The following is a 71,931-nucleotide window of genomic DNA, read 5'->3' as shown; positions in this document are numbered from 1 at the left end:
AATCTCCCATTTCATCCTCATGCCAAGTGCACAGTCATTGAAAAGGCAGATATAATAAAATTCTTGTTAGTCTATTTGATGATGAGGCCTGCCTATATAATTATGAGTCTACTTCTAACTTTCTATATCTTGATAGGAAAATAAAATAATAGTCTGGCCAGGAGGAAAGAAGAATATCTTTGAGATTTGATTACTATTGTACCAGCCTGGAAAAAGCAGTCTTGGCCCCACGAGCAAACTCATAGAAAAGTATTGCATTTCTTGCTCTTCCTGCAGTTGCCTTTGGAGGGAAGACACTCAGCTGTCACTCAACTCTCTGATTAATTTCATAATAGAGAAATGATCATATCTGAAAGATAAATTTTTTAGAGGGGTGGTGAGAAAGTGATCTACATTAGATAGATGAGTCTTTTGGACTAAAATATTTTGATGGGAAATGGACGTCATTGATCAGGAAAGTGTAAACTCTTCATACTCATGACTGGTAATCTTTTAAGAAACTCATGTAACCTGGTCCCCCTGTTCAGGTGAAGAAACTGCAGATGACTTGCCCCAGAACACACACCATATGAATGCTAGGATCAGGACAAGACACTATCCTGTTACAACCCATTTAATCAAGCAGAACAGTCAGAACTCCTTACCAGTTCTCTGCATTATCAGAATTCCTGGTAGAATCAGGTGAGTGAGTGAGAGAAGTCGTTCAGTCATGTCTGACTCTTTGCGACCCCATAGGGTCGCAGGGTGGGGTTTGGCTCCCTGAGTTTCACTCACACTTCAAGGGTTGATAACAATTTCTGCGGTCACTTACACGTGTGATCAATTGGCTCTAAATTCAGAGGTTCCATGACCCATCTCTCATGTTCAATAACTTATTAGAGTCATTCATGGAACTCTAAAAAACCCTTTACTTATTGTCCTCAGTTGTTATAAAGCATAAAATGCAGGGACAGACAAATGGAGAAGAAATATCGGTCAAATGGGGACTTGGGGGTGCTGACCCTCCAGAACCTCTTAGGACTTCCCCCCTCACAATCCCTTGATGTTTGCACCTCCCCCGAGGCTCTCTGAACCCAGTGTGTATGAGTTTTGATTAAGGATTGGAGGTAGGTAATTTGATAGAATCATTGGCCATTGTTGACTGAACGCAGTACTTCTCCTCTCCCCAGAGGGACAGGGTTGATAGTTCTAACTCTTTAATCACCTGACGTTCTAGAATGTTCTAGCACGTTCTAGAATCCAGTCCCGTCCAGACACTATCTAAGGTCCCATCCTTCACTCATCTCATGACTTACAAAAATACAGTGAATTCCTAGCGTTTCAGGAGGCCTGGGGCATGAATCGAGACGAGGATCAAATATGGATTTTGTATGATGCTATGTGAGGTGCAGGGGCAAGGCAGTGACCAGGAATAGAGAGTCTCAGAGATGAGGTCCCTGATCTGGTAGAGTCAGGTGGAATGCTTTTTTCCCCCAAAACTTAACACGCAATGATATTTATTGAGAGTCAAAAAATGTCCCTAGAATGAAAACTGCCCAATTTATAAGAAGAAATCCAGAGAGGGTTGACAATACTCACCCCACCCCTACTCTCCTGTGCCTTCTATGGACTCCCTTGCTCCCCAACCCAACTTTTAGAGGAGAGGTGAGCCAAGACTTACCTTTGGCCTGGTTGCTGGTGTCACACCCTGGAGTGCTGGCCGCCAGGGTGCCCAGGAGGACCAGAAGGGCTACGGAGAGGCAGAGCCGGCTCATCTTCATGGCCTTGCAAGGAGGGCTCCTGGGGAAAGCTGGGGGTTGACTGTGCTTTTCATACCCCAGGTGAAGGGTGGGAGCAGGAGATAAGGAGGGGAGAGGAAAGACAAGATCTGGGGTCAGGCTTGAACAGTCTGTAATCTCCTTACAGAATCAGACTTCCTGTTTCCACTGCTAGGGCCAAATGCCCAGTAACAGCGTTTCTCAGACTTGACTCTGCCTGTGGGTCTGGTGGAAAGACAGATTGTCATTCCACAGGTGGAATCTTGTCCAATATGGTCACTCAGGGAGCATCCCAGCACCTAGGGCAAGGCATGGCCTGTGATGGATGGTCTGTGAGTGGATGAGAGCGAATCAAAAGATGGATAAGTGAACAGCAGTATGTTAGTTGAAGTCCTCCTTTTCAGTCTCCTGCAGATTCATCACCTCTGGGCATCGGTGCCCCCACCGTCACTTGACTCAGACTACAGAGACACGTTTCTGAGACTATTGAGGCAGCATCTCAGCTGCCTGGATGTATACTGCTTACCTGGCCCTCTTCCAGGCAGAGGCTGAGCTAGAGAAAGAGCTTCTGTATCTGTGGCACAAAGCCTGTTGTCTGGGAAGGAAAGGGAGTAAGGGGAGGGGGCAAAGGGGAAGAAGGGAGCTGAACATGTCTCCACAGCCTGGCCACCTGCTGGCCCTCACCTGGCTTCACACACAGGGAGGCCAGAGTGGACCTCAGGGGACCTTGGAAGATCCCCTTAACCACCCCCTTCCTCCTGCTCTCTCCCCAGGGGTTTTGGGACCAGAGCACCTCAGTTTGAGTCCCGGCTCTGCTTTTCTAACTTTGTACTTGAGGATATAAATCCCCCAGAGCCCCGTGTCTTTATGTGTCAGGTGAGCTCAGCGCTGACCACATCAGAGGGTTGCTGTGGAAGCAATGGAGGCAACAGACATATATATTCCTTCTCCCTGAGAAGTCAAAGCCCTGTGTAGTAATAGCAATAATAATAATAAGTAATTGTGACAGTTAACACCTAGCTCCTTCTAGATACAGGCATTATCCTTAAGCCCTTGCTGCATATTAACTTACCTAATCTCACGGTAGTCTTAAAACAGGGGGTGAAGAGCTGTTACTATTGCTTCATGTTGCAGATGAAGAAATTGAAGGCAACAAGCAGTTAAGAAATTTGCTTAAAATCATACATGGTAGAGACAGGATTTGATCCCAGGAATCTGACTTCAAGTCTGTGCACCATGCACTCTGTTGCTTTGTAAGATGTAAAATTCAGGGCACATGTGAGGGGTGAGACCCACAATGTCTTCACTCATTCTCATCTAGTCACTCCCAGTTAGAGCCATGGTGCACCAAGCCACCATTACACAGTGACCTACCCAGACACAGACAAGCATCTTCCCACTAACACACACACACTCACTCACGCAAACACTCACTCACGCAAACACACACACACTCTGTGCTCCGCTCCAGGGTCAAGGAGAAGGGAGCTGGGCTCAGCGTCCAGAAGCCCCAGGAGCAAGTCCAGCCAAACGTCAAGCAGGCACAGAGCTGGGTGATCGGCTGAGAGGACACAGGGGGCTGCAGTCCTGCACAGACACCCTTTCCCTGGAGAAGGGCAGGAGCTGTCAATACTGAGCTGCCCCAGGACAGAAGGGCATCAATAGCCAGTAACTCACTAAACAAGCCACTGTGAGTGGAGGGTCTACTCTCTCCTGAGACATTCCACATGCATGATTTCATTTAGCCTCATGTCAATCCTACAACATCTGAGATTCTCATCCTGTTTTGTCAAGGAGAAAGCCGAGCCTCAAGAGGTGAAGTCACTTGCTCAGGACACATGAACAACAGATGGTACAACGAGGATTCTAGTTTAGAAAGCCTTCTGACCCTGCCCCTCTTCCTGCCTCAGTCTGTCCATCTGAGACCAGGGAGCAGCAGAAAGCCTACCTCTCACCCTAACAACAGAAAATCTTTCCTCCTTGCTCATCTCTCATCTATCTGTCTGCCTCTGGCTATCTCTCCCAGTGTCCTTCTCTTTCTGGCTATCCTCCCTCCATCTGGTCCAGGCTGGAGGCCTCTTGACCCAGAAGCTGCCCTGATGAGGTATCTACCTTCCCAAGGCCTCAGGCATCTTTGGAGAAATTACATGGCAGAAACATCACAGGGTGTGGGGGAACCTCCTTGTTTACACAAGAGCCCTGGCCCCACAGCTTGAACTTCCTGCTCCCGCCTCCAATTCCAACTTCTGAGAGGAGTGAGGCTGCCCTTAGCTTGCCCTTAGCACCTGCCTTTAGCCTCCCTGAGAAACAGATCCATCAGAGTTGAGTAATGTAGGTGTGGAGATGTTGGTATAATGAGGGACTTGGTGCTGGAAGAAGATCTGAGGAAGGCTTCTGAATAATTAAAAGCTAGCATTTCATTGGAGGTAACTCTCAGGCAGCCTCAGTTTTGATACCTCCTCTTATAGGGAGTTCACTATCACGTGGGCAGCAGGTGCCAGGTGACAGCATTCATCATGAGAACAATCCTTTGTCGCATTCAACCAGTAAAAACCCCTCCCTTCCCTCTGACCCACCTTGTCCTTTCTGTCCTGACTCTAATTTCAGGAAACCAACTGACCCATTCTACTGTTTTTTCCTAAAACAGCCCTAACAGAGACTTGGAGATGGCAATCAAGGTAATTTCCCTCTTTCCCACAACGGTCTTTTAGGGGGACTTCCCCGGTGGTCCAGGGGTTAGGACTCCATGCTTCCATTGCAGGGGTCATAGTTTCAGCCCTTGGTTGGGGAACTAAGATCCCACATGCCATGTGGTGTGGCAAAAAAAAAAAAATTATCTTTTAGATTTTTGTGCAATACTTGCTGAGTCCCCTCTATCAGCTTCAGAATATTAATCCTCAAAGTTTGGGGAATCCCTCTTCCCCACTTCTGACAATTTATGCAGAGGCTGACAGGATGTCCCATGGGGCCCTCAGGATGCCCCATTACTGAGTAGGAGGAAAGAGGTTAGTGGAAAAAGGGAAGGCTTGTCAGTAGGATCAGAGGTCCCAATTCACCCTCTGAATTGCTTCCCCCATTTGGGCAAGAGTGAGGCAACCCACTCCAATGTTCTTGCCTGGAGAATCCCATGGACAGAGGAGCCTGGCAGGCTACAGTACATGGGGTCACAAAAAGAGTCAGACATGACTGACTTACTTAGTACACACAAGGAAATCAGATACTGTGGGAATATGAACGAATGAATGAAGATGACAGAGAGGAAGGGGTAGGAGTAGATGGTGAGCATGGGTCCATGGCTCAGGGAAGTATTTCCCAGGATGCATCACTCTTCTAGGGGATTATAAGGCCCCCTGGTTGCCAGGGATTATGGGACAACTTTTTAAGACTCCACTGGGTACCATTTACAGTGAGTATCAGGACACCTGGCTGAACTTGGGAGCACGGGGATGAGTGAGCAAAGGGCAAGAACACCACCACTCAGTCCTCCTGCTGCCTCCGCCCTGTGTCCCTGGCACCCGCCTGGCAAGCTGGACAGCTGATGGCAAGAGCTACTTAGGCAGCCTGGCTGAGTGGCATCAGCAAGTAGAGGACATCAGGCAAACAACAGGAGAGCGTGAGAACTGCTGGGATGAGAGTGCAGAGATAAGGAGGAAACAAGCGCAAGCAAATTCAAGATAGTGACCGCGGAGCGCAATGCAAATCTCGAGTGCGATCGATCGCAGGAAGGTAATGGTTCAACCGTCTTGTCCTGTGACTGACCGCAAGATGGGAGGTGTGGGCGTGGGGGAGCAGCGGGAAGAACTCTCCAGGCCTGCAGAGCAGGAATGGCCACGGAAGGAGGACAGGAGGCCAGAGGGCGAGGTGGCGGCCAAGGGGCTTCCGTACCAGGTCCTCGGCCGTGGACTGGGCCCAGATGTTGAGGGAGAGGCTGCTGAGCTGAGGCGGGTTCTGAAATTCACGATAGAAGGTCCCCAAGGAAGGATGTCGTCTTTAGAAAAAGCTGGTTTAAAGTCGATCATGACGAAGTCGTCCTGGGTATGGCCGCTGCTGCCCTCGCTGGAGCCATCAGAGTGCAGGCCGCCCTGGAGAGGAGATGTAGTCTCTGGGGAATCTGGCGGATTCACCATGGGATCCGCATCCTCCACCTCCAGGTTCTTGGGAGCAAACATAGCAAAGGGTATATCCAAACTGGTCAGGGTCACCTGGCTGATGGGCTTGTTGACAAAAGCCCCCACTTTCCGGACAAAGATGGTCCCCAAGACATCGTGGGGGGAGGCCCGTCCTTCGCTGCTGTTTGATACAGTTTCAGCGTCCTCACTGATGGACGGCGTGGTGCCGCCCTCCAGCAGAGGAGTGTCCGGCACAGCCACAGATCCAGGGTGCCCCATGCCACGAGATGTTGGGGTCCCCCTGCCCGAGGTGGAAATATTACCTCCTATACTGCAGTCGTATACTTCCCTGGTGGCTCAGACGGTAAAGCATCTGCCTACAATGCACGAGACCTGGGTTCAATCCCCGGGTCGGGAAGATTTCCTGGAGAAGGAAATGGCAATCCACGCCAGTATTCTTGCTTGGAAAATCCCATGAACGGAGGAGCGTGGTAGGCTACAGTCCATGGGGTCGCAAAGAGTTGGACATGACTGAGCGACTTCACTCATTCTGGGTACCCATTTAAAGGACGTCCCAGCTTGCCCAAATGGGGCCAGTTTAATAGTGTTTTCATGTTACTGCCTTGGGGATGATGTGAGCTTGAGCAACATTTATACAACAAAACCTAAATTCCCATTACAGATGAGACAATTGAGGCCTAGAGACTTCAAACAGCAGTTTTGTTTTGTTTTGTTTTTTAAAAAGAAACAAGAGACCTTTAGAGAGCTGGTTCTGTCCTCACTACTTTGAAGTCTTGGGGAGACTTCTCAATGTCTCTGAGTTTCACTCTCTTTACGTAATAAATGAGAATGCTTATACCTGTCAGTGTCTCCAACCACAGATCACCCAAAATGCTCCTGTGCTAGTTGAACGAATTGTACTCATTACACCCCCTGGGAAACCACATGACTTCTCTTTAGGAGGATTTTAGGAAGAACTGACAAGATGTGGGCTTGTGTTAGGTTATTTTGGGGAGGGTTTCAGGAAGCTGGCTTTGCTCTGGATGTTGGTGAGAAGTGGGACTATTCTCTGACTGGATATCTTAACTCTCAGAAAGGAAGACTAGATAGAGGTTAGAGCTCACTGGGTCTAAGTAGCTGTCATTTAAGATAGGAAGTAGCTGTCATTCAAGATAGGAAGGTGCTCAGTCATACTGGTGCTTTGTGTAATTTAGCTACTTTTGTCTGTGCTCAAACATGATTACTGAGTGGCTTATTTTGGTCTTAATCCATCTGGCACTTGTGGTAAAGAACCCATCTGCCAATGCAGGAGACATAAGAGATGTAGGTTCCATCCCTGGCTCGGGAAGATTCCCTGGAAGAGGGCATGGCCCCTCACTCCAGTATTCTTGCCTGGAGAATCCCCATGGACAGAGGAGTCTGGGGTCACAAAGAATTGGACATGACTGAAGCAACTAAGCACACATCATGGACACAGAAAGGCCTTGTCTGATGTTGAAGTTTTGTGAAATGTTTATGTTCAACAGGAGAGCATAAGGCCCACTGGGGTGCCCGGTCAGGTCTTAAAACTCAGAGGTTGTTTTTCTCTATCTCTGTCAATCTCATAAAATTGTGGTGAGGATTGAAAAGATATTATCTCTGTTAAATGCTTTGTATAGGTTTTGACAAGAGTAACCTTTTAATGAATGTCAGATCTGTTAATAGTAAGAGTAATAACATAAAAATATGTTGCTTAGTTATTGTGAAAAATTATTAATTTATAACAGTTAATAAAAAATGATTTAGTATTAAGGAGAAAAGATTGGCTTCATAACTCACTATGTTGCTCTGTGATCTTGGGGCAGTCACTTCACCTCTCTGAATCACAGATTCTTTCTTTGTGAATGAGGATGCTGGTGTCTGTTTTAAGCAATCCTCAGGTTTGGGTACTTTAAAAAAATAATTTATTTTAATTGGAGTCTAATTACTTTACAATATTGTGGTGATTTTTGAGAACCATGTTGATTACGCTGCTAAAGTTCCTTGAACACCAGGGACTAAAGCAAAGTGTCTAGAAGCACACAGAGTTTTAGTTTCCTCTGCTCCTGACTGCTCTTTAAATTCTGTCGACTGTGGTAAAGAAAGGAAAAAATAGCGTTGATTGTTGTAGTGTCATCTTCTAGAAGTTTATGGTCAGGAAGTTCCCCCAGTGTCAGAGTGGAGTCAAAGTCTCTCTTTCAAATAGATCTCCTTCTTCCTCAGAGGTAACCGAAAGCCCTCTTGCTTCAGTGAGTGATCTCACCCAGGTCACGCCCTTTTCCCACCCCACCTTACCTTTATCTGACCCTCTGATCAAAGGAGTCAAGTGTTAACTGTCACAATTACTCATTTTTTTTTAATGGAGTCTTACCATTTTTTTTTATAATAACTTTATATTTTTTTAATTTATTTAATCATTGCCTTAGATTTTATGGTTGGTTTCTGCTGTACAATAGCAGGGAGCCCAGCCTGGCACTCATTATTATTATTATTACAAAAGACTTTGACTTTACAGAGAAGGAATATATGTCTCTGGCTTCCATTGCTCTCACAGCAACCCTGTGATATGAGCCGCAGGATCGCGTGTAACACGTGAAGACAAAAGAAATTTCTGGCCCCAGGTCACAAAGTTATGCAAAGGCAGAGCTGGGACTCAAAATGAAATCCTCTGATCTCAAAGCCACTGGTGGGGAGACCAGAGTTGGGGGGATGTTGCAGACGATCTTCCAAAGTCCCCCATGGTACACTCAGGCAGGCAAGCTCTCCTGCTTGTGAAACAAAGTGAGGGGCAGGGGGTGGTCGTACTGCGGAGACATGTCCCAATCCTCTTAGTCTCTTCTCCCCAGAAAAGCAGAGTCTGTGCTCCAGATGGACATGCTCTTCTGCCCGACTCACCATCTGCCTGGACCACTGCCAGCTAAAGAGCTGGTGTCTGTCCAGTAGAGATGCTGCCACAATGGTTGCAGAAACCTTACCTGTGTCACACCTTCTAAAGTGGGTGGGGTTGAGGTGTGGGGGTGAAGGGCATTGATGCCCAGGTGTGAAGAGTCCTGCAGGAGGCTGCAAAGGAGGACCTGAGTTCACACACGGCTGTGTGCTTACCTGCCTGTTGGTCTGCTCTCCTCTGTTCACTGACAATCCATTCCATGCCACGCACTGCTCTAGGTGCTGGGATGCTCTGTCAGTGACAAAGTGAGCAAAATTTGCACCTGTGGAATCACAATCTGTTTTCACAAGACCCACAGGCGAGGTCGAGTTTCAGAAATGCGGATATTGGGGCATTTGGCCCCAGCAGGCCTCAGCAGGGGTTCTGGCCATGTGGGGAGATTACACTGTACGAGCCTGACCTCAGCTCCTCCCCTTCCCCACTCCCCTCCTTGTCACCTGTATCCACTCCTCAGCTCAGGTTAGAGAAGCTCCGTCAACCCCCAGCTTCCCTCAGATGTCTTCCTGCAAGGCCACGAAGTTGAGCCAGCTCTGTCTCTTTGCAGCGCTTCTAGTCCTTGGGGACAACTCAGAGGGTAAAACCAGAAACCAGGCTCAGGGTAAGTCCATGTTCACCTTTCCTCTCTAGGCTGGGGGTGGGGGTGATGAGGGGAGTCCATGGAAGGGGCTGGGGAGCAGGGCTGACGTGAGTGCAGCCAACCCTCTCTGGATTTCTTCTGGGACACTAACAAATGGACATGTTATTACATGTTCAGCTTTTAAACAAAAGTATCCCACCTCACTGAACCAGATCAGAGACCCTACTTCTGAGACTCTCTTTTCCTGGTCACTATCTTTTTCCTAAACTTCAGTGTCGTATAATAACAAGATTCACCTTTATTTATTTATTTGTGTCCTGGTTAATGCTTCAGGCCTCCTGAAACTCTTGGGATTTGCTGTTTTTCTGTAAGTCATGATATGAGTCAAGAGTGGGATCCTAGACAGTGTCTGGATGGGAAGGGATCCCAGCAGACACCATCAAATGATTAGAGGGTTAGAACTACCAACCTCCATTGCCTATGGGCAGAGGTGAGGGTACTGAGATTGAGTTCAATCACCAATGGCCAGTGATTCAATTAACTTGCCTAGCTCAGACCCTCAGTTAAAAATCCCAAAACATTGGATTCTGAGACCTTCGGGGGAGATGACCACACAAAGGGATTGTGAGATGGGGAGAGTCCTGAGAGGCCTTGGAACCTCAGCACCCTCGGTTCCCCATTTGTCCTATTCTCCATTTGGCTGTCCCTGGGTAAAAGGCTTTCTTGAGTTCTGTGAATGGTTCTAATAAATTGCTGAACATGGAAGGTGGGTCATGGAATCTATGAATTTATAGTGAGTTGGTCACCCTTATGAGAGACCCTGGAACTTGTGATCAATACCTGAAGTGTGGGCCACCTGCAGGGAGGGAGTCCTCACCCCGTGGCCTCTGGGTCACCTCTGTGGATTTAGTGTCAGAAGGGAATTCCCCCAGCTAGTGTGGGGGAATCAGTCGCTCTTGGTAGAGACCACCCCCCCCATGTCTGGTGTCAGGGAAAAAACCCAGACTCAGTCTTCTTTATCATTTGGGTCTGAGGTGAGATTCAGGGACAGGGGACTACTGTGTTAGGAACAGTGCACTCAGAAACCTTTACCAGTTCTCTGCATTTTCAGAATTCCTGGCAGAATCAGGTAGTTTATTAAATGGGCTATGACAGGATATTGTCTAGTTCTGATGCTACCACCTACATTCTATGTGTCCTGGGGCAAATTATCTGCAGTTTCCTCACCTGAATGGTGGGGAACAGATTACATGAGTTTTTTGAAAGGCATTGTATTCAGTCCCTAAGTTGTGTCTGACTCTTTGCAACGCTATGGACCATAGCCTGTCAAGCTCCTCTGTCCATGGGATTCCCAGGCAAGAGTATTCACTCCCAGGCAAGGAGTGGGTTGCCATTTCCTTGTCCATTGACAGGATTGCCAGTCATGAATATAGAGTTTACACAGTCATGGTCCATGATGTCCATTCTGCCAAAATGTTTTAGTTTGAAAGACTAAACCGTACCACCTCCCCCCAAAGAAACAAGTGCCAAATAACAATCATTTATCTGTTATGAAATTAATCAGAGAGTTGAGTGACAGCTGAGTGTCTTCCTTCCAGAGACAACTTGCAGGCAGAGCAAGAAATGCAGTGCCAGGGTCCAGCCCCAGCAGGATCCAGGGATACCCTCAGGATGAACGGTGTCGGCAAGAGAGATGAAAGTAAAAGGAGAGAGAAAAAGGCTGATATTCCTTGGTTTACACAGAAAGCCAATAAAGCCCCTGACATGGGACTTGCTCTGTTCACGGAGGCCTCAGGCGCCCTCTCGATGGGGCGAAGATGCAGAGCGCCTTCTGTAGAGGGTCTTAGAAGCCCGGGCAAAAAAGTGAACTCAGAGACCCTCTGCCCCTCCAGGGGATCAGCCTGAAAAGAGAGAAAGAGAGAGAGAGAGAGAGAGAATGACATGAGGAGACCAAGCTTAGGTGGAACAAGGTCTGCAGCTTTATTTCCAAAAGGAGCTTTTATACCCTGAGTTACACATTTCCAGAAATGAAAGATGCAGGGTCATACAGAGTCAGCTCAACATTCCATCAGTTTTACCTTTATCAAAACCAGGACATTTTCTGCATACCTTTCCATTTACAAGGGTCTTATGTTATGTACATTATCTTCTGGCCCTGTGGTCTGCTAACATTTTATGACTCTTTCCTGATAAAGGCTGGTCAACCAGAAAACTTGTTTTTTCCCTTAAAGTGTTTTTTCTTTATTTTTCTAATCTGTGTCCCCCTCAGAAAACAAAGTTACATTCTTATGGAGCAAAGGTGCAGTGGGTTACAACAAAGAAAGAACTTATTAACTGAAGGGTCTTATGTTGCTAATGCCAAGGCTACTGCTTGTTTTTCTTACATTCTAATTATATTAACTAATGCAGTCCCAGGCACACATTGGGTAAGGGATAAGGAAACTTGGTAGCAAACTTTGGCTCAACAATGCAGTATTATTTTAATAAAACTTTTTTACCGCTCAAAGGTTATGGTTGGGATGTTGTGAACAATCATGTGTGTTAGTTGCAAGAGTATGGATAAACCTGCCAAGCAGGCTAGAATGCTAACAGAGGGGTTAGAATGGAAATACTCCTTTTAAGCCCAGGAGACTTATTAATTAGAGCCCTAAGTTGATTTTCTTCAGAGAAAGGTGGTCGGGGATAGCCCCCTGTTAATGGAGAAGGCAATGGCACCCCAATCCGGTACTCTTGCCTGGAAAATCCCATGCACGGAGGAGCCTGGTAGGCTGCAGTCCATGGGGGTCACTAGGAGTCGGAGACAACTGAGTGACTTCACTTTCACTTTTCACTTTCATGCATTGGAGAAGGAAAAGGCAACCCACTCCAGTGTTCTTGCCTGGAGAATCCCAGGGACAGGGGAGCCTGGTGGGCTGCCGTCTATGGGGTCGCACAGAGTCGGACATGGCTGAAGTGACTTAGCAGTAGCAATGTCAGAAGAGTTGGTGAAAAGTATAATATAGTAAACAGTAGACAGACAGACTTTGGTTTCAGGGTAGACGCTCGAGCAAGTCCAGGGAGTCCCTCGAGTCCTGATCCACCTTGCCTGTCAGGTCTCCTCCGTGTGACCTTGTCATGGGTGGGATCTCCCGTGCTGGCTCCCGGTAATGCAGTACTTCCATGAGTCTGCTCATTGGGGCCAAGACTGCTTTTTCCAGGCTGGTAAAATATCAGTCAAGACTCAATGCCCTTCTGGGCTTCCCTTGTGGCTCAGCTGGTAAAGAATCTGCCTGCAATGTGGGAGACCTGGGTTCAATCCCTGGGTTGGGAAGATCCCTGGAGAAGGGAAAGGCTACCCACTCCAGTATTGTGGCCTGGAGAATTCCGTGGACTGTATAGTCCATGGAGTCGCAAAGAGTCAGACACAACTGAACGACTTTCACTCCACTTCACTAATGCCCTTCTTCTTGCCCAGTCAGGCTCTTATTTTATTTTCCTATCAGGATATATAAAGTTATAAGTATACTCATAATTATATAGACAGGCGTCATCATCAGATAATATGAATTTTATTATATCCAGTCTCTTCAATACACTTGGCATGAATATGAAAAGGGAGATTTATTCCTTTGACAAATATTCATTAAATCCTTCTGCTTTCTTTCCTCAAAAGCCATATTTCTTGAAATAGGGAGGCAGCTGTAAACAAAATATAGTAAAATAATATGACATCTGAGAGGGTGATAAACAAAAAAAGGGGGAAATCCTATGGCAGGTGGTGATGAGTGTCATGAAGAAAGAGAGTATGTGGATACAGGAGGCTGTACAGGGTCAGAGAAACCCTCTGTGATAAGAAGATATTGAGTAGAGGCTGCTAAAAATGAGCCTGGTGTGTTTGAGCAGCAGCCAGGACCAGAGTGGCTGGAGGGGAGAGGAGTGGAAGGGGATGAGGCAGAGAGGCCATGGGGACAGGTCGTGAGGAGCCTTATAGGACTTTGTAAGAATCCGAATTTGACTCTGAGAGAGCTGGGAGTCATGAGGGATTGGTCAAGCGAGCAATGGGATAGGACTCCGGTTGTAACAGGGTCCCTGTGGTGGCAGTGTGGAGAGTGGCCTCTAGGGGGCCAAGGGCAGAGAGAGAGGCCCCTGGGCAAGCTGCTGCAGTGGTCCACGTGAGTCATGTTGGAGTGTGTATATGTGTTGATCCCTGGGTTGATCTTAGTTCTCTTGAATAACGTGAATGACTTGCTCTGCTGAGGTTTCTGTGGAGGCTTCATCACACCTCATGAATCATTAAGTATTTAGCCATTTGTGATAGATTCAACCTCCCCGTGTGGGGATGGGGAGAGGGGGAAAGTGGGAGTGAAAAATATGACCACCTAATCAGGTAGCACAGTGGTAGAGAATCCTCTTGCCACTGCAGGAGACAATGCCATTGGTTTGATCCTTGGCTCGGGAAGATCCCCTGGAGAAGGACGTGGCAACCCTCTGTCCCCATGGACAGAGGAGCCTGGCAGGCTGCTGTCCATGGCTTTGAAAAGAGTCAGACGTGACTGAGCGACTAACACTTAGGAGCTTTGTGGTGGGAATGGGATGTGAAGACCAAATTAATGCTTCTTATCAAAGTCGCAATGTCAGTATTTCCTCAATATTCAAATATTCCTGTGCCCATGATGTAACCAAAGTGAACACACTGGTGTGTTTTCTTCCATGCCTTTCTCCATTATAGCATGACACCTTCTCACTTTTTTTCAATGGTTAAAACTTTCAACCATACATGTATGTACAGAAAATAGTATTATAAACCTATGGACATTTGTCCAACTCCAATCATTATCAACATATGGAGAGTATTCTTAAAATGTATCCTCTTTTTAGATGTGTTTTGATGTTAATCAATGGCATCATGCCAATTCGTCTATAAATATTCAGTAACAATATGGAATTATTTACAATATCATCCTATCATTGTCATGCCTAACCACATTAATGATAATGTCCTGGAAGTAGAGCATCAAACAACCTGTTCGCATTTCACCTCCCTGCACCCCTACCACTCTCTATTGCAAACAAACTGGGGATTTCAGTTGTTCATCTTGTAGACTGAGCTTTGATGACCATCCTCTTCTCTGACCCTTCCGTGTCTGCAGCCCTGCAACCTAACTTCTGCCTGGCCTTCTGCAAGAGTCCCAGCAAGGCCAAAATAATCAACCGCTTCTACATTTCCAAGTCCAGGTTCTCTGAGACCTTTGTACATGGCAGCTGCAACACTAAGAACAAAAACTTTAAAATGGAGGAAGACTGCATGAGGATCTGTGGTAGTGGTATCATATCCTGGGGTAAGACAGGGGGCAGGGCATGGAGGTGGGGGAAGGGCAGGGGAAAGAGATAGAGCTCAGGGGACCACACACCCCTCACAACCCCCCAGTGACTTTTCTCCTCGATGCCTCCCTGGAGAAGTGGCTGTAGTATCCACGAACAAGGCATGTCCTCCATGGGCCAGTGTGACAAAAGGTCACCCCTAGAAGCCCCATCATCATAATCTGGTTCTACTCACATGTTCCCATTTTTCAGATGGGAACACTGAGTCAGTCACTCTGGAGAGGAGGTCACAGTGCTCCTGAGAGCCCCACCTAACCTGCAAAATTCATTTGCTCTTTGTTGGTCACCTCGGTCCTAGGAGGACTGTGGTTGCATATTTCTGGGATGGTCAGGGTGTATGGTGTCCATGTCTGGGTCTTCAGAGATGTCAGTCAGCAAAACCCTCTCTCCTTTCAGAGAACCTGTGGACTGTACTCCCCGGAGATGCTGAAGGTCAAAGAAGAACCTCCCAGGTTGGGCTCTGGCTGCTTCTGAAAAAGTTCTGCCTCCTCCTATTCCTTCTCAACCTTTCCATTCTCAGCAGAAATCTGCCTCTTTCCTTCCCGCTATGGGCCTGCTTGCTTTATTTCTGTCTCATCCAGTTTTCTCTAAGCACCATGAGAGCAAGCCTTCTCTTTGTCCCTAGAACTTTGCACAGTTCCTGGCACAAAGGTTACAGCCCATGAATATTGGAGGGAGGGAGGAAGGAATGCAGGAGAAAAGCTCCTCATGACTGGAGTGAATCCAGGATCTTGTCCTAACCTTCTTTCTCGCTGCATCCTCACCTTTATCTGCCACCCCACCATCACCTCCAGAACCTTCTGTAACCGGGGTGCCTGGACCCTGCCCCTCCTCTCTCAGCTGGAACTGCTGGGACCTGTCTCCTTTTCTTGATAAATATGATTTTACATTCATGAAATCACACCCGAATTCTTTGCCACATCATCTATGTTAATTAGATGAAAGTGGAGGCGGTCCTAAGATGGTGGAGGAATAGGATGGGGAGACCACTTTCTCCCACACAAATGCATCGAAAGAACATTTGAACGCTGAGCAAATTCCACAGAACAACTTGTGAATGCTGGCAGAAGACGTCAGGCACCCAAAAGGCAGCTCATTGTCTTCGAAAGGAGATGGAGAAGTCTTGAGGCTACTGTAAGAATAAGACTGAAAACCAGAGGCAGGAGGCTTAAGTCCAAAACCTGAGAACACCAGAGAACTCCTGACTCCAGGGAACATTAATCGATAAGAGCTCATCCAGAAGCCTCCATACCTACACTGAAACCAAGCACCACCCAAGAGCCAACAAGTTCCAGAGCAAGACATACCACACAAATTCTCCAGCAACACAGGAACATAGCCCTGAGCTTCAATATACAGGCTGCCCAAAGTCACACCAAACCCATAGACATCTCAAAACTCACTATTGGACACTTCACTGCACCCCAGAGAGAGGAAATCCAGCTCCACCCACAAGAACACCCACACAAACTTCCCTAACCAGGAATTCTTGACAAGCCACCCGTCCAACCCCACCCACAGTGAGGAACCTCCACAATAAAGGGGAACCACCAACTGCCAGAATACAGAAAGTCCACCCCAAACACAGCAATATAAACAAGGTGAAAAGGCAGAGAAATACTCAGCAGGTAAAGGTATATGATAAATGCCCATGAAACCAAATAAAAGAGCAGGAGATAGGGAGTCTACCTGAAAAAGAATTCAGAATAATGATAGTAAAAATGATCCAAAATCTTGAAAACAAAATGGAGTTACAGATAAATAGCCTGGAAACAAGGATTGAGAAGATGCAAGAAATGTTTAACGAGGACCTAGAAGAAATAAAAAAGAGTCAATCAATAATGAAAATAATGCAATAAATGAGATCAAAAACACTCTGGAGGGAACCAACAGTAGAATAATGGAGGCAGAAGATAGGATAAGTGAGGTAGAAGATAGAATGGTAGAAATAAATGAAGCAGAGAGGGAAAAAGAAAAAAGAATTAAAAGAAAGGAGGACAACTTCAGAGATCATAGGAGTCCCAGAAGAAGAAGAGAAAAAGAAAGGCCATGAGAAAATACTTGAGGAGATAATAGTTGAAAACTTCCCTAAAATGAGAAAGGAAATAGCCACCCAAGTCCAAGAAACCCAGAGAGTCCCAAAAAGGATAAACCTAAGGCAAAACACCCCAAGACACATATTAATCAAATTAACAAAGATCAAACACAAAGAACAAATATTAAATGCAGCAAGGATAAAACAGCAAATAACACACAAGGGAATTCCCAATAAGGATAACAGCTGATCTTTCAATAGAAACTCTTCAGGCCAGGAGGGAATGGCAGGACATACTTAAAGTGATGAAAGAGAAAAACTTACAACCTAGATTACTGTACCTAGCAAGGATCTCATTCAAATATGAAGGAGGAATCAAAAGCTTTACAGACAAGCAAAAGCTGAGAGAATTCAGCACCACCAAACCAGCTCTCCAACAAATGCTAAAGGATCTTCTCTAGACAGGAAACACAGAAAGGGTGTACAAACTCAAACCCCAAAAAAACAAAGTAAATGGCAACAAGATCATACTTATCAATATTACCTTAAATGTAAATGGGTTGAATGCCCCAAGCCAAAGACAAAGACTGGCTGAATGGATACAAAAGCAAGACCCCTATATATGTTGTCTACAAGAGACCCACCTCAAAACAAGGGACACATACAGACTGAAAGTGAAGGGCTGGAAAAAGATATTCCACGTAAATAGAGACCAAAGGAAAGCAGGAGTAGCAATACTAATATCAGATAAAATAGACTTTAAAATAAAGGCTGTGAAAAGAGACAAAGGACACTACATAATGATCAAGGGATCAATCCAAGAAGAAGATATAACAATTATAAATATATATGCACCCAACATAGGAGCACCACAATATGTAAGGCAAACAAGTATGAAAGGGGAAATTAACAATAACACAAAAATAGTGGGAGACTTTAATACCCTACTCACACCTATAGATAGATCAACTAAAGTGAAAATTAACAAGGAAACACAAACCTTAACTGGTACAATGGACCATTTAGACCTAATTGATATCTATAGGACATTTCACCTCAAAACAAGGAATTTCACCTTTTTCTCAAGTGCACATGGAATCTTCTCCAGGATAGATCACATCCTGGGCAATAAATCTAGCCTTGGTAAGTTTAAAAAAACTGAAATAATTCCAAACATTTTTGCTTGCCACAATGCAGTAAGATTAGATGTCAATTACAGGAGAAAAACTCTTAAAAATTCCAACATATGGAGGCTGAACAACACGCTCTGAATAACCAACATATCACAAAAGAAATCAAAATATGCATAGAAACAAATGAAAATGAAAACACAACAACCCAATACCTATGGGACACTGTAAAAACAGTACTAAGGGGAAGGTTCATAGCAATACAGGCTTACCTCAAGAAACAAGAAAAAAATCAAATAAATAACCTAACTCTACACCTAAAGCAACTAGAAAAGGAAGAAATGAAGAACCCCAGGGTTAGTAGAAGGAAAGAAATCTTAAAAATTAGGGCAGAAATAAATGCAAAAGAAACAAAAGGGACCACAGCAAAAATCAACAAAGGCAAAAGTTGGTTCTTTTAGAGGATAAATAAAATTGACAAACCATTAGCCAGACTCATCAAGAAACAAAGGGAGAAGAATCAAATCAACAAAATTAGAAATGAAAATGGAGAAATCACAACAAATAACACAGAAATACAAAGGATCATAAGAGACTACTATCAGCAACTATATGCCAATAAAACAGACAACTTGGAAGACATTGACAAATTCTTAGAAAAGTATAACTTTCCAAAACTGAACCAAGAAGAAATAGAAAATCTTAACAGACACATCACAAGCATGGAAATCAAAACTGTAATCAGAAATCTTCCAGCAAACAAAAGCCAAGGACCAGATGGCTTCACAGCTGAATGCTACCAAAAATTTAGAGAAGAGCCAACACCTATCCTACTCAAACTCTTCCAGAAAATTTCAGAGGAAGGTAAACTTCCAAACTCACTCTATGAGACCACCATCACCTTATACGAAAACCAGACAAAGATGCCACAAAAAAAGAAAACTACAGGCCAATATCACTGATGAACATAGATGCTAAAATCCTTAACAAAATTCTAGCAAACAGAATCCAACAACACATTTAAAAAGATCATACACCATGACCAAGTGGGCTTTATCCCAGGGATGCAAGGATTCTTCAACATCCACAAATCAATCAATGTAATACACCACATTAACAAATTCAAAGATAAAAACCATATGATTATCTCAATAGATGTAGAGAAAGCTTTTGACAAAATTCAATATCCATTTATGATAAAAACCCTCCAGAAAGCAAAAATAGAAGGAACATACCTCAACATAATAAAAGCTATATATGACAAACCCACAGCAAACACTATCCTCAATGATGAAAATTTGAAAGCATTTCCCCTAAAGTCAGGAACAAACAAGGATGCCCACTCTCACCACTACTATTCAACATAGTTTTGGAAGTTTTGGCCACAGCAATCAGAGCAGAAAAATAAATAAAAGGAATCCAGATTGGAAAAGAAGTTAAACTCTCACTGTTTGCAGATGACATGATCCTCTACATAGAAAACTCTAAAGACTCCACCAGAAAATCACTAGAGCTAATCAATGAATATAGTAAAATTGCAGGATATAAAATGAACATAGAGAAATCCCTTGCATTCCTATACACTAACTGAGAAAACAGAGAAATTAAGGAAACAATTCCATTCACCATTGCAATGAAAAGAATAAAATACTTAGGAATATATCTACCTAAGAAACAAAAGACCTATATATAGAAAACTATAAAACACTAATGAAAGTAATCAAAGAGGACACAAATAGATGGAGAAATATACCATGTTCATGGATCAGAAGAATCAATATAGTGAAAATGAGTATACTACCCAAAGCAATCTATAGATTCAATGCAATCCCTATCAAGCTACAAACGGTATTTTTCACAGAACTAGAACAAATAATTTTACAATTTGTATGGAAATACAAAAAAACATTGAATAGTCAAAGCAATCTTGAGAAAGAAGAATGGAGTTGGAGGAATCAACCTGCCTGACTTCAGGCCATACTACAAAGCTACAGTCATCAAGACAGTATGGTACTGGCACAAAGACAGACATGTAGATCAATGGAACAAAATAGAAAGCCCAGAGATAAATCCATGCACCTATGGACACCTTATCTTTGACAAAGGAGGCAAGAATATACAATGGAGAAAAGACAATCTCTTTAACAAGTGGTGCTAGGAAAACTGGTCAACCACTTGTAAAAGAATGAAACTAAAACACTTTCTAAAACTGAAAGGTTGTTGTTGAATCACGCGAATACACCAGGATTCTTGGCCCCCGGAGGAGAAGAATTCAATCCGGGGCCAGAGACAAGGCTTGATCGCTCAGAGCTTTTGTGTAATAAAGTTTTATTGAAGTATAAAGGAGATAGAGAAAGCTTCTGACATAGGCATCAGAAGGGGGCAGAAAGAGTACCCCCCTGCTAGTCTTTAGCTGGATGTTATATAGTCACTAGCAGTCTGTTAATGAAAGAAAGGAATATCTTAAAATTCAGAATGGCACCAGGCCCCTCACCCATAAGATGCATTTTGGGATAAATGGTTTATCCTGGGCCATAAAATGATTAACTTGAATCTTGAAGAAGGGCAGACCACCATACAAATAGTTTCATTTACATAGATTAGGGGAACAATATCCATACTGGTTTGTCAAGTAGGTTCTGGGCCAAGAGGCGGAACCGACTTGGAGACAGAGTTTGGGGTAAAGGCATAGTACATTAGCATAGCTTAAGACAAACATTTCCATAAGAAAAAGGCATTGGTTATCTCTAGACTCGAGAATAGCTAACTTCAGGCGAAGCCGGGTGTCATTATGGCAACACAATATTTTAAGAGAAACCTCCCTTTAAATTTGTATAGAGAAGGAAAAAATATTGCTAGTTTGTTTCCTCCTGCCGCTTAAGAGAGATAAAAATGTCTGACACTTGCAGGCTATTTCCTCTATTTGGAGACCCCTGGCCTTCCTGCCTGTTACCCTCTCAAAACCATACACAAAAATAAACTCAAAATGGATTAAAGATCTAAACATAAGGCCAGAAACTATAACACTCCTAGAGGAAAACATAAGCAAACCCCTCTCTGCCATAAATCACAGCAGGATCCTCTATGACCCATCTACCAGAGTAATGGAAATTAAAGCAAAAATAAACATATGGAACCTAATTAAACTTAAAAGCTTTTGCACAACAAAGGAAACTATAAGCAAGGTGAAAAGACAGCCTTCAGAATGGGAGAAAATAATAGCAAATGAAGCAACTGACAAAGAATTAATCTCAAAAATGTACAAGCGACCCCTACAGCTCAATTTCAGAAAAATAAATGACCCAATCAAAAAATGGGCCATACAACTAAACAGACATTTCTCCAAAGAAGACATACAGATGGCTAACAAACACATGAAAAAATGTTCAACATCACCCATTATCAGAGAAATGCAAATCAAAACCACCATGAGGTACCATCTCACGCCGGTCAGAATGGCTGCTATCCAAAAGTCCACAAACAATAAATGCTGGAGAGGGTGTGGAGAAAAGGGAACCCACTTACACTGTTGGTGGGAATGCAAACTAGTAGAGCCACTATGGAGAACTGTGTGGAGATTCCTTAAAAAATTGCAAATAGAACTGTCATATGACCCAGCAATCCCACTGCTGGGCATACACACTGAGGAAACTAGAATTGAAAGAGACACATGTACCCCAATGTTCATCGCAGCACTGTTTATAATAGCCAGGACATGGAAGCAACCTAGATGTCCATCAGCAGACGAATGGATAAGAAAGCTGTGGTACATATACACAATGGAATATTACTCAGCCATTAAACAGAATGCATTTGAATCAGTTCTAATGAGGTGGATAAAACTGGAGATTATTATACAGAGTGAAGTAAGCCAGAAAGAAAAACACCAATACAGTATACTAATGCATATATATGGAATTTAGAAAGATGGGTAATGATAACCCTATGTGTGAGACAGCAAAAGAGACACAGATGTATAGAACAGTCTTTTGGCCTCTGTGGGAGAAGGCAAGGGTGTTATGATTTGAGAGAATAGCATTGAAACATGTATATTATCATATATGAAACAGATCACCAGTCCAGGTTCGATGTATGAGACAGGGTGCTCAGGGCTTGTGGACTGGGATGACCCAGAGGGGTGGGATGAGGATGGAGGTGGGAGGGGGTTTCAGGATGGGGAACACATGTACACCCGTGGCTGATTCATGTCAATGTATGGCAAAACCACTACAATATTGTAATTAGCCTCCAATTAAAATAAATAAATTAAAAAATTAAGCAGCATGAATTAAAAAAAATTAGATGAAAGTGAAAGTCACTCAGTCATGTCTGACTCTTCGTGATCACATGGACTATTCAGTCCATGGAATTCTCCAGGCCAGAATACTGGAGTGGGTAGCCCTTCCCTTCTCCAGGGGATCTTCCCAATCCAGGGATCGAACCCAGGTCTCCTACAGTGCAGCTATGTTCTTTACTGTCTGAGTCACCGGGGAAGACCAAGAATTCTGGAACGGGTAGCCTATCCCTTCTCCCATGAATCTTCCCAACCTAGGAGTCAAACCAGGGTGTCTTGCATTGCAGGAGGATTCTTAACCAGCTGAGCTATCAGGGAAGCTATATCTAATCTAATATTAGACAGTCACTTCCAAATTCTTTGATGCATCATGTATGTTAATTTCTGATAGTATTGCCTAGATGTTCTTTGTTTTTGTATTAGTAACATAGAAATAACTGGGGACCCACATGACTAACAGTTTCTGGCAGTTGTCTTCCTTCTGATTTTGAAGAAAGGAATTTCTGAAGGAATTTTCCTTCCTCCCTTGCTGTTTCTCCTCCAGCAAGTCACTTTCTTGAGCTGTAGTTTAGTTTCTTTATCTCTAAAATAAGAATAATGAAGCTTAACTCCTAAGATGGTTAAATAATAACAAGCTACTTTTTCTAGAACACTTGTTGTGAATCCACCTCTCAGGTCACAATGTTAAATGCCCTCCAGGCCAAGTGAGTTATGTGGATATTTGGAGTGGGGGTGGAGGCAGGAGGGACAATAAGGAACAGCGGGGATTATGGAAACTGGAGAGAACACTCCCCTCCTGAAAAGAGAACAGCTCTCCTTAGCTTAGTTCACAGCTTTCAAAGCATGGTCCTTCGAGCAGCACTCTCAACCCCAGAAACTTGGTAGATGCAGACACTCAGGTCCCACCCATGACCTACCAAATCAAACCAGAAACTAGAATTCTCAAATCTGTTTTGGAACTAATGTCTAAAGGATTCTGATGCTCACTCAACGTTGAAATCCACTGTTCTTGATAAATTGCAGGACTGTGTTGCCAGATTGTTTATTTTTTCTAACAATGCTAGAAATTTATTTTCTATAAACTCCCACTATCAAGTCCTGGCAAACTTTTAAAAACTGTGAAATGTGATGTGGGGGCTAACAATACTGATGTTCTAGCTGGATACGCAACCTTGGTTTATGTTCTTCCTTTTAATGGGCTGGCCTGGTGGCTCAGACAATAAAGAATCCGCCTGCAATGTGGGAGATGTGGTTTCGATCCCCGGGCTGAGAAGATCCTCTGGAGAAGGGAATGGCTACTCACTCCGGATGTTCTTGCCTGGAGAATCCCACAAACAGAGGAGCTTGGTGAGCTGTAGTCCATGGGTTCGAAATGAGTCGGACATGACTGAATGACTGAGCACCCCCAGCAAGCACTTCCTTTTAATGCTTAAAATAATCCTTAAATAATGGTATTCATGACAGCACTTTTAAGGAGGAAGACGCTGTAGGTCCAAAAATTGTTATATCACATAGTAAGAAAGAGGCCAAGCATGACATGGATATGAATGCCCCTCTCAGAGGGCATTATGTCATAGAAATCTAAACATCATGTGTCTACCCCGGGTGCAGTCTATCCATTTCAGTCTATCTACCCAGTTAGATAGCAGGGAATCTAAAATTCTTAAATTTCAGAGGGAAGAACCAAGAAATAGAAGCAGAAATAATATCTGGAGTCCCATAGTCTGGATCTTTGTCCAGAATACAATGCTTGTGATGCTCCCGCCTTCTTATTTCTCTGAAGACGATTGCAGCAGGTTTGTTATTAGAGACCTTAGTCACTCACAAGCTGGAAGTGGGGGGGGGGGGGGGGGAGAAGGAGGCTGAGCCCATCAGGGGGCTTCTGGTCTGGGGCTTCTAACCTGGATCAGAGTGAGGAGGACCAGGAAAGGAGATTGGGAGAGAAAGACAGATGACAGAGGAGGGGGGAGAAAAGAGATGTCTCTGTTGTTAGGGGAGTCTCTGCTGCTCCCTGGTCTCAGGTGGATAGACTGAGGGGAAGAGGGGCAGGGTCAGAAGGCCTCCTGAACTCGAATCCTCGCTGTACCCTCTGTTGTTCGTGTGTACTAAGCAAGTGGCTTCACCTCCAAACTCTCTGAGGCTTGGCTTTCTCCTTCACACAGCGGGATGAAAATCTCAGATGCTGTAGGATGGACATGAGGCTAAACGAAATCATGCATGTGGAATGTCTGAGGAAAGAGTAGACCCTCCTCTCACAGTGGCTTGTTTGGTGACTCACGGGCTCCCGAAGCCCTTCTGTCCTGGGGCAGCTTGGTATTGAGAGCTCCTGCCCTTCTCCAGGGAAAGGGTGTCTGTGCAGGAAGGCAGCCCCCCATGTCCTCTCAACTTATCACCCAGCTCTGTTCCTGCTTGACATTTGGCTGGATTTGCTCCTGGGGCTTCTGGGCACTGAGCCCAGCTCCCTTCTCCTTGGGTCTGGAGTGTAGCACAGTGTGTGTGTGTGTGTGTGTGAGAGAGAGAGAGAGAGAGAGAGAGAGAGAAAGAGAGATTGGGAAATGCTTGTCTGTGTGTGGATGAGTAAAGAGACTTGTGCTACATGATTGTAACTGGGAGTGAATATACGAGAGTGAAGGGATTGTGAGTGTGTCACCCCTCACGTGTGCACTATAGTTTACAGCTTACAATACCGCAGAGTGCATGTGCACAGACTCTGAAGTCAGAATCCTGGGTTCAAAAACTCTCTGACCACTCTAGGGCTTTAAGCAAATTATTTTATTTGTTCTTATCTCAGGTTCTTCTTCTGTAACGTGAGAAAGTATCAATAGCTTCTCACCCTCTCTTTTAGGATTTTTCTGGACTATTTGAGTTAATGTATGTCAAGTACTTAGGATAACATGTAACACATAGAAAAGCTAGGTTTTGTGTGCTATAATTACTCCTTATTATTGTTATTATTAACATTTCAAAGGACTTTAGCTTCTCAGGGAGAAGCAATATATGCCTGTTGCCTCCATGGCTTCCACGTCAACCACATGATGTGTGCAGCGCGGATCTCATCTGATACCTGAGGACACAGGACTCTGGGAGATTTAAATACTCAGGAACAAAGTTAAGAAAACGCAGAGCTGGTACCCAAGCTGAGGTCCTGTGGCCCCATCGCCACTGAGGGAGAGCAGGAGGAAGGAGGAGGTTGCAGCTAACCTTCCAAGGTCCCCTGAAGTCCACTAGGGCAAACAGCTCTCCTATTTGTGAAACCAGGTGAGGGATGGCATGTGGTCAGGCTGTGGACACCACCTGTGTTCAGTTCCCTTCTTCCCCTCTGCCACCTCCTCTTTGTCCCTTTTTTGAAGCATAAACAGGGTTACAGCCCAGGACAATGTCACCTTTCCTAGCTAAGTTCCTACCTGGACCAGTACCTGGTAAATAGCACACATCCATCCAGTGGAGGAGCTGTGACAATGGTTGCAGGAAGGTGTCCTGTGTCACACCTGTCATCTGAGGTGGGGGGATGGTGCTCAGGGCACTGAGGTCCAGGTGAGATGACACCTGCACGTGGCTGAAAAGGTGGATGTGCACTAACACACTGCTGATCACTTATCTGTCCGTTGGTCGGCTCTCATCCACTCACTGACCATCCATCATATGCCAGGCACGGCTCTAGGTGTTCAGATGGACAAATTTCACCTGTCAGGTCACTATCTATGTTTACATGAGACCCACAGGCATTGGCAGGTCTGAGAACTGCTGGTTTTTGACATTTGGCCCCTTCAGAGAGAAGCAGGAGACGTGGTTAGGTAGGGAGATCACACAATAAACAGGACTGACCCAGCTCCTCCCTTTGCCCACTCCCCTCCTCGTGGCCTGATCCTACCCCTCAGCCAGGATATTAAAAGCTCAGTCCATCCCCAGCATCCTCAGGAGCCCTCCTGCAAGGCCACAAAGATGAACCAGCTCTGCCTCTTCGAAGCCCTTCTCCCTCCTGGTTATCCTGGTGGAGAGCACCCCGTGCACACAGGTAGGTCCAGCCTCACCTCTCCTCTACACACTGGAGGGAAATGACGGGAGTCCACAGAAGGGGCTGGGGAGCAGTGGTAGGGTGGGTGCTGCCAGCCCCCTTTGTATTTCTCCCTGGAAATTGGCTAGTTTTAACTGCAGGAACATTTCACCACTCTCAACATGGGAAAAAAAAAAAAGGAAAATTAGAATTAAAAAATATATATATCCCACCTAAAATACCGAGTCAGAGACCACATCCTTGAGCCTCTATTCCTGGTCAGTGTCTCTGATCCTCACTGTAGTGTAATAAAAGCATCCTTATTTCATCCTTGGCCGTATTCTTGACCCAGGCCTCCTGAACCTCTGGGAATTCACTGTCTTTCTTAGATAATGAATGTCCATCCAAGATATCATCAGAATTGCCTGTGTCTCCAGAAGAAGACAAACAGGCAGTTAAAGGTTAAAATTTTCAATACCATCCATGTCAGCAACTCTGGGGAGAGGGGTGGGAATGGAGATTGAGCTCAATCACCAATGACCACTGATTCAATCAGTATGCCTTTGTATTGAAACCTAAATAAAAATCCATGGACATTGGTGTTTAGAGAGCTTTCAGAGTGATGAACACAAGGAGGTGATGTGAGGGTGCTGAGCCCACTGGGGTATGGAGGCTCCGCACATCTCCACTCCACCTTTGCCTTACCCATTCCCTCCATTTCACTGTCCCCAAGCTTTATCTTTTATGATAACGTGGGTACAGTAAGCGAGGTGTTTCCTGAGTTCAGTCGCTGGGTCTATAGAGTTATTGAACATGGAGGTGGAGTCATGGAACCTCTGATTTTTGGCCAGTTGGTTGCAAGTATGAGTTATTCGAGATCACATGGCTTGCATCTGAACTGAGGACAGTCTTGAGCCCTCAACCTACAGAATCTGCGCTAAGCCCACCAATACACTACCAGAAGTACATTGACTGTGGCTGTTAAGTGTTGGTAGAGACATCATGTATTTGGCATCAGGGTAAACTCAGATTCATCCTCACCTGTGATATGAGGGGTTAGATGAGGCTTAAGGACACGGAAGTAATGAAAGTAGGACACTGGATCCAGAAACTCTACAGGTAAACTGTATTTTCAGCATTTCTGGCAGAATCAGGTACTGTATCAAATGGGTTGTGACTAGACAGTACCTAATCCTGACCCCACTACCCACGTGCTTGTGTCCTGGGGCAAATCATCTGCAGTTTCCTCATCTGAATATGGGGGTACATGTTCCATGGGTTCTTTGAAAAGATTACCTGTCATTAATATAAAGAGTTTAATCACATTTCATGGCCAATTTTTTCCATTTTCTAGTAAGATGTGTTCATGAAAAAAAAATGTCTATGTACCTTCCTTGGGCAAGAAAAAATATTTAGGTGTCATATATTGATATTCCTCCATTATTAAAATAAGCCAGAAAGACCTGGGATCAAAAGAGCAGAGTAACTGCAGGGTAAGCAAGAAACACAGCCCTTGTGTGGTTGGCTCGCGGGACCAAGGCAGATTCATATAGTTTTCAGGTCCCCTCTTGACTATTCTTTTATTATCTATATTTGATCTTTGTCTTGGTTCATGGCCCAGGCCTACTAAACTTCTTGGAATTTATCTTTTTTCATAGGTCATGAGAGCACTCAAGAAAGGCAACCAGGAAGCTTTCAGGTACGGACTGGTCTCCCAAAAACCTCAAACACTCACTTAGATGCTTGAACTTTCACCACTTTCTTGCCAGCACCTCTTGGGATAGTGGATGGCTCTGAGATTGAGATCAATCAGCCATGGCTGATAATTCAGTCAGTATGGCTAATTATCGAAAACCCCCCATAAAAATCTATAAATATTTGGATTCAGAGAGGTTTTGGGGTTAATAATAATATAGTGATCACATGGATCACATTATTTTATTATCATCTCAGTAGACTGAATATTAGATATGATTATGTAAATATGTCCGATCATCAGGTAGATATTTTACTAAAAAGAATTCGATCATATCCATTCTATTAAAGACTGTGTACTTGTTAAGAAAATGAAAATGGGAATTAAGTCCCTACAAAGCATTGTTCTTGGTTTGGGGAAACAGCTGTGAAAAATATATGGCAAAATAACTTGCCTTCTAGGAGGGAGAAAAACAATCAGATCAGATCAGATAAGTCACTCAGTCGTGTCCGACTCTTTGCAACCCCATGAACCGCAGCACGCCAGGCCTCCCTGTCCATCACCAACTCCCAGAGTTCACCCAGACTCATGTCCATCAAGTCAGTGATGCCATCCAGCCATCTCATCCTCTGTCGTCCCCTTCTCCTCCTGCCCCCAACCCCTCCCAGCATCAGAGTCTTTTCCAATGAGTCAACTCTTCACATGAGGTGGCCAAAGTACTGGAGTTTCAGCTTTAGCATCATTCCCTCCAAAGACATCCCAGGGCTGATCCTCTTCAGAATGGACTGGTTGGATCTCCTTGCAGTCCAAAGGACTCTCAAGAGTCTTCTCCAACACCACAGTTCAAAAGCATCAATTCTTCAGCGCTCAGCCTTCTTCACAGTCCAACTCTCACATCCATACATGACCACAGGAAAAACCATAGCCTTGACTAGACGAACCTTTGTTGGCAAAGTAATGTCTCTGCTTTTGGATATGCTATCTAGGTTGGTCATAACTTGCCTTCCAAGGAGTAAGCGTCTTTTAATTTCATGGCTGCAGTCACCATCTGTAGTGATTTTGGAGCCCAGAAAAATAAAGTCTGACACTGTTTCCACTGTTTCCCCATCTATTTCCCATGAAGTGGTGGGACCGGATGCCATGATCTTCGTTTTCTGAATGCTGAGCTTTAAGCCAACTTTTTCACTCTCCACTTTCACTTTCATCAAGAGGCTTTTAAGTTCCTCTTCAATTTCTGCCATAAGGGTGGTGTCATCTGCATATCTGAGGTTATTGATATTTCTCCTGGCAATCTTGATTCCAGTTTGTGTTTCTTCCAGTCCAGCGTTTCTCATGATGTACTCTGCATATAAGTTAAATAAACAGGGTAACAATATACAGCCTTGATGAACTCCTTTTCCTATTTGGAACCAGTCTGTTGTTCCATGTCCAGTTTTAACTGTTGCTTCCTGACCTGCATACAGATTTCTCAAGAGGCAGGTCAGGTGGTCTGGTATTCCCATCTCTTTCAGAATTTTCCACAGTTTATTGTGATCCACACAGTCAAAGGCTTTGGCATAGTCAATAAAGCAGAAATCGATGTTTTTCTGGAACTCTCTTGCTTTTTCCATGATCCAGCGGATGTTGGCAATTTGATCTCTGGTTCCTCTGCCTTTTCTAAAACCAGCTTGAACATCAGGAAGTTCATGGTTCACATGTTGCTGAAGCCTGGCTTGGAGAATTTTGAGCATTACTTTACTAGCGTGTGAGATGAGTGCAATTGTGTGGTAGATTGAGCATTCTCTGGCGTTGCCTTTCTTTGGGATTGGAATGAAAACTGACCTTTTCTAGTCCTGTGGCCACTGCTGAGTTTTCCAAATTTGCTGGCATATTGAGTGCAGCACTTTCACAGCATCATCTTTCAGGATTTGGAATAGCTCAACTGGAATTCCATCACCTCCACTAGCTTTGTTCATAGTGATGCTTTCTAAGGCCCACTTGACTTCACATTCCACGAGGTCTGGCTCTAGGTCAGTGATCACACCATCATGATTATCTGGGTCGTGAAGATCTTTTTTGTACAGTTCTTCTGTGTATTCTTGCCATCTCTTCTTAATATCTTCTGCTTCTGTTAGGTATGGACCTAACAGACAAACAATAGCAGAGGGGGAAAATCCTATAGTAGGTCATAAGTTTCTTAAAGGTAGAGAGGGACATGGAGAAAGGATGCTGTGCTTTTTCTCTCCAGGGTCAGGGAAATCTTCTGTGATAGGAGGCTTTGAGCAGAGGCTGTAGAAGTAATGTGCCTGGTGTGTGTTGGAACAGCAGCCAGGACCAGGGTGGATGGAGCTGGGTGGGCAGAGGGGAGGGGAATGGAAGGCAATGAGGCTGAGAGGCCATGGCGGCAGGTCATGAGGAAACTTGTGGGACTTATTAAGATCAGAATTTGACTCTCAGTGAAAGGAGGAGTCACTGAGGGATCAAATATATATCTTTTAATTATATCAAATATATATATTTGAGCATACAAATTTCTCAAGAGGCAGACCACCTGATCTGCCTCTTGAGAAATCTGTATGCAGGTCAGGAAGCAACAGTTAAAACTGGACATGGAACAACAGACTGGTTCCAAATAGGAAAAGGAGTTCATCAAGGCTGTATATTGTCACCCTGTTTATTTAACTTATATGCAGAGTACATCATGAGAAACGCTGGACTGGAAGAAACACAAACTGGAATCAGGATTGCCAGGAGAAATATCAATAACCTCAGATATGCAGATGACACCACCCTTATGGCAGAAATTGAAGAGGAACTTAAAAGCCTCTTGATGAAAGTGAAAGTGGAGAGTGAAAAAGTTGGCTTAAAGCTCAGCATTCAGAAAACGAAGATCATGGCATCCGGTCCCACCACTTCATGGGAAATAGATGGGGAAACAGTGGAAACAGTGTCAGACTTTATTTTTCTGGGCTCCAAAATCACTACAGATGGTGACTGCAGCCATGAAATTAAAAGACGCTTACTCCTTGGAAGGCAAGTTATGACCAACCTAGATAGCATATCCAAAAGCAGAGACATTACTTTGCCAACAAAGGTTCGTCTAGTCAAGGCTATGGTTTTTCCTGTGGTCATGTATGGATGTGAGAGTTGGACTGTGAAGAAGGCTGAGCGCTGAAGAATTGATGCTTTTGAACTGTGGTGTTGGAGAAGACTCTTGAGAGTCCTTTGGACTGCAAGGAGATCCAACCAGTCCATTCTGAAGAGGATCAGCCCTGGGATGTCTTTGGAGGGAATGATGCTAAAGCTGAAACTCCAGTACTTTGGCCACCTCATGTGAAGAGTTGACTCATTGGAAAAGACTCTGATGCTGGGAGGGGTTGGGGGCAGGAGGAGAAGGGGACGACAGAGGATGAGATGGCTGGATGGCATCACTGACTCGATGGACGTGAGTCTGAGTGAACTCCGGGAGTTGGTGATGGACAGGGAGGCCTGGCGTGCTGCGGTTCATGGGGTCGCAAAGAGTCGGACAACTGAGCGACTGATCTGATATATATATATATCAATACCAGGTCCTGGTGGTAAGACAGGGGTCAGGTCAGGGTGGGAGGGGAAGGCTGGGGAAAGAGGTGGAGCTCAGGAAACCACACACCATTCACACCTGCACAGTTTCTTTCCTCCTTGTTGCCTCCCAGGAGAAGACGCTGCAGTGTTCTGTGACACCTGTAACCCTGAGCGTGTCCTTCATGGGTGACCTTGGCAGAAGGTCAGCCCTAGATGCCTCTTTATGATGATCTGAGCCTGATCATATGCTCCCCTTTCTCAGATGGCAACACTGATTCAGCCACCCTCCAGGGCAGGTCTGCAGTGCTCCTGGCAGCCCCCCACCCCCACCCAAGTCTTGAAAAACTCATTTCCTTCTCGTTGGCCATTCAGATCATGGGGACTACGGTTCCACATTTTTCGGAAAATCTTGGATCTGTCGAGATGACCGGTGTCCACGTCTGGAGCTGGAACTCAGCAAGAGGATGTGCGAAGAGTGGTCCCTGAAACTCTGAAGTCCGAGGAGGATCCCTGCAGGACTGGGCTGTGGCTGCTTCTGAAACAGTCTCCTCTCAGTTCTTCTCTCCCCTACCCTCCTCAGCAGAACTTGTCTATTTCCTTTCCTCCATGGGTCTACATGTCTTAATTCTGTCTCATCCAGCTGTCTCTCAGCGCCACGAAAGCCAGCCTTGCCTTTATCCTGAGCACTTAGCGCAGTTCCTGACACCAAGGAGTGCCGGGAGCTGGCGAGAGACATTCTGCTCGTGACAAAGGTCATGAGGAAGGAGGCTCGGCATACACAAAGGCGGGATCGAGCCTCGGGAGTCTCCCCGGATATTCTCGAGTATCTTCTCCCAAAAAACCAGAGTCTGCCTACTTTATTGCTTTGTGCTCTCACCTCTGACTTTACTGGGGGCTGTCCCCCACCACCATCTCGCTCTCTCTGTCAAAGAGTTAACTTACAGCTCCAATTAATAAAGTTCCTGGGCAATTAGGAGTGTTTAAATCCAAACCCCTCAGATGGCTCTCTAACTCGCCTGACAAGTTTACCCGGACTCCTACAGCTATGCATACGATTGTTTACAGTCTCCCAGCCTCGAGAGGCACAGGAAGCTTAAGATAGTCAAATAGCTTAGAACCTCTCAGAGAGTTAGAAACTGTCAGAATAAACTAGTAAAGGATTTCATTGATGAGCCAATGATTGTTGCCAAGTTTTCACATCCCCTGAATTGTATCCTTGAATATGTATTAATTAATAGTTGGTATGTAGAGAAAATAAGTAGTGGCCTTGGTGTTAGTAACTTTAGACCCTTAAGGTAATAAATTCTTTCCTTTGTTGTAAACCCATTACACATCCGCCCTATAGGAATGCAATTTTATCTTCGGAAGACGGCGCCAAACCTTAAAATAACTACTCTTAGAGAAAATAAGTCTTTGTTGATAAGTCCTTGTCAAGAGTCATAAAATGTTAATAGGCCTTCTGGCCAGAAGATGATGTAAATCACCTAAACCATTTGTATACGATAAATTTGCAGGAAAGAAACCCTGGTTTTTGATAAGAATCAAAGACTGCTGACTTTGCATCCCCTATTATCCTCTATATGTAACTTAGGGTATAAAAACCCCTGTTGAAAATAAAGTTACGGGCCTTGCTCATCAACGCTTGGTCTCCCCATGTCATTCTTTCCTTTAACTTCCGGCTGAAGTCTCCATCTGGAGCATGGATATCCTCTGCGACCATTTATTTGCCTGGGCTTCTAAGACCCACTCAAGAAGGTGTCTAAGGTGGGGCACCTTCCGCTATTCGAGAGGGCGCCTGCGGCCTCCGTGGTCAGAGCTAACCTGGTGTCACGGGTTATATTGATTTTCCGCGTAAACCAAGCTACTCAGCCTCTTTTCTCCACTGAATTTTCCTACTGAGCTATCCTCATTCTATTACTCTTTATATCTCTAATTACCATTTGAATAGGTCGCCGACGCCGTCTCCCCTTCGAATACCCTGGGTCAGCCGGGGCTGGACCCCGGCAAAGGAGACAGTTCATAATTCTTTGAGGAAGGAAGGAGTGCTGGATGGAGAACATTCCTCATGCCCACAGTGACTACAGAGCCTGCCATTTGATGACAGGACTTTTGTTTTCACCCGCATCCTCACAGCATCCTCACTGTCATCGCCCTCCCCACCATCACTGCCCTTCTTGTGGGTGGTCACGGTGGAATTTCCAGCCTCCAGTTCTCAGCATCAATCACGAGAGAAGGGTTTGGGATAAAGAAGCTCCTTGACTGCACAATGATGTTACAATTTTCTTTTCTGTGGCTTATATTTCAATAAATGCATATTCAAAATTAAACTGACTGGAGTGGAGTCTGTTGTTTGCAACTACAAACCTTAACCAGTAAGGTCCATGGAAATGGTGGTCCTCTCTGCTCTGCTTAGCAGTGGCTACCTCCCTTTTCTCCATCTACAGAGTGTGCCCTACCAGGTATAGGAAGCAAACCCATTACAGCATCATCTACCTTTTCACAGCCACTCTAAGCTACACAAAAACCTGAGACACAGACACCTCAGTATGTAGGCTTTTATTCCTTACTTCTAAGTTCAGTCCAATTTAGGGGCAGGTTGTTCTCCTGGACTCTAAGAAGGAGAATGAATATCAGACTCAGTTGTCCACTTTTCTAAGGAATCGGATTCCCTGAGGTCACATGTGGGGAGGGGGCTTCTTATTTCAGTTAAAGAAAGGGCAACTACCTTTTTTGTGTCACAGGCTCTGTGTTAGCATTTTGCCTGTATTATTCTATTTATCATCCTAAGAATCCTTCAAGGGAGGAAATGGAGGCATGGAGACGGCTCTCAGCTGCTGTATTCATTTGCTCGCACTGCAGGCCCCCGGTCTCCCAAGTAGAGGGACTTTGATGATGTTTTCTTGCTCCTGCCTCTGGGAGGATGTAGGTTGGAGACACTTTTGGAGAACAGAGAGTTATCTGTGTTACTGCAGATGAGGAAAGTGAGGCATGGGGACCACGGAAAGAACAGTAATGAAACAAGAACACAGATGGTGCTTGTGCTGGTGCTGTTACTCACTACTTCCTTGTAGACTTGGGCAAATTTCTCGACATCTCTGAGCTTTCCTTTCTTTATTATAAAATAAGGATAATGGTTGTATTTGTTAGTGTTTTTAGCCAGATATCACTACACACAATCTGGTTTCTAGTTGAAGTCTGCTCTGCTCAACTCAGTCACTCAGGCACATCTGACTCTTTGCAACCCCATGGACTGTAGCCCACCAGGCTCCTCTGTCCATGGGATTTTTCAGGCAAGAATACTGGACCGGGGTGGCCATTTCCTTCCCAGAAGTAGCAGTCACTGAAGATAGGGGGATGTCTGGTCATTTTGGTTGTTCCTGTAATTTAGCTTGTTTTGTCTGTGTTCAAACATGATTACCAAATGTCTTATTTTTGTCCTGATATTTCATGGACACAGAATGACCTTGTCTGATATTGAGGTTCTGTTTAATGTTAATATTGAGCAGAAGAATATTAGGCCCACTGTGGTGCCAGGGCAGGTCTTGGAACTCAGAGGTTGCTTTTTGCTTTGTCTATCAATCTCATCATGTTGTGATCAGAAGAAAAAGTTACTTTTAAAATTATTTGCACAGGTATTGCCAGAGTAACTTTTACCAATGTCAGATCTGATAGCAATATATAACAAATTTAATTTTTACTCAAATTATTCATTTGTAACAGTGTAATAGGATAATGCCTTGGTGTTAATGAAAGGAGATGGGCTTAAGTAATTCACTATGCTGCTGTGTGCTCTTGGGCACGTCATTTCATCTCCCTGAGACAGTGGCGTGTTGGGGAACTGGTTGTTATTTGCAGAGACCCCCACATGTTTCGAGTCAGGGAAACAACCTAGACTCACTCCTCTTTATTCTTTGTGTCCCTGTTGGGGTTTGGAGAGGAGACTATTGTATTAGGGACAGTGCACTCAGAACCCCTTACCACTTCTCTGCATTTTCAGAATCCCTGGCATATTCAGGTAGTTTATACAATGGGTTGTGCCAGGAGAGTGTCTTGTCCTGACCCAATCCTGCCACTCACATGCTCTGTGTCCTCGGGCAAGTCATCTGCAATTTCCTCACCTGAATAGGGGGACCAGGCTACGTGAGCTTTTTGAAAGACTTACCAGTCATGAGTATGAAGAGTTTACACAGTCATGGTCAATGATGTCCATTTTCCATCAAAGTGTTTTAGTCCAGAAGACTTGTCTACCTACGTTTCCTCACTACCTATTCAAATAGAAATTTGTGTGTGAAATAATAATCATTTCTCTGTTATGAAATCAATCAGAAAGCTGAGTGACAGATGAGCTTCTTTCCTCCAGAGGCAACTGCAGGCAGAGTCGGAAATGAAGGACTTCTGTGACTTGCTCATGGGGCCTAGACAGCTTTTTCCAGGCTGGCACTATATTAGTCAAAACTCAAGGCTCATATTCTTTCCTCCCAGTCAGACTATTATTTTTATCTTCCTATCATGATATAGGATGTTAGAAGAGACTCATAATTATATAAATAAGCCTCATCATCAAATAGACTAACAGGAGTTTTATTATATCCAGTCTCTTCAATGATTATGAACTTGGCATGAGGATGAAATGGGAAATTCATCCCCTTGACAAATATTCACAAATACTTATGTTTTCCCCCCTAAAACTTATATTTCTTGGTGTAGGAAAGCAGCAGAAAAGAAAACTAGTAAGATAATATGCTTTCTAAGAGGGTAATAGACAATTAAGGCCGGAAAATCTCATGCCAGGTGGTGATGAGTGTTTTGTAGAAAGAGAGTGATGGGGATACAGGAGGCTGTAGAAGTTAAAGAAACACTCTGGAATCAGGAGGCCTTGAGCAGAGGCTGACAAAAACGAGCCTGGTGTGTTTGTGCAGCAGCCAGGACCAGGGTGGCAGGAGCTGAGTGGTGGGGGGAGCGGGGGGGGGGGGGGGGGCGGGGTGCGGAGTGGAAAGGGGATGAGGCAGAGAGGCCACGGGGGCAGGTCGTGAGAAACCTTGTAGGACTTCTTAAGAATCAGAATTTGACTCTGAGAGAGCTGGGAAATCATGAGGGATTGGTCATGGGAACAATGGGATGAAAGTGTTACTCAGTCGTGTCTGACTCTCTGAGGCCCCATGGACTGTAGCTCACCAGGTTCCTGTCCATGGAATTCTCCAGGCAAGAATACTGGAGTGGATTGCCATTCCCTTCTCCAAGAGATCTTCCCAATCCAGGGATTGGACCTGGGTCTCCCTAGTTGCAGGCAGATTCTTTACCCTCTGAGATCATTAGGGAAGCCCAACAATGGGATAGGACTTCAGTTTTAACAGGGTCCCTGTGGCTGCAGTGTGGAGAGTGACCTCTAGGGAGCAAAAGGCAGAGACAGAGGACCCTGGGCAGGCTGCTGCAGTGGTCCAGGTGAGTCAAGATGAAGTGTGTACCTGTGTTGGTCCTGGGGTTAATCTCAGTTCTCTTGATAACATGAATGATTGCCCTGTTGAAGTACTGTGCATTACTATGTAAGGCATCATCACAAATCATGATGCATTAAATATTTAGACATTTATGACTGATTCAACCTCTAGCCTGAACGGTTTGCCTTGCGTCTACCTTCAGCTAATTTTAAACGGCCCTATAAAAGGTTTCAATGGAAGGTTTTGCCTCAGTGAATAAAAAATAGCCCCATCTTGTGTCAGAAATTTGTAGACCAAGCTGTACAAAATGTTAGAGGAAAATATAAAGATCTATATTTGATACATTATATAGATGATATTTTGGCAGCTCATAAGGACAGAGCCTTGTTGCAACAAATTTTGTCTGAATTGATTGAGGCTTTGGAAAACTGGGGTTTAAAGATAGCTCCAAATAAGATACAAGTAAGTCCTCCTTTTCTCATTTAGGGAGGGTATTAAATATCCATACTGTGAGTCATCCCCTTTTGCAGCTGCGGAGAGATGGTTTACTAACTTTAAATGATTTCCAAAAATTATTAGGAGATATTAATTAGATACGCCCACTTGGACTGCAAGAAGATCCAACCAGTCCATTCTGAAGGAGATCAGCCCTGAGATTTATTTGGAAGGAATGATGCTAAAGCTGAAACTCCAGTACTTTGGCCACCTCATGTGAAGAGTTGACTCATTGGAAAAGACTCTGATGCTGGGAAGGATTGGGGGCAGGAGGAGAAGGGGATGACAGAGGATGAGATGGCTGGATGGCATCACTAACTTATGGACGTGAATCTGAGTGAACTCCGGGAGTTGGTGATGGACAGGGAGTCCTGGTGTGCTGTGATTCATGGGATCGCAAAGAGTCGGACACAACTGAACAACTGAACTGAACATTTAAAACTGACTACTGCAGATTTGAAGCCTTTGTTTGATTGCTTAAAAAGCGATCCTAATCCCAGTTCTAAGAAAAAGTTGACTAGTGAGACAGAGTTGGCTCTTGTTAAAGTGGATGAGGCTTTAAATGATCAGTTAATTGGGATTAATATTACCAGAGGATGGGATTTAATTATTCTCACCATAGAACATACACCTACAGGATACTTGTGGCAAAAAGGCCCACTGAAATGGCTCCATCTACCAGTGACCCCTAGAAAAATAGTTTTATCTTATCCCAGCTTGGTGACACAATTAATTAGAAAAGGTAAAAAAAAAGTGTGAAACTTTTTGGAAAAAAAGTAACAAATATAGTGATTCCATTCAATAAAGATCAACTGCAATTTCTTTTACAAAATATTGATGATTGGCAAGTTGCCCTGATAGATTTCTGGGGTCAAATTTTCTTTCATTTGTCCTCAAGCCCCCTTTTGCTTTTTTTTTTTTTTTTTTGAAAACACATCCAGTAATTTTTCCAAAGAAATTTTCTATTCAACCTTTGGAAGGGACAATTTTAGTTTTCACAGATGATTCCTCTAATGGTAAAGCAGTCACAATTATTGATAAAATATCCCATGTTCAGGTAACTGAAGAGACATCTGCCCAGAAGGCTGAGTTACGAGCAGTTATTTGGGTTTTTCAACATTTAAGAGACCACACCTTCAATCTTTTGACTGACTCCCGATATATTGTAGGGTTGTTTCCTCATATAGAGACTGCTAATATTCCAGAAAATAAACTACTATCTTCTCCTTGTTATCTGATTTACAGAAAGAGATTAAACACAGAGATAAAAAATATTTTGTGGGACATATTAGACCCCATTCTGGCTTGCCTGGCCCTTTACATGAAGGAAATGCTTTGGCAGATGCATTAACTAAAGTAATTGCTTTAAACTTACATAAAAAGATTGACAAGACCAAAAATTCTCACAAAATTCACCATCAAAATGCAGCAGGTTTAAGGTATGAATTTCATATCCCTAAGGAAACAGCTAGACAAATAGTTAAGTTATGTCCAAATTGCCCAATATTTAATCCATCTCCACCATTAGGAGTAAATCCCTGAGGCCTTAGGCCTAATGCTCTCTGGCAAATGGACGTAACTCATATCCCGGCCTTTGGAAAACTGTCCTTTGTGCATGTTACCGTGGATACCTTTTCTCAGGTTATTATAGCCTCTGCTAGATCAGGGGAAGCAATAAGAAATGTAATTCAGCACTTGTTTCGATGTTTTTCCCAAATAGGACTCCCCGAACAAATAAAAACAGATAATGCCCCGGCTTATACTTCCGCTGCTTTTAAGAGACTTTGTCAACAATTTTCCAAAGTACATTCAACAAGAATACCTTATAATCCCCAAGGTCAAACCAGAGTGGAAAGGGCACACCAGGCTTTAAAAAATCAGATAGCTAAATTAAAATGGAGAAAATTTAAGTATTCCTCTCCACTGTAATTAATCATTTAAACATAGACACACAGGGGCAGACTACAATGATGAGACACTGGATTCCTGAAGGGGCTATGACTCAGCCCCTGGTCAAGTGAAAAGACCTCCTTAGCAGAGAGTGAAAAGGGCCGGATGTGTTGCTAACTTGTGAGAGAGGGTATGCTTATGTGTTTCCACAGGACTCCACTTCTCCTGTTCGGACCCCTGAGGTTACTGCAATCCCTGGAGTCCTAGAGTCCAGGACCAATGGGACACTCCTGTCTCCCCATGCCTCCTCCTCCATATGGGGGTAAGGGGCCTCCGCTAGAAGTTTCCTGGAGGAGGGTATGCTTATATTTTTCCTCAGGACACAGATTCTCCGATTTGGATCCCGGACAGACTGATTCGTCATGTCACAGTCCCCCAGGCACCTGATTCCCTCATTACTTCGACCGCAAAAAAGGAAGGGGACTCCTCTACCTCTACCTCCCCTGCTGACACGGAGAGTCCAACAGTACCCAAGACAACTGGCATAGGAAATCCCAGATGAGCAACAAATAGATCCACCCATAACGTTTGCTCCTTTGTAGTGTTGCAATGTCCACCCTATCTTATGGTGCCTGTGACTGTAACCACTTATTGGAATGATAACTATGGTCTTGCTGTGTTGCAACAATTACAAGATTTGATGCGATCGCGATGGTTTGTGGACTTACTTATCTTGGGAATATCACCTTTAATAACTGCAATTACCTCTGTCACTGTGGCGGCAATATCATTGACTCAACAAGTGCATACTGCTCAATATGTTGATACTATGTCTAAAAATGTCTCTTTATCATTAGCAATACAGGAAGTTATAGATAGGAAACTAGAAATGGAGGTAGATGCCCTGGAGGAGAAGGTAATGCATATTGGGACGGAATTACAGAAATTAAAAGTGAAATTGGCACTGTCTTGTCATGCCGATTACCGGTGATTTGTGTAACACCCCTGAAAGTAAACGAGACAGATTATAACTGGGAGAGAATTAAAAACCACATTTCGGGAGTATGGAATAGCTCCAGCGTTAGTTTAGACTTAGGAAAACTTTACAATCAGATAAAGACCATGGAATATTCCTGATTGGATTTTATTGCCGCAGGAGCAGCAAATGATGTTTTTCATACATTTTCGCACTTTATTTCAGGAAAAAAATTCTGTCTACTATTTTTAGCTATGCTGCTTTGGCTGCTCTGGTTCTGCTTCTCATAATTGTTCTTCCTTGTATTGGTAGAACTCTTCGACAGAGCACTCAGAAGCTCGCGACTGAATTACATCTGGCTGTCTTAAAACATAAAAATGGGGGAGATGCCAGGAGCCAGCATGGGAGATCCCTCCCATGACAAGGCCATGCGGAGGAGATCTGACAGGCAAGGAAGATCAGGACTTGAGGGACTCCATGGACCTGCTCAAGCATCTACCCCGAAACCAATCTGTCTGTCTACTGTTTACTATATTGTACTTTTCACCAACTCTTCTGACATTAACAGGGGGCTATGCCCGACCACCTTTCTCTGAAGAAAATCAACTTAGGGCTCTAATTAATAAGTCTCCTGGGCTTGAAAGGAGTATTTCCATTCTAACCCCTCTGTTAGCATTCTAGCCTGCTTGGCAGGTTTATCCATATTCTTGCAACTAACACACATGATTGTTCACAACATCCCAACCATAACCTTTGAGCGGTAAAAAAGTTTTATTAAAATAATACTGCATTGTTGAGCCAAAGTTTGCTACCAAGTTTCCTTATCCCTTACCCAATGTGTGCCTGGGACTGCATTAGTTAATATAATTAGAATGTAAGAAAAACAAGCAGTAGCCTTGGCATTAGCAACATAAGACCCTTGAGTTAATAAGTTCTTTCTTTGTTGTAACCCACTGCACCTTTGCTCCATAAGAATGTAACTTTGTTTTCTGAGGGGGACACAGATTAGAAAAATAAAGAAAAAACACTTTAAGGGAAAAAACAAGTTTTCTGGTTGACCAGCCTTTATCAGGAAAGAGTCATAAAATGTTAGCAGACCACAGGGCCAGAAGATAATGTACATAACATAAGACCCTTGTAAATGGAAAGGTATGCAGAAAATGTCCTGGTTTTGATAAAGGTAAAACTGATGGAATGTTGAGCTGACTCTGTATGACCCTGCATCTTCCATTTCTGGAAATGTGTAACTCAGGGTATAAAAGCTCCTTTTGGAAATAAAGCTGCAGATCTTGTTCCACCTATGCTTGATCTCCCCATGTCATTCTCTCTCTCTCTCTCTCTCTCTCTCTCTCTCTCTCTCTCTCTCTCTCTTTTCAGGCTGATCCCCTGGAGCACAGAGGCTCTCTGAGTTCACTTTTTTGCCCGGGCTTCTAAGACCCTCTCCAGAAGGCACTCTGCATCTTCGCCCCATCAACAGGGCGCCTGAGGCCTCCGTGAACAGAGCAAATCCCGTGTCAGGGGCTTTATTGGTTTTCTGTATAAACCAAGGAATATCAGCCTCTTTCTCTCTCCTTTTACTTTCATCTCTCTCACCGACGCCATTCATTCTGAGGGTATCCCTGGATCCTGCTTGGGCTGGGCCCCGGCACTGCATTCTTGCTCTGCCTGCAAGTTGCCTCTGGAAGGAAGACACTAAGCTGTCACTCAACTCTCTGATTAACTTCATAACAGAGAAATGATTGTTATTTGGCACTTGTTTCTTTTGGGGGAGGTGGTACGGTTTAGTCTTTCAAACTAAAACATTTTGGCAGAAAATGGACATCATGGACCATGACTGTGTAAACTCTATATTCATGACTGGCAGTCCTTTCAATGGACAAGGAAATGGCAGCCCACTCCTTGCCTGGGAATCCCATGGACAGAGGAGCTTGACAGGCTATGGTCCATAGGGTTGCAAAGAGTCAGACACAACTTAGGGACTGAATACAATGCCTTTCAAAAAACTCATGTAATCTGTTCCCCACCATTCAGGTGAGGAAACTGCAGATAATTTGCCCCAGGACACATAGAATGTAGGTGGTAGCATCAGAACTAGACAATATCCTGTCATAGCCCATTTAATAAACTACCTGATTCTGCCAGGAATTCTGAAAATGCAGAGAACTGGTAAAGGTTTCTGAGTGCACTGTTCCTAACACAGTAGTCCCCTGTCCCCGAATCTCACCTCAGACCCAAATGATAAAGAAGACTGAGTCTGGGTTTTTTCCCTGACACCAGACATGGGGGGTCTCTACCAACAGCGACTGATTCCCCCACACCAGCTTGGGGAATTCCCTTCTGACACTAAATCCACAGAGGTGACCCAGATGCCACAGGGTGAGGACTCCCTCCCTGCAGGTGGCCCACACTTCAGGTATTGATCACAAGTTCCAGGGTCTCTCATAAGGGTGACCAACTCACTATAAATTCATAGAGCCCATGACCCACCTTCCATGTTCAGCAATTTATTAGAACCATTCACAGAACTCAAGAAAGCCTTTTACCCCGGGACAGCCAAATGGAGAAGAATAGGACAAATGGGGAACCAAGGGTGCAGAGGTTCCAAGGTCTCTCAGGACTCTCCCCACCTCACAATCCCTTTGTGTGTTCAGCTCCCCTGAAGGTCTCAGAATCCAATGTTTTGGGATTTTTAACTGAGGGTCTGAGCTAGGCAAGTTAATTGAATCATTGGCCATTGGTGATTGAACTCAATTTCAGTACCCTCACCTCTGCCCATAGGCAATGGAGGTTGGTAGTTCTAACCCTCTAATCATTTGATGGTGTCTGCTGGGATCCAGTCCCATCCAGACATTGTCTAGGATCCCATCCTTGACTCATATCATGACTTACAGAAAAACAGTAAATCCCAAGAGTTTCAGGAGGCTGAAGCACTAACCAGGATCCAAATAAATAAAGGTGGATCTTGTTATTATACGACACTGAGGTTTAGGAAAAAGATAGTGACCAGGAAAAGAGAGTCTCAGAAGTGGGGTCTCTGATCTGGCTCGGTGAGGTGGGGTACTTTTGTTTAAAAGCTGAACATGTAATAACATGTCCATTTGTTAGTGTCCCAGAAGAAATCCAGAGAGGGTTGGCTGCACTCATGTCAGCCCTGCTCCCCAGCCCCTTCCATGGACTCCCCTCATCACTCCCACCCCCAGCCTAGAGAGGAAAGGTGAGCATGGACTTACCCTGGGCCTGGTTTCTGGTTTCACCCCCTAGGTTGTCCCCAAGGACTAGAAGCGCTGCAAAGAGACAGAGCTGGCTCAACTTCGTGGCCTTGCAGGAAGACATCTGAGGGAAGCTGGGGGTTGACGGAGCTTCTCTAACCTGAGCTGAGGAGTGGATACAGGTGACAAGAAGGGGAGTGGGGAAGCGGAGGAGCTGAGGTCAGGCTCGTACAACGTGTAATCTCCCCACATGGCCAGAACCCCTGCTGCTGCCTCTTGGGGCCAAATGCCCCAGTATCAGCATTTCTGAAACTCGACCTCGCCTGTGGGTCTTGTGAAAACAGATTGTGATTCCACAGGTGCAAATTTTGCTCACTTTGTCACTGACAGAGCATCCCAGCACCTAGAGCAGTGCATGGCATGTGATGGATCATCAGTGAACAGAGAAGAGCAGACCAACGGGCAGGTAAGCGCACAGCTGTGTGTGAACTCAGGTCCTCCTTTGCAGCCTCCTGCAGGACTCTTCACACCTGGGCATCAATGCCCTTCACCCCCACACCTCAACCCCACCTACTTTAGAAGGTGTGACACAGGTAAGGTTTCTGCAACCATTGTGGCAGCATCTCTACTGGACAGACACCAGCTCTTTAGCTGGCAGTGGTCCAGGCAGATGGTGAGTCGTGGGGAAGAGCGTGTCTATCTTGGGCACAGGCTCTGCTTTTCTGGGGAGAGGAGAATAAGAGGAGCAGGACATGTCTCTGCAGTATGACCACCCCCTGCCCCTCATTTGTTTCACCAGCAGGAGAGCTTGCCTACCTGAGTGTACCATGGGGGACTTTGGAAGATTGCCTGCAACTTCCCCCCAACTCTGGTCTCCCCACCAGTGGCTTTGGGATCAGAGGATTTCATTTTGAGTCCCAGCTCTGCCTTTGCATAACTTTGTGACCTGGGGCCAGAAATTTCTTTTGTCTTCACGTGTTATACGTGATCCTGCGGCTCATATCACAGGGTTGCCTTGAGAGCAATGGAAGCCAGAGACATATATTCCTTCTCTGTAAAGTCAAAGTCTTTTGTAATAATAATAATAATGAGTGCCAGGCTGGGCTCCCTGCTATTGTACAGCAGAAACCAACCATAAAATCTAAGGCAATGATTAAATAAATTAAAAAAATATAAAGTTACTATGAAAAAAAAAAACATGATAAGACTCCATTTAAAAAAATGAGTAATTGTGACAGTTAACACTTGACTCCTTTGATCAGAGGGTCAGATAAAGGTAAGGGTGGGAAAAGGGCTGGACCTGGGTGAGATCACTCACTGAAGCAAGAGGGCTTTTGGTTACCTCTGAGGAAGAAAGAGATCTATTTGAAAGAGAGACTCTGACTCCACTCTGACACTGGGGGAACTTTCTGACCATAAACTTCCAGAAGATGACACTACAACAATCAATGCTATTTTTTCCTTTCTTTATGACAGTCGACAGAGAATTTAAAGAGCAGTCAGGAGCAGAGGAAACTAAAACTCTGTGTGCTTCTAGACACTTTGCTTTAGTCCCTGGTGTTCAAGGAACTTTAGCAGCGTAATCAACATGGTTCTCAAAAATCACCACAATATTGTAAAGTAATTAGACTCCAATTAAAATAAATAAATTATTTTTTTAAAGTACCCAAACCTGGGGATTGCTTAAAACAGACACTAGCATCCTCATTCACAAAGAAAGAATCTGTGATTCAGAGAGGTGAAGTGACTGGCCCAAGATCACAGAGCAACATAGTGAGTTACGAAGCCAATCTTTTCTCCTTAATACCAAATCATTTTTTATTAACAGTTATAAATTAATAATTAGGAGAAGACAATGGCACCCCAATCCAGCACTCTTGCCTGGCAAATCCCATGGACGGAGGAGCCTGGTAGGCTGCAGTCCATGGGGTCGTGAACAGTTGGAGACGACTGAGCGACTTCACTTTCACTTTTCACTTTCATGCATTGGAGAAGGAAACGGCAACCCGCTCCAGTGTTCTTGCCTGGAGAATCCCAGGGACGGGGGAGCCTGGTGGGCTGCCGTCTATGGGGTTGCACAGAGTCGGACATGACAGAAGTGACTTAGCAGCAGCAGCAGCATAAATTAATAATTATTCACAATAACTAAGCAACAGATTTTAACAGTATTACTCTTATCAGATCTGACATTCATTAAAAGGTTACTCTTGTCAAAACCTATACAAAGCATTTAACAGAGATAATATCTTTTCAATCCTCACCACAATTTTATGAGATTGATAGAGATAGAGAAAAACAACCTCTGAGTTTTAAGACCTGACCGGGCACCCCAGTGGGCCTTATGCTCTCCTGTTGAACATAAACATTTCACAAAACTTCAACATAAGATAAGGTCTTTCTGTGTCCATGATGCGTGCTAAGTTGCTTCAGTCATGTCCAATTCTTTGTGACCCCAGACTCCTCTGTCCATGGGGATTCTCCAGGCAAGAATACTGGAGTGAGGGGCCATGCCCTCTTCCAGGGAATCTTCCCGAGCCAGGGATGGAACCTACATCTCTTATGTCTCCTGCATTGGCAGATGGGTTCTTTACCACAAGTGCCAGATGGATTAAGACCAAAATAAGCCACTCAGTAATCATGTTTGAGCACAGACAAAAGTAGCTAAATTACACAAAGCACCAGTATGACTGAGCACCTTCCTATCTTGAATGACAGCTACTTCCTATCTTAAATGACAGCTACTTAGACCCAGTGAGCTCTAACCTCTATCTAGTCTTCCTTTCTGAGAGTTAAGATATCCAGTCAGAGAATAGTCCCACTTCTCACCAACATCCTGAGCAAAGCCAGCTTCCTGAAACCCTCCCCAAAATAACCTAACACAAGCCCACATCTTGTCAGTTCTTCCTAAAATCCTCCTAAAGAGAAGTCATGTGGTTTCCCAGGGGGTGTAATGAGTACAATTCGTTCAACTAGCACAGGAGCATTTTGGGTGATCTGTGGTTGGAGACACTGACAGGTATAAGCATTCTCCTCATTTATTACGTAAAGAGAGTGAAACTCAGAGACATTGAGAAGTCTCCCCAAGACTTCAAAGTAGTGAGGACAGAACCAGCTCTCTAAAGGTCTCTTGTTTCTTTTTAAAAAACAAAACAAAACTGCTGTTTGAAGTCTCTAGGCCTCAATTGTCTCATCTGTAATGGGAATTTAGGTTTTGTTGTATAAATGTTGCTCAAGCTCACATCATCCCCAAGGCAGTAACATGAAAACACTATTAAACTGGCCCCATTTGGGCAAGCTGGGACGTCCTTTAAATGGGTACCCAGAGTGAGTGAAGTCCCTCAGTCGTGTCCGACTCTTTGCGACCCCATGGACTGTAGCCTACCACGCTCCTCCGTTCATGGGATTTTCCAAGCAAGAATACTGGCGTGGATTGCCATTTCCTTCTCCAGGAAATCTTCCCGACCCGGGGATTGAACCCAGGTCTCGTGTCTTGTAGGCAGATGCTTTACCGTCTGAGCCACCAGGGAAGTATACGACTGCAGTATAGGAGGTAATATTTCCATCTCAGCAGGGGGACCACAGCATCTCGTGGCATGGGCACCCTGGATCTGTGGCTGTGCCAGACACTCCTCTGCTGGATGGCACCGCCACACCATCCAGCAGTGAGGACCCTAAAACTGTATCAAACAGCAGCGAAGGACGGGCCTCCCCCCACGATGTCTTGGAGACGATCTTTGTCTGGAAAGTGGAGGCTTTTGTCAACAAGCCCATCAACCAGGTGACCGTGACCAGTTTGGACATACCGTTTGCCATGTTTGCTCCCAAGAACCTGGAGGTGGAGGATGCGGATCCCATGGAGAATCCGCCAGATTCCCCAGAGACTACATCTCTCCAGGGCGGCCTGCACTCTGATGGCTCCAGCGAGGGCAGCAGCGGCCATACCCAGGACGACTTCGTCATGATCGACTTTAAACCAGCTTTTTCTAAAGACGACATCCTTCCTTGGGGACCTTCTATCGTGAATTTCAGAACCCGCCTCAGCTCAGCAGCCTCTCCCTCAACATCGGGGCCCAGTCCACGGCCGAGGACCTGGTACGGAAGCCCCTTGGCCGCCACCTCGCCCTCTGGCCTCCTGTCCTCCTTCCGTGGCCATTCCTGCTCTGCAGGCCTGGAGAGTTCTTCCCGCTGCTCCCCCACGCCCACACCTCCCATCTTGCGGTCAGTCACAGGACAAGACGGTTGAACCATTACCTTCCTGCGATCGATCGCACTCGAGATTTGCATTGCGCTCCGCGGTCACTATCTTGAATTTGCTTGCGCTTGTTTCCTCCTTATCTCTGCACTCTCATCCCAGCAGTTCTCACGCTCTCCTGTTGTTTGCCTGATGTCCTCTACTTGCTGATGCCACTCAGCCAGGCTGCCTAAGTAGCTCTTGCCATCAGCTGTCCAGCTTGCCAGGCGGGTGCCAGGGACACAGGGCGGAGGCAGCAGGAGGACTGAGTGGTGGTGTTCTTGCCCTTTGCTCACTCATCCCCGTGCTCCCAAGTTCAGCCAGGTGTCCTGATACTCACTGTAAATGGTACCCAGTGGAGTCTTAAAAAGTTGTCCCATAATCCCTGGCAACCAGGGGGCCTTATAATCCCCTAGAAGAGTGATGCATCCTGGGAAATACTTCCCTGAGCCATGGACCCATGCTCACCATCTACTCCTACCCCTTCCTCTCTGTCATCTTCATTCATTCGTTCATATTCCCACAGTATCTGATTTCCTTGTGTGTACTAAGTAAGTCAGTCATGTCTGACTCTTTTTGTGACCCCATGTACTGTAGCCTGCCAGGCTCCTCTGTCCATGGGATTCTCCAGGCAAGAACACTGGAGTGGGTTGCCTCACTCTTGCTCAAATGGGGGAAGCAATTCAGAGGGTGAATTGAGACCTCTGATCCTACTGACTAGCCTTCCCTTTTTCCACTAACCTCTCTCCTCCTACTCAGTAATGGGGCATCCTGAGGGCCCCATGGGACATCCTGTCAGCCTCTGCATAAATTGTCAGAAGTGGGGAAGAGGGATTCCCCAGACTTTGAGGACTAATATTCTGAAGCTGATAGAGGGGACTCAGCAATATTGCACAAAAATCTAAAAGATAATTTTTTTTTTTGCCACACCACATGGCATGTGGGATCTTAGTTCCCCAACCAAGGGCTGAAACTATGACCCCTGCAATGGAAGCATGGAGTCCTAACCCCTGGACCACCGGGGAAGTCCCCCTAAAAGACCGTTGTGGGAAAGAGGGAAATTACCTTGATTGCCATCTCCAAGTCTCTGTTAGGGCTGTTTCAGGAAAAAACAGTAGAATGGGTCAGTTGGTTTCCTGAAATTAGAGTCAAGACAGAAAGGACAAGGTGGGTCAGAGGGAAGGGAGGGGTTTTTACTGGTTGAATGCGACAAAGGATTGTTCTCATGATGAATGCTGTCACCTGGCACCTGCTGCCCACGTGATAGTGAACTCCCTATAAGAGGAGGTATCAAAACTGAGGCTGCCTGAGAGTTACCTCCAATGAAATGCTAGCTTTTAATTATTCAGAAGCCTTCCTCAGATCTTCTTCCAGCACCAAGTCCCTCATTATACCAACATCTCCACACCTACATTACTCAACTCTGATGGATCTGTTTCTCAGGGAGGCTAAAGGCAGGTGCTAAAGGCAAGCTAAAGGCAGCCTCACTCCTCTCAGGAGTTGGAATTGGAGGGGGGAGCAGGAAGTTCAAGCTGTGGGGCCAGGGCTCTTGTGTAAAGAAGGAGGTTCCCCCACACCCTGTGATGTTTCTGCCATGTAATTTCTCCAAGGATGCCTGAGGCCTTGGGAAGACAGATACCTCATTAGGGGCAGCTTCTGGGTCAAGAGGCCTCCAGCCTGGACCAGATGGAGGATAGCCAGAAGAGAGGAGGACACTGGGAGAGATAGCCAGAGGCAGACAGATAGATGACAGATAAGCAAGGAAGAAAGAAGATTTTCTGTTGTTAGGGTGGGAGGTAGGCTTTCTATTGCTCCCTGGTCTCAGATGGACAGACTGAGGCAGAAAGAGGGGCAGAGTCAGAAGGCTTTCTAAACTAGAGTCCTCGTTGTACCATCTGTTGTTCATGTGTCCTGAGCAAGTGACTTCACCTCCTGAGGCTCGGCTTTCTCCTTGACAAAATAGAATGAGAATCTCAGATGTTGTAGGATTGACATGAGGCTAAATGAAATCATGCATGTGGAATGTCTCAGGAGAGAGTAGACCCTCCACTCACAGTGGCTTGTTTAGTGAGTTACTGGCTATTGATGCCCTTCTGTCCTGGGGCAGCTCAGTATTGACAGCTCCTGCCCTTCTCCAGGGAAAGGGTGTCTGTGAAGGACGGCAGCCCCCCATGTCCTCTCAGCTCATCACCCAGCTCTGTGCCTGCTTGACATTTGGCTGGACTTGCTCCTGGGGCTTCTGGACGCTGAGCCCAGCTCCCTTCTCCTTGACCCTGGAGCGAAGCACAGAGTGTGTGTGTGTGTGTTTGTGTGAGTGAGTGTGTGTGTGTTAGTGGGAAGATGCTTGTCTGTGTCTGGGTAGGTCACTGTGTAATGGTGGCTTGGTGCACCATAGCTCTAACTGGGAATGACTAGATGAGAATGAGTGAAGACATTGTGGGTCTCACCCCTCCCATGTGGCCTGAATTTTACATCTTACAAAGCAACAGAGTGCATGGGGCACAGACTTGAAGTCAGATTCCTGGGATCAAATGTCTCTACCTGTCTCTACCATGTATGATTTTAAGCAAATTTCTTAACTGCTTGTTGCCTTCAATTTCTTCATCTGCAACATGAAGCAATAGTAACAGCTCTTCACCCCCTGTTTTAAGACTACTGTGAGGATTAGGTAAGTTAATATGCAGCAAAGGCTTAAGGATAATGCCTGTATCTAGAAGGAGCTAGGTGTTAACTGTCACAATTACTTATTATTATTATTGCTATTACTACACAGGGCTTTGACTTCTCAGGGAAAAGGAATATATATGTCTGTTGCCTCCATTGCTTCCACAGCAACCCTGTGATGTGGTCAGCGCTGATCTCACCTCACACGTAAAGACACAGGGCTCTGGGGGATTTACATCCTCAAGTACAAAGTTAGAAAAGCAAAGCCGGGACTCAAACTGAGGTGCTCTGGTCCCAAAACCCCTGGGGAGAGAGCAGGAGGAAGAGGGTGGTTAAGGGGATCTTCCAAGGTCCCCTGAGGTCCACTCTGGCAGACAGCCCTCCTGTGTGTGAAGCCAGGTGAGGGCCAGCAGGTGGCCAGGCTGTGGAGACATGTTCATCTCCCTTCTTCCCCTTTGCCCCCTCCCCTTACTCCCTTTCCTTCCCACAACAGGCTTTGTGCCACAGATACAGAAGCTCTTCCTCTAGCTCAGCCTCTGCCTGAAAGAGTGCCAGGTAAGCAGTATACATCCAGGCAGCTGAGATGCTGCCTCAATAGTCTCAGAAACGTGTCTCTGTAGTCTGAGTCAAGTGATGGTGGGGGCACCGATGCCCAGAGGTGATGAATCTGCAGGAGACTGAAAAGGAGGACTTCAACTAACATACTGCTGTTCACTTATCCATCTTTTGATTCACTCTCATCCACTCACAGACCATCCATCACAGGCCATGCCTTGCCCTAGGTGCTGGGATGCTTCCTGAGTGACCATATTGGACAAGATTCCACCTGTGGAATGACAATCTGTCTTTCCACCAGACCCACAGGCAGAGTCAAGTCTGAGAAACGCTGTTACTGGGCATTTGGCCCTAGCAGGCGGAAACAGGAAGTCTGGTCCTGTAAGGAGATTACAGACTGTTCAAGCCTGACCCCAGATCTTCCCTGTCCTCACTCCCCTCCTTATCTCCTGCTCCCACCCTTCACCTGGGGTATGAAAAGCACAGTCAACCCCCAGCTTTCCCCAGGAGCCCTCCTTGCAAGGCCATGAAGATGAGCCGGCTCTGCCTCTCCGTAGCCCTTCTGGTCCTCCTGGGCACCCTGGCGGCCAGCACTCCAGGGTGTGACACCAGCAACCAGGCCAAAGGTAAGTCTTGGCTCACCTCTCCTCTAAAAGTTGGGTTGGGGAGCAAGGGAGTCCATAGAAGGCACAGGAGAGTAGGGGTAGGGTGAGTGTTGTCAAGCCTCTCTGGATTTCTTCTTATAAATTGGGCAGTTTTCATTCTAGGGACATTTTTTGACTCTCAATAAATATCATTGCGTGTTAAGTTTTGGGGGAAAAAAGCATTCCACCTGACTCTACCAGATCAGGGACCTCATCTCTGAGACTCTCTATTCCTGGTCACTGCCTTGCCCCTGCACCTCACATAGCATCATACAAAATCCATATTTGATCCTCGTCTCGATTCATGCCCCAGGCCTCCTGAAACGCTAGGAATTCACTGTATTTTTGTAAGTCATGAGATGAGTGAAGGATGGGACCTTAGATAGTGTCTGGATGGGACTGGATTCTAGAACGTGCCAGAACGTTCTAGAACATCAGGTGATTAAAGGGTTAGAACTATCAACCCTGTCCCTCTGGGGAGAGGAGAAGTACTGTGTTCAGTCAACAATGGCCAATGATTCTACCAAATTACCTACCTCCAATCCTTAATCAAAACTCATACACACTGGGTTCAGAGAGCCTCAAGGGAGGTGCAAACATCAAGGGATTGTGAAGGGGGAAAGTCTTAAGAGGGTCTGGAGGATCAGCACCCCCAAATCCCCATTTGACCGATATTTCTTCTCCATTTGTCTGTCCCTGGAGTTTTATGCTTTATAACAACTGAGGACAGTAAGTAAAGGGTTTTTTAGAGTTCCATGAATGACTCTAATAAGTTATTGGACGTGGGAGGTGGGTCGTGGAACCTCTGAATTTAGAGCTAGTTGATCACACGTGTAAGTGACCACAGAAATTGTTATCAACACTTGAAGTGTGGGTGAAACCTTTTCAATGACTGTACACTTGGCATGAGGATGAAATGGGAGATTTATTCCCTTGATAAATATTCATCAAATACTTATGCTTTTTGTCCCTAAAAAGCGTATTTCTTGATATAGGAAAACAGCTGTAAACAAAAGATAGTAAAATATTATGCCTTCTAAGAAGGATACAGACAATAAAGACAGGGGGAAATCCTGTGCCAGGTCATGATGAGTGTTGTGAGAAAGGAGAGTTATGGGGATTCAGGAGGCTGTAGAGGATCAGGGAAACCCATGTGATGAGGAGACATTAAGCAGAAGCTGCCAAAAAGGAGCCTGGTGTTTGAGCAGCAGCCAAGACCAGGGTGTGTGAAGCTGAGTGGGTGAGGGGAGGGGAGTGGAAGGGGATGAAGCAGAGAGGCCATGGGGGCAGGTCATGAGGAACCTTCTAGGACTTTATAAGGATAAGAATTTGACTCTGAGAGAGCTGGGAAACCACTGAGGGACTGGTCATGGGAGCAAGGAGATATGACTGGAGTTTTAACAGGGTCCTTGTGGCTGCAGTGTGGAGCATGGCCTCTAGGGGGCGAAAAGCAGGGACAGGGGGCCCCTGGGCAGGCAGCTGCAGGGGTCCAGTGAGCCATGATGGAGAATATACCTGTGTTGTTCCCTGGGTTGATTCCAGTTCTCTTGAATAACCTGAATGACTTGCTATATTAAGATATCTGGGGAGGCTTCATCACAAATCATGATTCATTAAATCTTTAGTCATTTGTGATTGATTCAACCTCCAATCCCTCTCCCCTTCCTGAGATGTGGATACAATGAAAGAAGTAGGAATGAAAATTCCCACACCCAACTCAGGCAGTTGTTTCCCCTGACAACTTATCCCCATTCTTGGCTTTGGTTGAGGCTTTACAAAACTCATCTCCCTCACATGATAAAAGACTCCCCTTTGCTCTCATCTCTTAGGAAATTCCAATGTTTTAGGAGCTCTGTGCCAGGAATGGGATGCAGACCAAGTTAATATTTCTTTTATAAGTCACAGTATCAATATTTCCTCAATATTCTATTATTCCAGTCTCCATGAGGTAACCAAAGTAAACACCGGTGTGTTTTCTACCATGCCTTTCTCCATTTACGGCATGATTTCCTTACACTTTTGTAATAGTGACGGGTCACGCAGGCCTATCAACCATTGGCTGGCATCCAGGTGGGCACCTTCATCAAGGGATAACTGTAAATGAGCAACCCTTTGTGGTCCAGTTCAGCCATTGCCACTGTCGTAGCCACAGTGGGCTCTTCGCCCTCCCGTTCTTTTGTATAAAAGGAACAGGAATTTATACTGTGGGAAGATGGTTTTCTTGAGACAGTAGCATGCTATCATCTCCGTGGGCCCAATTTCCAATTAAAAATGTTATTCCTAGTTCCAGCAACTCTTCTCCGGATTATTGGCTGGCCCTGAGGTGAGCAGAATGAGACTGGGCTCAGTGATGCTTTCTTAACGGTGGAAGTTTCAACCACACACATATATAGAAAGCATAGTATTAAAAAAGCCGTGGATCCATTGTCCAGCTCCAGTAATTTCTATACATGGAGAGTATTTTTATATGTGTCCCTCTTTTGTGTTACTTTTGAAACTCATCAGTAGCATCATGCTAATTAATGCATAAACATTCATCAATGGCATGTAATTATTTATAATATTGCCCTGTCATTGTCACACCTAACAACATTAATAATAATGTCCTGGAAAGCAGGGTGTCAAAAGGCCTTTTCACGTTTCACACTTCTGCCCGTCCCCCATCACTCTCTATCACAAACTGGTGGTTTTAGTTGTTCATCTTGTAGACTGAGCTGTGATGACCTTCCCTCTTTAACCGAGATCCTCCCATCCCTGCAGCCCAGCGGCCTGACTTCTGCCTAGAGCCTCCATATACGGGTCCCTGCAAGGCCAAAATGATCAGACACTTCTACAACGCCAAGGCTGGGTTCTGCGAGACCTTTGTATATGGCGGCTGCAAAGCTAAGAGCAACAATTTCAAGAGCGCAGAGGACTGCATGATGACCTGTGGTGGTGCTATTGGGCCCCGGGGTAAGACAGGGGGCAGGGCAGAGGGAGAGGGGAAGGGCTAGGGAAAGAGGTGGCGCTCAGAAGGCCACACACCTTTCCAAAAGAGTGATTTTTTTCCTCGCTGCTTCCCAAGAGAAGTGGCAGCAGTATCCGTGGATTGAGCATGTCCTCCATGGACCAGCTTGGTGAAAGGCCACCCCCTAGAAGCCCTGTCATCATAATCTGAGCCTACTCACATGCTCCCATTTTTCAGATGGGAACACTGAGTCAGTCACTCTGCAGAGCAAGTCTGGAGTGCTCCTCAGTGCCCCACCTCAGCCTGGAAAACTCCCTTGTTTATTGTTGGTTATCCTGGTCCTGGGAGGACTGTGGTTGCGCATTTCTGGGATGGTCTAGGACCTGTCAGGGTGGACAGTGTCCAGGTCTGGGCCTTCAGAGATGTCATTCAGCAAGTTCCTTTCTTTTTACAGAGAACCTGTGAACTGTGCTCCCCTGAGATGCTGAAGTATGAGGAGGACCCACCCAAGGCTGGCCTCTATCTGCTTCTGAAAAATTTCAGCCTCCTTTTATTTCTTCTCAACCCTCCCCTCCTCAGCAGAAATCTGTCTCTTTCCTTCCTCCACAGGTCCACTTACTTTAGCCCTATCTCATCCAGTTTGCTCTAAGCACCATGAAAGCAAATCTTCCCTTTGTCCCTCACACTTCCCACAATTTCTGGCACAAAGGAGAAGGTCCAGAAATATTGGAGGAAGGAAGGAATGAATGAATGCAGGAGCAAAGTTCCCCATGACTGGAGCATCTGTAGAGTCTGAGATTTAAATCTGGATTCTTGTCCTAATCTTCCTCCTCACGGCATCCTTACCTTCATCCTCCACCCCACCATCACTGCTCTCCCTCTACTGGAGAAAGTAGAATTTCCATCATCCAGTTTTCAGCTCAGTGGTGGGAGAGGTCTTTTCATGACGAAGCCTCCTCCTCACATTGATTTGAAGGTCTGTGGCTTCAAAGAGTCTGGCCTTATCTTTAAATAAATTCATATTTTAATTAAACTAACTGTAGTGGATTGTGTTGTTTGCAGCTAAGAACTAACCCATAGGAAACGGTGGTCTTTCTCATTTTATGCAGATGGGTGGGCAGCTCCTCATCACCTCTCCTCAGACTCAGCCCTACCAAGTAGAAGGAGCCAACCCCTTACACTGACATCTACCTCTTATGGCCGTGCCAGTGTACATGAAAAACTGGATGAGAGACACCTCAACAAGAAAACTTTTGTCCTTCACTTCTTGGGCCAGGTCAAACTTTGGGGCGTGTTATTTCCCTGAATTCTCAGAAGGAGAAAAGAAGGAGCATGAGGCTCAGTTGTCAACTTGTCCTTAGAACCCCCTTCCCTGTCACTGTTTTGGGATAGGGGACTTCCAAGTCTGGCTAAAGAGGACCAAGCTCACATTTATTGAGCATCGGCCATTTGCCAGGCTCCGTGCTTGTCATTTCCCCAGATTATCACTCCTTCTCCTTCCTTTCCCCTTTGATAACCATAAATTTGTTATCTGTGTCTGTGAATCCAGTCTTATTTTCATACCACATTTCTTAAGCCAGTCATCTGTTGATGGGCACTTGCATTGTGCACGTCTTGGCTATTTGTAAACGAGGCTTTTATGCACCTTGAGGTGCATGTATCTATTCAAATTAAAGTTTCTTTTTTCCACATATATACCCAGCATAATATAATAGTTGATGATGTAGTTCTATTTTTAGCTTTTTAAGGAAATTCCATACTGTTTTCATGGAAGCTGCACCAATATACATTCACACCAACAGTGTACAAGGCACTGTCCTTTGTGGAATGGAGACTCTCTCTTCTGTATCTTGTATTTCCAGAATTCCCAATGATAGCCATTTGACTGATGTGATGCTTTATCTCATTGTCAGTTTTTAAATTTATTTACTTTTTAATTTAAGGATAATTGCTTTACAGAATTTTGTTGTTTTCTGTGAAACATCAGCATGAATCAGCCATAGTTTTACATATGTCCCCTCCCTCTGTGCTATGCTGTGCTTAGTCACTGATTTTTGTCTGACTCTTTGCAACCCCATGGACTGCAGCCTGCCAGGCTCCTCTGTCCATGGGGATTCTCCAGGCAAGAATACTGCAGTGGGTTGCTTTTTCTTTATCCAGGGCATCTGCCAACCCACAGATCGAATCCAGGTCTCCCACATTGCAAGTGGATTCTTTACCATCTGAGCCAAGAGGAAAGCCCAAGAATACTGGAGTGGGTAGCCTGTCCCTTATCCAAGGGATCTTCCCAACCCAGGAATCAAACTGGGGTCTCTTGCATTGCAGGTGGATTCTTTACCAGCTGAACTACCAGGGAAGCCCTTCCATTCTTCTAATAATTAGCAATGTTGATATCTTTTCATGTGCCTGTTGGCCATCTGTATGTCTTCTTTAGAAAAATGTATCCTTAGGTCTTCTGTCAATTTTTAAATTGGATTTTTTTGTTTTCTCAATGTTGAGTTGCAAGAGCTGTTTGTACACTTTTGATATTGACCTCTTATTGGTCACGTATTTTGCAAATAGTTTCTCCCATTCGGTAGGTTGTCTTTTCGTCTTGTTAGTGATCTCTTCCTCGCTGCCAAAGCTTTTAAGTTTGATTAGATAAGGTTTCCCTGATAGCTGAGTTGGTAAAGAGTCCACCTGCAGTGCAGAAAACCCTGGTTCGATTCCTGGCTTGGGAAGATCCCCTGGAGAAGGGAAAGGCTACCCACTCCAGTATTCTAGCCTGGAGAATTCTATGGACTGTATAGTCCATGGGGTCACAAAGAGTCAGACACAGCTGAGCAATTTTCACTTCACACTAGATCCCATTGGTTTATCTTTGCCTTCATTTCTTTTGGCACTGGAGACTGATCCGTGAAAATATTGGCCTGATTATGTCCAAGAATGTTTGGCCTGTGTTCTCTTCTAGGAGTTTTATGGTATCCTCTCTTATATTAAGGTCTTTATTTCATTTTGAGTTTATGTTTGTATATGATATGAAGAAGTGTTCAAATTTCATTGACTTACATTTAGTTGTTCAGCTTTCCCAAAACCTTTTGCTGAAAAGACTGTCTTTTCTCCATTGTATATTCCTTTCTCCTCTGTCATAGATTAAGTGACTCTAGGTGCAGGAGTTTATTTCTGGGCTCTCTATTCTGATCTATTCCATTGATCTCTATGTCTGGTTCTGTGTTAATAAAATACTTTTATTGCTTTAGCTTTGTACTATAGTCTGAAGTCTGGGAGAGTCGTGACTCAAGCTTTGTATTTTCCCCCCAGGATTACTTTGACACTTCTGGGTCTTTTGTGGTTCTGTACAAATTTTATGATTATTTGTTTTAGATCTGTGAAAAATAACTTGAGTGTGTTTATATGATTTGTCACTATAATCCTCATTTTCCAGTTGTTTTTGTAGTTATTTGCTATTCATTTCTTCATTTTGTTTTTCTTTTTGTGGTTTGTTGATTTTCTTTTACGATGCTTAAGTTCCTTTGTTTTTAGTTTTTGTGACTCTATTCTGTTTTTGATTTGTGGTAAGCATGGAGTTCAAGAATGTTGACCCGTAGCTGTACCTCCTTGCTTTACACTGAAAGTCACTCCAGTTCAAACACATTCTAAAACATCTACTTTTTACACTCCTGTCTCTCACATTTTGTGATTTTGATGTTCTACTTTACATTTTCATGCTGATCCTTTTACTGTTTATCCTGTCAGGATTGCTTTTACAGTTTTAATTGTTTTTAAGATCTGTACTGGCTCATTTAAATGATCTTCCATTCTTCTACATATTTGTTCTTCTTATTGTGATTTTTCCCTTTCCCTTAGATTCTTCCAGTCTCAGTTTTCAACCTCTCCCTATGGAGAGCTCATTTTCTCTTGAGTGTCAGGTGCCAGATAGCAGCATTCATCAACAGAACACTGGTTTACTCCACTGAACCAAAATAACTCCCTCTCACTTTCCGTTCTGGCCACAGCTCCCAAAAAACCCATTGACCAATTCTGCTGCCTTTGTCCTAACACAGTCCCACAGACACTTGGAGATGGGACTCAAGGGACTTCTGTATCCCACCGAGTGTCTTTTGATTCTTGGAAAATATTTGCTAAATTCCCACCACCAACTTCAGATTCTCAAACCTGAAAATTCAGGGAACCCTGTATTGACAGCTCACAGCATTTTATTCTGAGGCTGTTAGAGTTATTGGCACCCCCCACACACAAGGGAATCCCTCAGTGGGTTGGAGGATAGAATTTAGTGTAAGAAGAGGAAGATGGTCAGTAGGATCAGAGCTTCCAAGTCACCCTCCCAACTTGTTTTCCCCTGTTGGGCAAGAGCCGTGACAATCATATAATGTGGAAATTTAAATAACTGAATAACAATGGTTGAGAGAGGGTAGGAGGTAAGTGGTGGGCAACAATTGAAGATTTATCAAGGTATTTCCCAGGATGCACTGCAGTTCATTATTAGACTGTCCCAGTTGCAAGGCATCATGGGAATGACTTGTTCATAATCTGGTGGCTCCTGAGGCAAAGGGGTGTCCCAACTTCCCAAGTAGAGCAACTTTAACACTGTCTTCATGCTTTCAGTTCTGAGAAGCAGTAAGGTGGAAGAACCTTTGGGCAACGGAGCCTAACTGCCTTACTGTGTATGAGGACATTGAAGCATAGAAAACTCAAAAAATAGAGGTAGTGTAATAAACCAAAACACAGATAGATCTGGTTCTGTTGTCCAATACCTTGTAGTCCCAGGCAAATACCTCAACATCTCTGAATTTTGCAATGCTTAACTATAAAATAAGGGAAAGACTTATACTTGTCAATGTTTCCAACCACACACCACTAGAAGCGGTCCTCTTCCAAACTGAACGCGTTGGGTTTATTACTCGCTTCAGCAAGGAACTATGAATAATATGACATTTCATTAAGAGGATGTTTGAAGGACTTACAGGATGTGGGCTTCAGTTAGGTTACTTAGGGGAGAGTTTCAGGAAACTGGCTTTGCTCCAGATAGATGCTGTCAGGAAGTGGGGCAGTTCTATGATCTGATGTCTTAATCTTACTCTGAAATGAGATTTCACTGGAGAACTGAGGAGTGACAACCCACAGATGTTACTGTGAGATTGCTCACAGAGGGTGAAGAAAAGTTAGAGTGAAGGACAACACTCAGCTTTCTGGGGGAAGGTAGGGGAAGCAAGTCTTTAGGGGGAAGGACAGTGAATTCAGCTGAGTCAATGTTGAGTCCATGGTGCTTGTAGAACACTTAGGCAAAGACGTTGAGGGAGGGAGCAGGAGACATGCTCAGTCGTGTCCCCCAGGGACCCAATGGACTGTAGCCTGCCAGGCTTCTCTGTCCATGGAATTTTCCAGGCAAGAATACTGGAGTGGGGCTGCCATTTCCTTTTCCAGGGGCTCTTCCCAACCCAGGATTGAACCTGAGTCTCCTGTATCTCCCGCATTACAGGCGAATTCTTTACTACTGAGTCCCCTGGGAAGCCCATAAGTAGACATTAACTTCGTTCATGCACTTGTTCATGAAATGTTTACTAGGGATAACATATGTGTTGATTGAAAATTTTGCTCAGACTCAAGGGCTTCAAGCTCTGGCTCTTCCAATTTACTAGCTGTGTGGCCTCTTCGATTTGCTAGTGATTTACATTTGTCAGCATAGATAGACCCTGTACTGTGTCCACACGGAGACAGTTATCCTTCCTTTTACACTAGAGGAACCTGAGTCTCAGAGGACATGGGGACTCCTGGTTACTTCAAAAGAGCAGAGTGAGTTCCCTGTACTGATGTGCTGGTCAAGTCACTGAGTCAATAAGAATCCCTCAGTAACTCTGAGAGAGGTAGAATTAATAATATAAAATATCTATTACCACTTACTGACAAGCTACTATGTGCCAAGCAAGCCCTGCATATATATCTCCATCTCTTAACATCACAATAATCTCAATAGGTTCTTCTGTCTTAAAGTCCTACAAGTTGGGACTTCCTTGATGGTCCAGTAATTAAGACACCATGCTTCCAAACCAGGAGTCCCAGGTTTAATTCCTGACCTGGGACTGAAGCCCCACATGTCACATGTTTGGGCCAAACAAGAAATTTTTCATTTTTAAAATAATTTTATTGATTTATTTTTGGCGGTGCTAGGTCTTCCTTGCTGCACGGCCTTTTCTCTAGTTGCAGAGAGTGCGGGCTATTACCCAATTGCAGTGCTTTGACTTCTCATTGCGATAGCTTCTCTTGTTGCAGAGCACAGGCTCTGGGGTGCACTGGCTTCAGTAGTTGGGGCACATGGACTCAGTAGTTGCGACTCCTGGACTTAGTTGCTCCACAGTATGTGGGATCTTCCTGGATCAGGGATGAAACCGTGTCTCCTGCATTGGCAGGTGGATTCTTTACCACTGAACCTCTAAGGAAGTCCCCCTAAAATAATTTTTTTATTATTTTTTGAAATAAAGTCATACAAATAGAAGCTCAGAGGTTTCATCTCTTCCCCCAAGTTCACGTAATGGATACGGGCGCGGGCTAGAATTCAGATGCAAAACTTTGTGACCCCATGAACTGCAGCAGAGGACTAGGTTCTTCTGTCCATGGAATTCTTCAGGCAACAACACTGGAGTGAGTAACCGTTCCTTTCTCTAGGGGATCTTCCTGACTCAGGGATCGAACCTGAGTCTCCTGCATTGCAGGCAGATTCTTTACCATCTGAGCCACCAGGGAAGCCTCTCTGTCTCCCATGATTTTCCTTAAAAGAGGTTTATAAGCTGTGCCTTCAAAAGTCCCCAGAGACTCACCAGAGCGGACTCATAATTCTTCAAATAGGGAAGCTCTGCTTTTCATCAGGGTTTTGTTTTCGCACTGAGACTAACTGGAATGAAATTTTGGCAAAGACGTCTGTTCACATTTTTGGCAAGAGGTCGTTAACTGTGAGTTGGAGGAGGATGAGGGCAGAGAAAAAGCCATTGGACTTAAAAATGAGAAACTTGGTGATGACCGTGGTAAAGGCATCAGCTCTCACTGGTAGGAAGAGAGAAGAAAGCTCGGGACGAGTGTAGGCTATAGTGGGCGCCCACTCTTCCTTCCTGACTGTGCCCTTCAGTGAGATCCTTTTGGAATCTTGTGTTGGCGCCCATAGCACCTACTCATTTAGTTTAGCTCAGACTGAAGGAGCACTGAAACATCCCAGCTTGGAAAGGATGGTAAGCAAAGAAGAACTAATGTCTTCCCCAGTCACCTCGCAATAACCTCCATTTTTAGGTGTTTTGTCTTTCTTTGATCAAGATCAAGTTCCAGGGAGTGCATCTGGTTAGTTACTCTTGGTCGGAGGATACGGCAGGCACTTCTATTGACAGACGCCTCAATTCCACCTGTCCTGGCTGGAGGAAGAGTCACTCCTTAAGCAAAATCAGGCTGCTGTTATCCAGAAAAAGGGACAGATCGATGCTAGATGACAAAACAAGTTAGCCCATATACTCAGAGAAGTTTCCATGGAGAGAAGCTAGTTTGAATGGGTTCAACAGATCAGCAGGAGAAAACTCCACTGTGTGGTTAAAGGCACACTGTTTGCTCCTGGGAATTTCTCAGATCTTCCATGTTCAATTGTTTCTAATCACCTTAGATGGACATGTCTACAGCTGACTCATGGCACCTCCAATTATAACATTTCCATCTTTCCTTTCTATTTTCTTGCTTCCTTTTCTTGATAAATGTGACTTTACATTCATGAAGTAAAGATTCAAAATCTTTGTTGCATCATCTATGTTAATATCAGATAGATGTGCCCGGGAGTTGTTTGTGTTTGTGTATTAGTAACACTGAAGTAACTGGGGACATGTGACCAACAGTTTTTGGCAAATGTCTTCCTTCTAACTTTCAGCTGTTTTTCCTCCAGCAAGTCACTTTCCCTTAGCCGAAATTCAGTTTCCTCATCTGTAAAACAAGGAGTAATGAAACTTAACTCATAGATTGTAAACTAAGAACAAGCTACCCTTTCCTGAATGCTTACTGTGAGCGCAGACTACAGGTCACAATTTGAAATACCCTCCAGGTCAAGGGAGTAATGTGGATGAAAGCATCGGGAGTGGGGGTGGTACAGGGGAACCATAAGGAATGGTGGGGATTATGGAAACTGGAGAGAACGGTCCCCTCCTGAGAAGAGACCGCTCCTCTTAGCTTAGTTCATGGTTTTCAAAGTGTGGTCCCTTGAGCAGCACCCTCAGTGCCTGGGAAACCTTGTTGATGCAGCTACTCAGGCCCCACTCTGTGCTCCTGAATCAACATTCTGGGGATGAAGATCTCAAATCTGTGTTTGATAATGGCTAAGAGATTCTGACGCTCACTCAAGTGTGAGACCCACTGCCTGTGCAGGACTGTGTTGCAGTATTGTTCATCTTGTGCAACAATGCTAGAAATTTCCTTTTTATGAAATCCTCCACCTTTAAATGCTGGCAAATGATTCAAAATTATAAAATTGACTGGGTGGGCTAACAGTATTCCAACCAGATTTGCAACTTCCAGTTTATCCTTTTCCTTTTAATCCTTATAATAATCCTAAAACTCCAGTACTCATGCCACCACTTCATGGAGACAGACCACATACATGCGAAGTGAGGCCCTGTTATGTCTCGTGGCCAGAAAGTGGTCTCTAATGACTTAGATATGAATGTCCCTCTCAGAGGGCTCAGCATCACAAAAATTTAAATCTCTTCTGCCTGCCGCAAGTACATTCCATCCATTTCAGGATGTAGCCTTAGATAGCATGGTATCCGTGCTTCTCATTTTTCAGAGTGAAAAACTAAGGAATAGGAGCAGAGATACGATCTGAGTCCCACAGTGCTCAGATAACATGCCTTTATCCAGAATACACACTATGTGATGTTGCTGCCCTGTAATTTCTCTGAAGATGCCGACAGGGGCCGGGAAGGCTTGTAATCAGAGATCTCAGTCATTGATGAGCAGGGAGGGGGGAAACACAGGCCCAACAGGGGCCTTCTGTATATGGGAACCTCTAATCTGGACCAGAGTGAAGAGGACCAGGAGAGAAGGACATTGGGAAAGAAAGATGGACAGACGAGAGGGGGACAGGGAAGAAAAGACAAGCCTCTGCTGTTAGGAGGAGTCTCTGCTGCTCCCTGGTCTCAGGTGGACAGACTGAGGCAGGAAGAGGGGCAGAGCAGAGGGCTCTTGAACTAGAATCCCATTTGTTCAGTTTGCTGTTGTGGAGTCTGAACAAGTCACTTTACTTCTTTGAGCCTGTACTTTCTTCTTGACACAATGGGATGAGAACCCAGATGTTGCAGGATGGACATGAGGCTAAATAAAGTGTCACATGTGGAATGTCTCAGGAGAGAGCAGACCCTCCACTCACAGTGGCTTGTTCGTGAGTCACAGGCTCCCAATGCCCTTCTGTCCTGGGGCAGCTCGGTACTGAGAGCTCCTGCCCTTCTCCAGGGAAAGGGTGTCTGTGCAGGAAGGCAGACCCCGCGTCCTCTCAGCTCATCACCCAGCTCTGCGCCTGCTTGACGTTTGGCTGGACTTGCTCCTCGGGCTTCTGGGCACTGAGCCCAGCTCCGTCCTCCTTGAGCCTGGAGTGGAGCACTGGGTGTGTGTAAGTGTGTGTGTGTGTGTGTGTGTGTGTATGAATGGAAAATGCTTGTCTTCGTGTGGATGAGTTGGCACAGGGGTCTTGTGCTACATGACTGTAACTGGAGGTGAATACACAGGTGTGAGTGAGGGATTGTGGGTGTGTAACCCCCTCACGTGTGCACCGTGGTTTACAGCCAACAGTGCAGCAGGGCGCACGCGCACAGACTCCGAAGCGAAATTCCTGGGTTAAATCCTCTGTCTCCACTCTATGACTTTAGAAAAACTACTTTATTTGTTTCTACCTCAGTTTCCTCCTCTGTAACACAAGGAAATATCGACAGTTCCTCACCCACTCTTCTAGGATTTTTGAGGATTCAGTGAGTTAAGATACGTGCTTAGGATAATGCATAATACACACACACAAAAGCTGTTTTATCTGCTATATTACTCATGATTGCAGTATTCTTGCCTGCAGCATCCCATGGACAGAGGAGCCTGGCGGGCTACAGTCCGTGGGGTCGCAAGAGTCGGACACGACTTAGCAACTAAACCACCACCATTATTACTACCTCAAAAGACTTCGACTTCTTGGGAGAAGTTGCCTCCACTGCTTCCACGGCAACCCCATGATCATGAGGGCTGGGGGCACATCATGAGGACTCTTGTAGGTATTTAATAATCAGAACTTGACTCTGAGAGAGCTGGGAAGTCACTGAGGGATTGGTCATGGGAGCAAATGGGATAGGACTCAGGTGGTAGCTGGATTCTGCGGCTGCAGTGTGGGGAGTGGCCTCTAGGGGGCGAAGGGCAGAGACGGGGGCCTGGTGACAAGTTGCTGCAGGGGTCCAGGTGAGCCTGGTTGTTCCCTGGGTGGATCCCAGGTCTCTTGAATAACATGAATGTCTTGTTCTGCTGGGGTTCCTATGGTGGCTTCATTACTGAGTCGTGATGCATTAAATCATTGGCCATTGGCAGTTGTTCAACCAATAGCTCCACTTTCCTCCCTGAGTTTGAGGGGGAGGGAAGGTGGATGGACAGCCATGGGGGAGGATAGGAATGAAAGTTCCAACCCTCCTGTCAGACAGTGGTTTCCCTTGGCAACCAGAGCCAATCATTCTGGGGTTAGTAAGGTCCTTCCAAAACCCCCTACATCACACACCAGGAGGAGAAAGGAAGGGACATGATGTTCAACTGTCCACTTTTCTGGAGAGTCCCCTCCCCTGGGGTCACGTCCTGGGAGGGGGCTTCTTCTGTTAAAGAAAGGCCACCAGCCTTTGAGTGAACGCTGGCCATGTGCCAGGTTCTGTGTTAGCATTTTGCCTGCATGATTTTATTTAATCATCCTGTGAATCCCGTGAGGGAGGAATGGGAGCCTGGCAATGTCACTTAGCTGGAGGACTAGTTTCCTGGGGATGTGGTGGGAGCCGAGGTGGAGAGGCTGGTTGTCACCTGAAGTGGTCAAGGCCAGCCTCCCAGAAGAGGCGATGTCTGAACTGAGTTTGGAAGCATGAGTTGCATGCCATCAGTAGAGAGAAGGGGGTGAACAGGAGCTTTGGGGCAAGACAAAGAGGTGGAGAGGAGAACGGAGATCCTACCTCCATCCATTTCCCAGGTTGGAGTCTATATTTGTTTCCAAGTAGTATTTGAGCATCATGAGGAGACCTCAACCTGTTCCTCAAAGTCCACCCAACTCTGAATACAATGAACCTGGAAGTCCCCTCTGGACAGAGTAAGGGAGAGGGGATACTTGGGGCAACTATCTTATCTACATGAGAGCTCTGACGCTAAAGCTTGACATTCCTGCCTCCTCCTGCTAGTCCCTGCTCCTGAGGAGAGTAAGGCAGCCGCCTTTAGCATCTCTAAGATAGAGACTCCTCGGGCCTGAGTGACATAGGTGAGTGGGTGTTTGGACAGAGGAGAAATTTCGTGTTGGAAAATAAATGAGAAAGCTACTGAATACCACTTCCCTGGTGGCTCGGGGGCAAAGAATCCATCTGCCAATGCAGGAAATGCAGATTCGTTCCCTGGGTCAGGAAGATCCCCTGGAGAAGGAAACAGCAACCCACTCCAGTAGTTTTGCCTGGGAAACCTAATAGACAGAGGAGCCTGGCGGGCTACAGCCCATGGGGTCTCAAAGAGTCGGACAAGACTAAGGGACTGAACAATAACAAACTGAATAATCACTAAAATTTCATAGAAGACAGTCACTCAGCCTGTTTTTACACCTCCCCCCACAGGGACCTCATTTTCCCTCGGGCTTCAGGTGCCAGCTCAGACATTCATCGGTAGAACACTTGCACCTTTTAACCGTAGCTGTTCCCTCCCCTAGGCCTTGGCTTTCCACGCTGTGCTCCGTCTGCTCCCAAGAAACCTACCAACCAATTCTACGTCTTTGTCCTAAGAGATCCTACAGACGTTGGGAGATGGCAAGCAAGAAGTACGCCCCTCCCCTACAAAGTGTAACTCCATATGCAAAATCTTGCTAAGTCCCCTCCACCAGCTTTCAGAATGTCAGGACTCACCTTGAGGGAACCCATCTTTTTCACTTCCCCCAGTTTATACTGCGGGGAGGCTTCATGAGGTGCTCGCTCACTGGGTTAAAGGAGACAGGATAGTGGAAGAAGAGGAGGGTGCTCAGTAGGGTTGGCGCACCCAAGTCACCCTCCCACCTTCCCTCCCCAAGCTGGGCAAGAGCTGTGGCAGCAGGATGTGTGGAGATGTGAATAACCGACAGAGGGTGGCTGAGAGGCAGGACAGGATGTACGTGGTGGTTGGGGGTCCAGGACTAGTGTAGCTATGTCCCAGGATGCACCATATTTCACTTTCATATTAGACTTTCCCAGCTGCAAGGCCTTGTGATAAATGCCTTGTTCAGAAGCTACGGAGGCCCCAGGGGAGGTGCCGGTTCTCCCAAGTAGAGCCACTTTGACAAGGTTTCACGGTCCTGCCTCTGGGAAGATGTGGGATGAAGGGACCTTTGGAGGACAGAGTCTAACTACCTTATTACACTCGAGGGAACTGAGGCAGAGGGAACTCAAAAATCATTGCAGTTAAATGAACGAGGACACAGATGGTGCTCCTTCTGTTACTCACTAGCTCATCATCCTGGACACATATCTCAGCGTCTCTGAGTTTTGCTTTATTTCATTATAAAATAAGGATAATGCTTATCTGCCGATATTTACAGCCACAGACCTCTAGAAATACTCCCACTGCTAGTTGAATGAGTTGGGTTTATGACTCACTACAGCAAGAACCAAGTCACCACCCTTACGAACCGCACGATGTCTCATTAAGAGGATGTTAAAAAGGACTTGTAGGACTGCCCTGGTGGTGCAGTGGATAAGAATCTGCCTGCCAATGCAGGAGACACGGGTTCGATCCCTGGCCGGGAAGATTCCACATGCTGCAGAGCAACTAAATCCATGTGCCAGAACTACTGAGGCTGCCCTCTAGAGCCTGGGAACCGCAACTACTGAAGCCCGCACACCGGGAGCCTGTGCTCTGCAATGAGCGAAGTCACCGCAAGGAGGAGCCCACGCACCGCATCCACGCAACTGGAAAAGCCCTGTGCAAAGCAAGACGCGATGCAGCCAAAAATCAATCAAATTAAAAAGACTTTTAAAAGGACTGCTAGAATGCGGGCTTGTGTTAGGTGATTTGGGGGTGGGTTCAGCAAGTTGGCTGTGCTCTGGATGGATGGTGATAGGAAGTGGGCTGTTCTCTGATTGGATATCTCAACGTTAACTCTGAAAAGGGAAGACTAAGATAGAGGTTAGAACTGTATTTGGTAAAGAAGTAGCAGTCACTCAAGACAGAGGTGTGCGAGGTCATTTTGGTGGTTTGTGTAATTTAGCTCATATTGTCTGGGTCCAAACCTGGTTACAGAGTGTTCCATTTTTGTTTGGGTCCCTCCTAGACACAGAAGGGCTTTTTTGCTGTTTAACCTCTTTGAGCCCTGGAAACCTGGTAGATGTGAACACTGAGGTCCCACTCCTGTCCTCGCAAATCAGACCTCAGAAAGTGGAGCTCTCAGATCTGTATTTGACCAAATGGCTAAGGGATTCTGGTACTCACTCAAAGTTGCGATCCACTGCCCTTGATAAATTGCAGGACTGTGTTGTTGCCAGGTGGTTTACTTTTTCAAACAATGCTAGAAATTCATTTTCTGTAAAACTCCCACTGTTAAATCCTGGCAAACTTTTCAAAATTGTGAAATGTACTGTGTACTAACAATCTTTGATATATTCTAGCCAGATGTGCAATCTTTTGCTTATGCTCTTCCTTTTAATACTTGAAATAATCCTTATAAACATTATTCATGACCTCACATTTAAGAAGGAAGACTCTGTAGGTCCAAAAAGTGAGGTGCTATTATATCACGTAGTTTGCTCATGACTTGGATATGAATGTCCCTCTCAGAGGGCACAGCGTTTCAAACATCTGAACACCTTCTCTCTGCCCCTGGTACATTCCATCCACTTCACCATGTGGCCTGAGATAGCATGCGATCCAAGAGTCTTCTGCTTCAGACGGAAGAACTGTGGAATAGAAGCAGAGATATGATCTGGAGTCCCACAGTCTTGGATCTTTATCCAGAATACAATGCCTGTGATGTTCTTGCCTTGTTATTTCTCTGAAGATGCATGCAGAGGCTGGGGAGGTTTGTAATTAGAGACCTCGGTCATGCATGAGCTGGAGGGGAGAGGGGAAGGGAGGCTGAGCCCATCAGGGGGAGTCTAACCTGGACCAGAGTGAGGAGGACCAGGAAAGGAGGAAGTTGGGAGAGAAAGACAGACAGATGAGAGAGGAGAGGGTAGAAAAGAGGAGTCTCTGCTGTTAGGAGAATTATCTGCAGCTGCCTGGTCTCAGGTGACAGACTGAGGGGAATAGGGGCAGGGCCAGAGGGCCTTCTGAGCTAGAATCCGACCACCCACAGGAGGCTTTACTTCTCTGATGCGATGGGATGAGAATCCCAGATGCTGTAGGACTGACTTGAGGCTAAATGAAATCATGCAGGTGGAATGTCTCAGGAGAGAGCAGAGCCTCCACTCACAGTGGCTTGTTCAGTGAATCACCCATTCCCAATGCCCTTCTGTCCTGGGGCAGCTCGGTATTGAGAACTCTTGCAATGGTACCCCACTCCAGTACTCTTGCCTGGAAAATCCCATGGACGGAGGAGCCTGGTGTGCTGCAGTCCATGGGGTCGCTAGGGGTTGGACACGACTGAGCTTTTCACTTTCACTTTTCACTTTCATGCATTGGAGAAGGAAATGGCAACCCACTCCAGTGTTCTTGCCTGGAGAATCCCAGGGATGGCGGAGACTGGTGGGCTGCCGTCTATGGGGTCTCACAGAGTCAGACACAACTGAAGCGACTTAGCAGCAACAGCAGCAACCCTTCTCAAGGGAAAGGGTGTCTGTGAAGGAAGGCAGCCCCCCACATCCTCTCAGCTCATCACCCAGCCCTGTGCCTGCTTGACGTTTGGCTGGACTTGCTCCTGGGGCTTCTGGGCACTGAGCCCAGCTCCCTCCTCCTTGAGCCTGGAGTGGAGCACAGGGTGTATGTGTGTGTATTAACAGAAGAATGACTGTGTGTGAATGAGTGCATGGGAGGCTTATGGTAAGTGGTTGTAACTGGGAGTGCATATACAGGAGCGAGTGAAGGGACTGTGGGTGTGTCACCCCTCACGTGTGCCCCATAGTTTTCAGCCAACAATGCAACTGAGTGCACGTGCACAGACTCTGAAGCCAGAACCCTGACTTCAAATCCTCTCTCCATTCTATGATTGTAGGCAAATTACTTTATTTGCTTTCACCTCAGGTTCCTCCTCTGTAAATGAAGAAATGTCAATAGTTCCTCACCCCCTCCTTTAGGATTTTTGGAGTTACTATATGTCAAGTGCTTAGGATAATGCTTAACATATAAAAAGCTATGTTTTTACCCACGGTAATTACTTATTGCTATTATTATTAATAGTACAAGGGACTTTGACATCTCAGGGAAAACGAACGTATGTCCGTTGTGTCCGTTGCTTCCACATGACCTCATGATGTGGGCAGTGCTGATATCATGTGACACCTGAAGACATGGACTCTGGGAGATTCACATGCTCAGGCACAGAGTTAGGAAAAGGCAGAGCTGGTACTGGAACTGAGGTCCTGTGACCCTGATGCCACTGGAGCAGAGAGCAGGAGGAAGGGGAAATTGAAGTGAATCTTCCAAGGTCCCCTGAGTTCCACTCAGGCAAGGCACACTCCTAGTTGTGAAACAGATTGAGGAATGGCAGGTGGTCATGCTGTGGAGACGTGGTCAGCTCCCTGCCCCTTCTCTGCGCTCTCCCCTTACTCCTTTTTCTACCCAGAAAATAGGGTGGCTGCTCAAGCAGAACATTGTCTTGGGCAGCTGATTTCCGTTTGGACCAGCAGCAGGTAAAGAGCAAGGGTCCATCCGGTGGAGAAGCTGTGGCGCTGGTTGCACAAAGGTGTGCTGTGTCACTCCTGTCTTCTAAGGTAGGTGAAGCGGGTGGATATGGATGAAGGGTGTTGATGCCAGGATGTGATGACGCCTGCAGGAGGCTAAGCTCACGCAGTGGTGGTTGTGGGTGAGCTAACACAGTGCTGATATCCTATCTGGCCTTTGATCGGCTCTCATCTGCTCACTGACTATCTATCATGTTCCATGCACTGCTCTAGGTACTGGGACGCTCCCTGAGTGACCACACTGGAATCATGATCTGTGTTCACAGGAGACCCACAGGCGGAGTCAAGTCTGAGAAGCGCTGTTACTTGGTATTTGGCCCCAGCGACCAGAAACACGAAGTCAGGTGGAGATTGCACAATAACCAGGACTGACCCAGCTCCTCCCCCTCTTCTCTTCCCTCTTCAGTGCCTGATCACACCCCTCGGCCAGGATATTAAAAGCTCCATCCATCCTCAGCATCCTCAGGAGCCCTCCTGCGAATCCACGAAGATGAACCGACTCTGCCTCTCTGCAGCCCTTCTCTTCCTCCTGGTTATCCTAGTGGATGGCATCTCAGAGGATATTAACAAGAGCCATGACCACGGTATGTCTGGGCTCACCTCTCCTCTACACACTGGAGGGAAATGAGGGGAGTTCATGGAAAGGGCGGGGGGCATGGGTGGGGTGGGCGCTGCCAGCCCTCTCTGGATTTCTCCTGGGAAATTGGGCAGTTTTAACTCCAAGAACATTTCATCACTCCCAACATGGAAAAAAAAGGAAATTAGAATTAAAAAAATATATATCCAGATAAAGTACCAGATCAGGGACCACCTCCCTGAGACTCTATTCCTGGTCAGTGCAGTGTCTCTGATCCTCACTGTAGGGTAATAAAAAGATATATATGTGATCCTTGACTGATTCATGAGGCAGGCCTTTTGAACTTCTTGGAATTCACTGTTTTTCATAGGTCATGAGATGAGTCATGGACAGCAACTGACGATAACTTCAGAACCACGCTTATCTCCAAAGCAAGACAAACATGCATTTGCAAGTTAGAATTTTCACCAGGCCCCATGACAGCATTTCTGGGGAGAGGGGAGGACACTGAGACTCAGTCAATCACCAATGGCCACAGATCAATCAATATGCCTTTGATTTGAAGCTTAAATAAAAATCCATAAGCACTGGTGTTTAGAGAGCTTTCAGGGTGATGAACACAAGGAGGTGACGCGAGGGTGCTGAGCTCACTGGGGTATGGAGGCTCCGCACACCTCCACTCCGTCTTTGCCCTACCTGTCTCCTCCATTTCACTGGCCCCAAGCTTTATCTTTTATAATAACATGGGTACAGTAAGCG

General features: G+C 45.4%; 2 protein-coding genes and 2 pseudogenes across 2 annotated transcripts in view; 2 read left to right on the top strand and 2 right to left on the bottom strand.

The window, feature by feature from the left end:
• Positions 1-1,781, bottom strand: part of LOC147360143 (pancreatic trypsin inhibitor) — a 4,839-nt gene extending 3,058 nt beyond the window's left edge. The window contains exon 1 of the mRNA XM_086330856.1: positions 1,661-1,781. Within this exon, the coding sequence (XP_086186982.1) occupies positions 1,661-1,760 (100 nt within the window). The 5' untranslated portion in view covers positions 1,761-1,781. The remainder of the gene's footprint in view (positions 1-1,660) is intronic.
• Positions 1,782-5,420: 3,639 nt separating this feature from the next.
• LOC147360142 (autophagy-related protein 13 pseudogene) lies at positions 5,421-6,145 on the bottom strand (annotated as a pseudogene).
• An 8,355-nt stretch (positions 6,146-14,500) lies between these two features.
• On the top strand, positions 14,501-47,780 carry LOC147360141 (autophagy-related protein 13-like; annotated as a pseudogene).
• A 3,332-nt stretch (positions 47,781-51,112) lies between these two features.
• On the top strand, positions 51,113-55,540 carry LOC147360140 (spleen trypsin inhibitor I). The gene is made up of 3 exons (XM_086330858.1): positions 51,113-51,542; positions 54,321-54,512; positions 54,962-55,540. Exons 1-3 carry the CDS (start codon positions 51,443-51,445, stop codon positions 54,970-54,972), a joined length of 303 nt encoding a protein of 100 aa, XP_086186984.1. The 5' UTR covers positions 51,113-51,442; the 3' UTR covers positions 54,973-55,540.
• Positions 55,541-71,931: the final 16,391 nt, after the last annotated feature.

The sequence above is a fragment of the Bos grunniens genome, chromosome 13, assembly GCF_055505025.1.
Source record: "Bos grunniens cultivar Pamir isolate PY7600 chromosome 13, Bosgru_T2T1.0, whole genome shotgun sequence".
NCBI lineage: Eukaryota > Metazoa > Chordata > Mammalia > Artiodactyla > Bovidae > Bos > Bos grunniens.
The sequence above is the reverse complement of the archived record's forward strand: the minus strand, read 5'-3'. Positions and strand labels throughout refer to the sequence as shown.

Excerpts from the sequence above, each read along its gene's own strand:
- LOC147360140 (XM_086330858.1), top strand. The coding sequence starts at position 51,443 with ATGAAGATGAGCCGGCTCTGCCTCTCCGTAGCCCTTCTGGTCCTCCTG. Across the intron at positions 51,543-54,320 it reads CACCAGCAACCAGGCCAAAG|CCCAGCGGCCTGACTTCTGC; the intron begins GTAAGTCTTGGC and ends CCATCCCTGCAG.